We start from the raw sequence: 72,089 nt of genomic DNA, 5'->3' as shown, positions 1-72,089 counted from the left end.
CATGCATTTCACATTGTTTAACATGGTTGTTGTACGCCCTAGCGACATCGGGGCCTTAGCCTTCACAGGCGTATTATGGTTGACAGGATTGGACATAAAAAATCTTGTTCTACATGGGGTGTTATAGATATCCTTGTGTGAAAGTCCCTAAACCCTTATGGTACCAAGAGGTTGCTCCAATGTTTAGACCGAGTGGATGCATGAGCACCAAGTGCCGAATACCAGATGGCCGCGCTTTTCACTGTGTCGTGGTCGGTTGGAAGCAGGTGTGACCTTACCCGCCCGAGAGGAGGGGGCAAAGCTAGGCTAAGTTTGACCAGCTCGAGAAATGGGTTCGCTATTGACGAGTTAGGCCCAATATTGGCAGACGGATAGTGAAGTCTCTTCCACTCACCTTGTTGCGCACGATGGGGCGACAATCTAGTTTTGAGTGCATTAGACCCCGGTGATATTCTAGAGTTGAGTTGTATTGATATGTGGACTTAGATGAGGATTGGTGTGCTTGAATTGCATCTCACATTGCATGGCCTTGGTATGACCGACATCATTCATGCCTTGCATTACATGGCCTTGGTACGGCCAATAGTATTAATGGATTCATCATCATATTCCGCATTATTCTGATATTGCATAATTGTATTACTATATTGCGCACACACTTTCACCACCCTCTAAGCTTTCCATAGGCTTATGCACGATAGTTGTGTGCAGGTGATGTTGGATCGTAGCAGCGCTGAGGCTAGGGCACATGACAGATCATCTTGGAGCTTCATCATTGTATTTCCATTTATGCGCTTTGTACTTATAAAATTTTGATCATAGTGGAAATGTGATAGAGTTTTTGGTTGTTGCTTATAGGTTATGCCTTTGGTTATGCTTATTAGGAATCAAATCGATGTTGAAAATACTCCTCGTAGCATCCTACGATCGGAACCTAGCGGATGGGCGCTGGGAGCCGAGAATGGGGTTCTACGGAGGCTGTCGGTGTCGGATTCGGCGATCAAGAATTTTGTGAGTTCAGTTTCCAAGTTTGGGGCATGATAATAAGGATCACCATCCAGATCATGGTGGGCCACGTCCAAAAAAAATGGATGGATGGCTTGGAATAAAACACATATTATGGTTGGCCTCAACATCCAGCCCCTGGACGGACAGTCTAGATAAAGAATACATACAATCAAGGTGGCCCCACACAGCACCGTCCAGAGGTGGACGGTGTAGATATATAATACATACATTAAGGTGGGCCTCACCCGTCCAGCAAATTGGCGGTGGGTGGATATAAAACATATATCTCAAGGTGGGCCCCACCGTCCTGAAAACGGACGGATGGCGTGTATAAAACACATACATCACAGTTGACCCCGCTGTCCTCTAGACGATGAGGATGAAACACATCACGTGGGCCCCACAGGCATAGAATCAATAAGTCCATCATCAAGGGGCCCACCTTCTAGGGCTGGATGGTGCAGATTAGACCCATACATCACGGTGTGTGCCACACAGCACACTGTCCAAATGGACGGTGTGTATAAAACACATACGTCAAAGGGGGAGGGGAGGTCCCATCGTCCTGGACAGATGGATGGTGTGGATATAGAATAAACACATCAAGGTGGATCCCACCCCCACACGTGGGGTGGACCCATGTCCAAACAGATGGACGGCTGGGAGAAACACATACATCTTGGTGTGCCCCACATTGCCCGTCCAGATGGACAGTGTAGATAGGATATGTACATCAAGGTGGGTCTCATCCCACACATGTCAAATGGATGGACGGTATAACACATACCTCGTGTACAAACCCACAGAATTTGTTGGCGTCAAAGCAGCAGCATGCTGCATGGGACCCACCGTCCAGGGTATGGATGGTGTGGATCCAGCACATGCATCAAGTGGGCCATGTGGACGGTGGATGGGGTTCACGTGGGTGGCTCACCAATGCCTTGGATCAACTGATATTGGTGTTTCTCTTCAGTAGGGCCTACCCATAAACGGGCAGCAACCAACGCTGCTGGATGCCAACAAGGTGGGCCCTCAAATGGGACAGCATGCTGAAATCTTGGACAAAAAATAATAATAATAATAATAAATAAATAAAATAAAATGCAAGCATCAAAGTGGGGTCCATCTGGATGGGCCGTACACCTCCAAAACAAACAGATATTTATGGCCTTTCCCTGGGATTTGAATTTATGTAAAACAGAATAGCAAGATGGACTAGCTTGTGCCCAGAAAATGGACAGCAAGACTGTCCCACCTACTGGACAGTCTGGATGTGTTAGCACATTATATGGGCCACACATCATCATCATCATCATCATCATCCAAAAGGAGAAAGAGAGAGAGAGAGAAAGAAACGGCGGAGATGGGAGGAGCTCCGCCAGTATGAGCTCCTCCATGTGCATGCATACATCAAGATGGGCCATTGGCCACATCCAAAGGTTTAAGTAGGATCTCCACTATTGATTGGTGGGTCCTACATGATTTTAAGCAAGAAAATCAAGGAAACAATGGAAGATTTATCCTAAACATGGCACCCACCTTTAAATCTTCGACTTCTACTACCACCAATGACCTCCAATGCTTTAAGAGAGCAAGGTTCAATGGTTGAGATGAAGTCTTGATGGTTGGATTAGGAGGGTTAGGGAGAGGAAGTTGCTGGTTTTTTTGGAATCCATGGCTCTTGCTAGAGAGTAATGAAGAAGAAAGAGGGAGGAAGAGAGAGATAAGAGGGAGATAGAGATAATTGCTTTGTAAGGCAATCATAGCTAGTGTAAGGCATGCTCTCATGGGAAACGAAAAAAGTAATTATGGGCTAGGGACTAGGGTGGCTAGGGTAGGGTAGGTAGGTTAGGGGATGATTGCTTACTAGGGAATAATCATATCCGAGATAGGTGGGTCCCACAAGCACACGATCAATGGCCAAAATCATGCGCAACCCACATCTTATGATCTAGACGACGGATTGGCGCACGAGACGCGGCGTTGGAACCGCGGCGACGGCGCGGTCGTAATGGTATAAGTCTTGGGTCAAGCCGACTCAGGTTTACAGGATGGGACTTCGGGTTGTACGTAAATGCAATCTACGGGTCGCGGGTCGCCAGAATTCGTTCGGGAGGACCGCGAGATCCTATGGAACAGAATGGTTACTAGGATATGGGCCCGACAGCTCTCCCCTCCTAATAAAAAAATTTCATCCTCAAAATTTACTATCATGTAGGATAAAACAAGGGAAGAAGAGAAAGCATCATCACACACACACACACATATATAACAATCAATGCAATACAAAGCATAATACAAGCACAATAAATCTACAAACAAATAGGGATAACGCTCTCTAATCTAAGCCTTGCACTCCCAAGATGCCTTCTCAACAGAATGATGACCTCACTAAACCTTTATTAGAGGAATGACCTTGGTCTGGAGGATCTGCTCCTTTCAATCAAGGATGCAAATCAGCTGCTCAATATAGGAAGCATCCTCACAAACCTCAAGAGGCTGCCAATTAATCACAAGAATGGTGTCTAATCCACATTTTCACAACATCGAAATATGAAAAACGTTGTGGATGCTAGGCAACTCAGAAGGTAAGGTAAGCCTATAGGCCATGGCGCCAACGCGCCCAGTGATCTCGAAAGGTCCAATAAATCTCGGGTCAAGCTTGCCCTTCGCTCCAAATCGAACCACGCCTTTCATGGGCGAGACCTTGAGATACACTCTATCCCCAATAGCGAACTCAAAGGGATGATGTTAGTGATCAGTAAAACTCTTCTGTTGGCTCTGAGCTGTACGCATCCTCTGCCTGATGATGTCGATAACCTCTGACATCTGCTGCACAAGCTCGGGGCCTGGGAGACGATGCTCTCCAACCTCGGCCCAACAATTAGGGGATCTACACAACCTGCCATAAAAGCCTCGAAGGGAGCCATGCCATGATTTTCAGACCTAAAAACCCTTATGGTTGCAAAATCCGGTCTCAATAGCACATATATGAAAGTGATGAAATACGTCGTGGAATCTTTGAACTGTATGCCCAGATATAAGTTTGAATCTGATGTGAAATGGACAATCCAGATCTAACTATAATGTCCAGAAATAAACTGTCCAAATTTGATATTTGATAATCAGAAAGAGATGATCAGGTTTGACCTATGAATGGATGATCCAGATCTAGCCCTACAATATTAGAGAAGAGAGAATCTTGATATGACTATCAAAATCCAAAATCGGGTGGTTTAGATCTAATCCTAAAGTTCATCAAATGCACAGTTCAGATCTGACTACTACAATATATAAAGGGACTAATTAGATTTAAACAAAAACCCTTCCAATCTCGATTAAATGGATTTAATATGGTTCAACCCAAGAATGCAAGAAGAATCCTCCAAAGATTCATTGATTTGCCATGATTGATGCATAGTTAGCTCTGATTCCAATTGTTAGACTTATTTTGCAGATTAATGGACCAACTATGCATCAATTGGGAGCCATTAGTGTTTGTGCAAGGTTTGGCTCGATGCTTTGCCCCATACACGCCTCAAGAAACTGTTTCAATGGGACTCCAATTTCGTATGTGTTAGTGAGGAGACCAAGATTGTAAACATATAGATGAGGGTGGGAAGAAGTTGAGCTCATCACAACTTCTTCCTTTCTCGAGAGTCTCTACATGGTTAAGAGTTCCATGCCTATCCAAATTGTTGTGGATAAGAACATATCACCCGTGTAACCACCCCAAACATATCTTTAACAATCACACATATAGTGGGGCGCCCATCGGTATCCTCATCACTGTAATCCAATCATATAATCTAGCCCGATCATCATCTAAGGTCCACAAAATATATGATTCGATGATTGGTTGAGTCAACTCGACAACGAATTGATTCGCCCGAACTCGACTTATTCGACCTAAACAAACACAATCCTTCTATGTTTCTTCTTTATTTCTTTTCACTTTCTTCCTTCCTTCTCCTCTCTTCTTCTTCCTCTTCTTTTGAAATGTTTATCATAGATATGAGAATTAGACCTTCAATCACCACACGACTTAGAGAGTCGATGCCCTCCAATCCTACAAAACCAAATTGATGGAAAATATGGGGCAGACCAGGTCTTCTCACTTAGATTGATGCCCTACACCATATATGTCACACCCCAGACTCAGAAACTGGGCTCACAAAATTCCCGATCACTAAATTCGGCGCCGACAGCCTTCGTAGTACCCCATTCTCGGCTCCTGGCACCCATATACTAGGTTCTGATCCTAGGATCTTACAAGGAAGATTTCGAACGTACATTTATCTCGTAAGAAGCATAACCAAAGGCATAGCCCACAATAACAACAACAACAAACACCACCACATATCCACTATAATAAAAAATTTTTTAAGTACAATGCAAAAGGGAAATACAATATCGATAATCAAAAGCTCCAGAAGACAACTGCACGCTCCAAGCTCAGTGCTCCTACGGCGTCCTCGCGTCACTTACACGCAATGATCGTGCATAAGCTTATAGAAAGCTTAGAGGGTGGTTTAAGTATGTGCTAGGTATGTGCCAAGTATGAAATATCAGAGTAATTCGGAATGTGTTGGTAAGTCCATGAATGGAAAAATGCTGACAAGTCAATGAATGAGAGGGTGCTGACTAATCCATAAATGCTATCTGCTGTACTAAGGCTATGCGATATAAGGCATGAATGCTATCGGCCATACCAAGGCTATGCGATGCAAGGCCTACATGGCCAATATCATGTGCGAGATGGAACTCATGCATATCAATCCTCATTTGAATCCACATATCAGTATGGTTCATCTCTGGACAATCACCAGGGTCTAGTACACTCAACACCAGCTTGCCGCCCCATCTAAGCGCACAACTGGGTAAGTGAAAGAGATCTCACTATTCGTCTGCCAATATCGGGCTCGGCTCGTCGATAGTGGACCCATTCCTCAAGCTAAGTCAGACTCAGCCTAGTCATTGCCCCCTCACTCAGGTGGGTAAGGCCACACCCCCTTCCAACCTACCACGACACAGTGAGAGACGCATCCAACTAGTATTCGGCCCTCATGCGCTCATACATCCACTCGGTCTAGACATTAAAGTATCCTCTTGGTACCATAATGGTTTGGAGACTTTCACCCTAGGACATCTATGACGCCCCCATGCTATAACAAGTATTTTCGGTATCCAATCCTGTCATCCATGATATGCTTGTGGAGGCTACGACCCTGATGTCATTAGGGTGTACAGTGATCATATTACACAAATGCAAGGTGCATGAGTCATACTATCCAGTCATGCATCAATTTTACGCGTACCGTGTGCTCATGAGGGGCAACTCCATCTCTCGGGGAGTCCCATAAATAATCCGCCCGATGGCATATGCTATGATTAGTCACTCCTCATACTAAGCATACATATAATGCGTATGGGCATGTATCATGATGTTATACTAACACGTACTCAGTGAGTCCTGCCAGGTGAAGTATACTAGTATGGCTATAAACAAATGATCGGCCTATATACATGGCAGTGTCCATAGAAGGACGGTGAATCTAATCCAAAACATCAAGATCAGTCCTCAATACTGGATATACCAAATCTGATAGCACACAAGGTGGGCTTCAAGGTTTGGATAACACTACTAGTATCAATGGGGGCCCAATAGTTTGGGGCTAGCCCATTAAAGTGAGATGGGTCATGCTAATAACAGTGGGGGACCCATCAATTTGGGTTAGCCCACTAAGAGGAGATGAGAATGAGCCTAACAACGACCCTGGGGAGGATTATAATGTGGACATTTAACCATCATTGCTCTCACAATGTGGACATTTAACAATCATTGCTCTCACAATGTGGACGTTTAACCACCATTGCTCCCAAGGTGATGCCCATTTAGATCCTATCTTATAATGGGGTCCATGGTCTTTATACTAACTAGGAAAATGGATGGGCATCATAAACATCATCACATACATCATGGTGGAATCACACATCACAATTGGGCCTCATCACATAGACCTCATACACATCATAATGGGCCTCACTCAAGGGCCTCATATACATCACATTGGGTCTCAAACAAAGGCCTCATATACATCACATTGGGCCTCACACAAGGGTCCCACATACATCACGTTGGGCCTCATCACATGGGCCTCATCACATGGGCCTCATATACATCATTTTGGGCCTCATCACATGGGCCTAATGGGGTAGCCCATAATCCAGGAAAAATGGATGGGCGGCCTGTATATACAATAAGGTGGGCCCTGCACATATGGCTGGCAGGCCCTGCTCATACAGCAGGTGGGCCCCTATGTGTACAGTAGGTGGGCCCTGCTCGGACGTCCAGCAATGGACGGGGTGGATGAAACATTTACATCAAGGTGGATCCCATCGTCCATGTGGCTGGACGGTGTGGATAAAAAACTACATTAGGTGGGTCCACGTCTAGCCACTGGACAGTGGATAAAACACATGCATTTGATGGATCCCACCATCCTTTGCTAGACGGTGTGGACACCATGCCATCAAGGCAGGCCCCATGCCCAGATGGACGGTGAGGAGGATACAACACATACATCATGTGGTCGCCATGTTTAGCGGACGAACGTCGTGGATGAAACACTTACGTCACGTGGGGTCCCACGTCCCTGTACAGGGCAGCGTGGATAGAACACTGACATCATGGTGGAGTCCCATCGTCCAGCGTATTGGACGGTGAAGGATAAAACATATACATTAGGTGGAGCCACGTGGGTGGCCCACCGGTTGGGAGACCTAGCTACTATCGAGTTTCCTACCGTCTAGGCCTATTGGACACCCTAGACGGCCTGGATATAAAATACATAAATCATGGTGGGGTCCACATGGGTGGCCTACCAGAGTTTGGATCAAGCTGATATTTGTGATTTCCCTCTGTCAAGGTTTGTTTGAGAACGAACAGCGTGGATAGGTGGGGTCCACGTGGGTGGGCCATGTCACGTCCTAAGCTCGAAAATCGGGCTCACAAAATTCTCGATCGCCGAATCTGGTCCCGATATCCTCCTTAGTACCCCATTCTCGACTCCCGACACCCATATACCAGGTTCCAATCCTGGGATCATACAAGGAGGATTTTCAACGTACATTTGTCTCGTAATAAGCATAACCAAAGACAAAACTCACAAACAATAACCAGAACTCCATCATAAAATCCACTATGATAAAAAACTTTAAAGTACAATGCGCATAAAGGGAAATACAATTATAATAATAACAAATCTCCAGAAGCTCGACTGTACGCTCCTGCTCTTGCTAAGCTATGGCTGCGTCCTGGCGTCACCTGCACGCATCAATCGTGCATAAGCTTATAGAAAGCTTAGAGGGTGGTGAAGGTGTGTGTGTAATATAAGCGTGCTCGGAATGCAACATCAGAGTAATGCGGAATATACTGGTAAGTCCATAAATGCTATCAGTCGTATCAAGGCTATACGATGCAAGACATGAATGCTATTAGCCACATCAAGGCCATGCAATACAAGGCATGAATGCTATCGGCCACATCAAGGCCATGCGATGTAAGGCCTACATAGCCAATGTCATGTGCAAGATGCAGTTCAAGCATACCAATCCACATATCAATCTAACTCATCTCTGAAATATCATTTATCAGTCTAGTTCTCTTTAAATAATCACCGGGGTCTAATACACTATACACCATATTGCCGTCCTACACTTGACACACAACTGTGTAAGTGGAAGAGACCTCATTATCCGCCTGGCCAATAGTCAGCCAATATCTATTCAGCACGTCGATAGCGGACCCATTTACGAGCTGGTCATATTAGCCTAGCAATTGCCCTCTCCCCTCGGGCGAGTAAGGCCACACCCTCTTCCAACTGACCATGACATAGTGAGAGTTGTGGCCTCCTGGTATTTGGCCTTCTTGCACTCATGCATCCACTCGGTCTAGGCATTGAAGCATCTTTCGGTACTGTCAGGTTTAGAGACTTTCACACAGGGACATCCTTCGCGCCCATGTAAAGAGAAAATTTTCGGTGTCTAAACCTGCCATCCATGATATGCCTGTGGAGGCTATGACCCTGATGTCGCTAGGGCGTACAACAATCACAACACACAATGCAAGATGCATGAATCACACAGTCTAATCATGCATTAATCCTGCACATATCGTGCGCTCATGTGGGACGATTCTGCCTATCAGGGAGTCCCATAAACAACCTGCCCAATGACATATGTAATGGTCAAGCACATCTCACAACAAGCATGCAGATGATGCGTATGATGTTTTGCTGTCACATACTCATAATCGGTATCGATAATCGGCCTCGATAATCGGCCTATATGTAAGGCGGGATTCGTAGATGAATAGCCGATCTAAGCCATAATATGAGAATCGGCCCTCGGCCGTGGATATGCCAAATCTGGTAGCACGGAGCCATCCGTATATGGCGATGATGTACCATATAACATCAATGGGCCCTAATGATTTGGGTTAACCCACTAGAGAATGATGAGAACGGGCCTAACAAGGCCTAAAGAGAGGTCACAATGTGGACATTTAACCATCATTGCCCATTAATGTGGACATTTAACCAGCATTGCTCCTTAAGAATGGCCCATATAGAGCCAAACGTATAGCGGACCCATGGACTCACATAAGGGCCTCTTACACAACATAGTGGGCCTCTTACACAACATAGTGGGCCTCACACAGGGCTTAATATACATCACCATGGGCCTCATACAAGGGCCTCACCTACATCATATTGGGCCCCACCATATGGGCCTCATATTCAACATATTGGGCCTCATCAATGGGCCATAAATACATCATATTGGGCCACACACAAGGACCTCATACACATCCCATTGGGCCTCACTCATGGGCCTCATGTACATCATAATGGGCCTCACCAAAGGGCCACCAATACATCATATTGGGCCACTCACAAGGGCCCATGGGTTAAGCACAAGGGATGGGTAGTGAGTGCATCACATACATCATAGTGGGCTTGATGGAGCAGACCATATAGTTCAGAAAATTAGGTGGACAGACCACCTATAATGCATACTTCAAAGTGGGCTTATTGTACTACTAAAATGGGCCTAATGGGGCAACCCATAATCTAGGAAAAATGGATGGGTAGCTTGAATCATACATCACGGCGGACCGCACAAATGAACGCCATAGATATATAATACATGCATCACGGTGGGCCGCACAAATGGACAGACGATGTGTATAAAACACATACACTACGATTGGCCCACACATACGTGCATCGAGGTGGGTCCGCCCGTCCAGGACGGATGGATGGCTGGGATACAGAATACATATATCAAGATGGGTCCCACCCCACACGTACAACACGTGTGGGGTGGGCCCCACATGAGATGAAATATTGAATGGACGGTAGGATACAAAACATACAACATGGTGCGTCCCACACACACCGTCAAGGGACGGACAGTGTGGATACAAAACATATACATTATAGTGGGGTCCACACCATTTGGACAGATGGACGGAGTGGATATACAATACACACACCAAGGTGGGTCCCACCCCCACACGTGCCACATGTGTGAGGTGGGCCCCTACATCCCAAACAGATGGACGAAATGGAGAGACACGTAAATAACGGTGGCCCTACACCACCCGTCCAGATGGACGGTGTGGATTTAAAACTATACATCAAGGTGGGCTCCACCTGCCACCGTCCAGATGGACGGATGAATAAAATGCATACACCATCTAGTGGGCCCCGCCTCCACACGTGCAACACATGTGGGGTGGGTCCCACACTGGCTAAAATGGATGGACGGTGTGTGTAAAACACATACATTACACTGGGGTCCACACCACCGTCCTGACAGGTGGACGGAATGGATATACAATAAATACATCAGGGTGGGTCCCACCCCACACATGTGACACGTGTGGGTGGGTCCCACGCTGAAGCAGATGGACGGTTATGGATATAACCATACCTCATGGTGGGACCACCGAACTTGCTGCATCAATACAGTAGCTTGGTGCTGTTGGGACCCACCGTCCTGCCTGGACGGACGGTGTGGATCATCTCATCATTAAGGTGGGCCACATGTATGGCCCACTATTTTGTATTAAGCTGATATCTGTGTTGTCTCTTCACCTGGGCCTGTCCAGATAGACAGGTAGCAAGCCTATCCGCTGGACAATCCAGTAAGGGTGGGTCTAACATATGGACGGCAAGGACGTAATACATCATGGTGGGCCACACACACACACATATCAGGTGGGCCACATACCTCATCATCATCATTACCATACAAAAAGGAAAAGAGAGAGAGAGAAAGAAGAAGAAACGTGTGATGGAGGGACCTCGCCACTATGGGTCCCTCATTACATACATCATACACCATACATCAACATAAAGAAAATCTGGATAGCAATATAACATGAAAATTTGAGGTGGGGACACCATCCTCACCATGCAAATCAGGGGTCTAGATGACCCTTAAAGGCATGGATTAGAGAAAAACCTATCATGGTAGGGTCCATGAAAATGGACCCTCCATGACTCATACATGCAAGAAGATGGGCCAAAGGCCACATCAAGGGGTTCATGAAGGATCTCCACCATGGATTGGTGGGTCCTTCAAGTTCCCATGCAAATAAAAGAAAGAAATCAAAGGTAGGAAGTAAAATCTAGCTCCAGGGAGCACCCACCTTCAAATCTTCTTGTCCTTCCACCAATGTCTTCCAATGCTCCAAGGGGTGAGATTGAATGGTTAGGATTAATTTTTGAGGGTTGGATTGATGAGGAGGATGGGTGAAAGGGGTTGGAATTTTGGAGCTCTCATAGAGGGTTGGAGATTGCTAGCAATGGAGAAATGAGAAGGAAAGGAGAGGGAGAGAGATAATAGAGAGAGAGAGAGATAGGTTAGGCTCTCTCTCTCATAGGTAGGTATGATGACTTGTAAGAGCATGGAGAAGAAAAATAATCATGAATTGTAAGAGATAGGCTAGGGTGGCTAGGATAGCTAGAGTAGTTAGTGTAGGTAGGTGAAGTCATCCTCATAATGACCTAGGAAAATGTTTCATGGGTTAGGTGGGTCCCGCAATGTGTAGTCCATGGCCATGATCATGCACGATCCATATCTCATGATCTAGATTTTGGATTGGCGCACGAGATGCGGCATTGGAACCACAACGACGGCGCGGTCGCAATGGTATAAGTCTTAGGTTGAGACAGCTCGGGATTATAGGGTGTGACTCAGGGTCGCACGAAAATAAAATCAAAAGATCGCAGGTCATTAAAATTTGACCAGGAGGACCGTGGGATCGTACGGAATAGAATGGACACTAGGACATGGCTTGATAGGCCACTCAATGGACTACGCTGATATTTGCATTTTCCCTTCATCTAGGCCTGTTAAAAAATAGGCAGCAAGGCAGCTGTAACGTGGGCCTCGGTTTGGTCCACTTAGTTAGATGGCGTGGATAAAATCCATGCATCATAATGGTGGGCCATCGACAGGGAGGGAGGGAGGGAGAGAGAGAGAGAGAGAGAGAGAGAGAGAGAGGAAACGTGTGTGTGAGGGAGGAGCTCCGCCACTATGAGCTCCCCTCCAAGAATTACAACACATACGTCAAATGGGTCTCACCGAATGTGGGCCCTTAAATCATAAAAATCAACAGTGGAAATCCCTTTACACCTACCGATTCCACTTCTTCTTGGTTCTTTGGAATGCTAAGCTCATTGGCTTCTTCTTTGATAAAGGATGATGAAGGTTGAAGGGTTGGGATGAGAGATTAGGGGTAGGGAGTGGGCCACAAACTTGGCTATACTTGGAGCTTCTCTTACTTGGATGGTTGCTCTCTTTAGTTGCTTGGAAATGGTAGAGAGAATGAGAGGGAAAGGGGATGTGATGAGATGAAAAGGGATGGGTTGTATAAGAGAGGGATGGGTGTGTGTAAGAGAGAGTTGACTTTGGAGATGGCTTGTGTAAGAGAGGGATGGGTGTGATGGGTGGAGTGATGGGTTGTACTTGACTTGCACTTGATTGATTGATGTGATAGATTGGGTAGAGATTCTCTCGAGATTCGCAACGCGCTGCGTTTACTCAAAATATATGCAGGCCCACTACTCCTATTCTGGTTATCGCATCGGTGCGTAAGATGCGACGTTAGAACCGCGGCGATAGTGCAGTAACTAGGGTATAAGTTTTGAGTCGAGTTGACTCAGATCTACGGGATGCGACTTAGGGTCGCGCGCAAATGCCAACTATAGGTCGCGAGTTGGCGAAATTTGACGGGGAGGATCGCAGAAGTCTAAGGAATGGTACGGTCTAGGATACAGGCCTTACAATATCTCATAGGTGCATTGATACGTTTGGACCAGAGCTAGCATGACTCACTATTGAACTTAATGAAATGACTTGGTCCACTGAATTTATATAGCAATAGCTCGATGATCTTCTAGGCAACCCTCCTCCCTCACGATCTTCCTTTCTTCCCTTTTTCATGGCCAGGGATGCTAGAAAGAAATGAAAAACCTTCATATTGGTGAATGTCGAGTGCCAAACATTGCATATTTATCCCTCATTTTGTAGTGCTTTCCTATGCAAATTCATGTTAATATGGCCTGATTAGAATAATTTCCAATGTGTAAAAGGATTTTGAAGTCTAACATGAGATGAAGCTAAAAGAGGAGAATTTAAAACCTAAGAGAGATTAAGTGATAAAGAATTAGAGAATTCAAATTTATAAGACCTTAAAAAAGTAAGAAATTCAAGGAGAAAGAAGATTGAAGATCATGTGCACACCAATTTGAAGAAAATAGAAATTTTCGATGCATCGACCAGAGCTTTAATTCGATAGATAGGTCATCAATTAAAGTCGATCGATCGAGAGAAGAATTGAGAAAATCATGAATTTTTGGCCAAACTGTCGTGCCCCAGACCCAAAGACCGGGCTTACTAGGTTCCCGATCGCCGATTCCGGTGCCGATAGCCTCCATAGTACTCCATTCTCAGCTCCTTGCGCCCATTCATCAGGTTCCGATCCTGGGATCCCACAAGGAAGATTTCTATAACATAAGTCTGGTTCATAATAAGCATACCCAAGATCATAACATCGTAATCATAGATAATAACTATAAAAACACCATTACAAAATCCACTAAGAATTTAAACTTTTATAAGATACATGGCTCAAGGGGAAATATAAGAACTATATAAAGAAAGCTCCAAAAGGATTAATGGCACGCTCCAGCTCCTGCTCCTCTCTCTGGCCTAGAATCACCTGCACGCATCAATTGTGCATAAGCTTATAGAAAGCTTAGAGGGTGGTATAAGTGTGTGTAATACCAGTGCTGGGAAGGCAATGTCAGATAATGCGGAATGCGGCATGAACCATGAATATCATCAATGCCACCAGCCATACCAAGGCTATCCTATACCAGCATGAATGCTATAAGCCATACCAAGGCTATGCTATACCAGCATGAATGCTATAAGCCATACCAAGGCTATGCAATGCAACACATGAGTACCAAGCGCCATACCAAGGTGATGTACAAGAGGCCCACATAGCTAATGCCAATGCAAGGTGTAATGCAATCAATGCCAGTCCTCATATCAAGTCCACATATCAATATAATTCCACTGTAGGGAATCCACCAGGGTCAAATATACTACTTGTCGACGGTTGCTCTCCTAGCTGCACAGTCTAGCGAGCATAAGAGACCTCACTACCCGCCTGTGGATAGCCAATCACCAACAAAGCTTGATGGTAGCGGACCCATTCATGAGCTGGTCAAACTCAACCTAGCTATTGCCCCCTCACTTAGGTGGGTAAGGCCACACCCCATCTCAACTGACCACGCTACAGTGGGAGTCGCGACCTAAGGGTATAAGGCACTCGAGCGCTTATGTTTTTTACTCGGTCTTGGCGTTAAGGCGTCTCCTGGTATCATGAAGGTTTAAGGGCTTTCACCCAAGGACATCCTACGTGCCCTAAATGCTCAAGTAATATTTTTGGTGTTCAAATCCAGCCATCTATGATATACCTGTGGAGACTACGGCCCTGATGAAGCAAGGGCGAATATCCACGTGCTATGCAATGCTAGATGCATGAATCACACAATCAGCCATGCATAAATCCCGAGCATCTAATGCGCTCAAGAGGGGCAACTCCATCCCTCAGGGAATACCATAATATCCTGCCCAATGGCATAACCATGACCAATCATAATCTCAACCAAGCACACATATGATGCATGTGGAAATGGGTCATGAAGATAAGCAAGTATGCCATGCGGTAATGTTGTACTCTCCTCCTAACCAAGTAGGGTCTAGGTACTTAAATAAATTTTCATAAGGAACACAACCTCTAGTGGGGGCCCAATAGCCTAGGGTAGCCCACGAGACTAGATAGATAGTGGGATGGGCCTAAATGATAAGAATGGGCCTAGTAAAGGGTCTATGGTGGACATTTAACCACCCATAGAAGTAAGAATGGGCCTAACAAGGGCCTAAAGGGGTACACCAATGTGGACATTCAACCACCATTGTCCCTTAAAGGCGGCCCAATAACAATCTACTAAGGAGCAAGGCTTGTGGCCCAAGTACAACCATAAATATAAAATGGGCAGTTATACACACACACACACAAACACACACAACTACATCACATGTTGGGCCTCAATAAACGGCCCAAGGCCTACATACATTACATGGGTCCAAAGGGGCAATACATGGCCCAATCCACATACAATAACATGGGCCCATAAGGAAGGTTATGGCCCAAGAATAAGGTCACCAAATCCATACATTATGGTGGGCATAGTGGGCAGCCCATTATCCCAATCACATGGGCGAGAATCACATTCAAGTTAAGCAAATCGGGCCTTACAACCTTAGCCCAAGAATCTAGTTGATTTGGTGGGCAACTAAGGGCCTAATCCACACATACATTTCTAGCCAACCAGCCCAACATAATGGTGGACATAGCCCATAAATCCACTGGGCCTAGCTAGGACATTCCAGCCCATTTGGGCCTACAAGTGTCTTAAAATCTAGTTGCACATAGGTCCATATAACCCAACCAAAGTAGGCCTCCAAAATGCATTAATCAAGCCCAAAGGTTAAGGGAATAAAAGCATGAAAAATATCCCCACAAACCCTCACAATATGGTGGGCCCCACACCCTTAAACTCCATCCATAAACAATGCATTTTAATAAGGTACCCAGCTATATTTTTAGTCCACCAGCTACCTGGGCCTGCTGGAGCCTAGTAAAATGATTTTCTGATTGGAATACAAGTCCAGGGTGGTCCAACAATATGTATAAGGGGTCCCACCACATAGGGAGTGGCCAATCATCACACGAAACAAGTGGGCCATGCTTCTGGACTGAGAGTCCAGCAGTAGCCCAAACAGTGGGCATCCCACAAAGGGGTGGGTGGTCGAATGGGCCTGGACGGCCAGCCCACACCAAAGCTCAAGGTGGGCCACACCTTGGACATCCCACTTAGAGGTGGGCCATGTCCAAGTGGGCCACACCAAATAGATGAACGACGGATGAAACACTACATTGAGGTGGACCACAAAATGGTGGGATGACTAACCTTGCTGGACGTCAACCACCATAGGACACCCAGCAAGGTGGCTGGTCCAGCCACTCCTCCCCAAAATTCGATGGCCCTGATGGCGTATGATCAAGCTAGGTGGGTACCAACAAGGGTGGGCTATCATAGAATTAAATTTTAAGATTTTAAACACAAGCTAAGTATTTTTACAAAAATGGACAGCAATGCATATTTAGGAAATTCTGCTGCAGAAAATGTTGTTGTCCCCATGTTTGGCACCTTATGAGGTGGGCCTAGACTTGCCCAAAGCACTGGAAATTTGGTGGTTTTGATGGTCCCACATATGGACAGCAAGTGGGGTCCACTGGAGTGGCCCACTTACTTTAAAAATCAAGATGAAAATGATCATTTCCAACATGCAATGTTGCTGGACTGTCCAAAAATTTCTGGACAGTCAGCCTCCTTTGGCCCATCCCATAGGTCTCAATCAAGGGGTAATAGATGTGGACCCTATCCCACATCAAAGTGGGGTCCATATCTCAGAAAACCCCCAAGGAAATCAGGGAAAAAGAACTATACAAATAGTCCTAAACAATGCCCAAAAATCATACCACAGATGGGCCTGAAATTTGGACAACAACATATGCAGTCCAAATTTCAGACCATAGAAAAATGTCCAAAGGGTTTTATACCCAATGACATTAAGTGGGGTCCACCTAGATGGGTCATAAAAATTTCAGATCCATTACCATACCAAAATTTCCAAGAAAATCCATGTTTAGAGGCCATCCAATCCATGCATGTCTTGGTGGGCTTGAACGTCAAGCAGGTGGGCCTGGACGTCCCACTTTTCTGGTGGATCTGAGATTTTTCTGACCACATTAGTGGGCCACAAATCTCCAGCAACAAAAGAAAGAAAATAGGGAGAGAGGGAGAGAGGGAGAGAGATCACGACCATGGTGGAAGGTCCCATCACTATGAACCTTCCACCTTCACACACTACAAGAAAGAGGGTTTTTAGTGACGAAACACGTTTTTGTCGCTAAAAGCCACTTTTAGCGATGAAATAAATTTTCATCACTAAAATTTCACTTTTAGCGATGACATTTTCGTCGCTAAAGGCTCCAAACATTTTTTCAACAAATTCGAATGGATTACTTTTAGCTACGAAAATTTTCGTAGCTAAAAATCGTGTATGAGACTTTTAGCAATGAAAATTTTCGTCGCTAAAGGCTTTTTTTCAACATACTCGACTACATTACTTTTAGCTACGATATCTTGTATGAGACTTTTAGCAATGAAAATTTCATCGCTAAAGACTCTGAACATTTTTCAACAAATTCCAATGGATTAATTTTAGCTACGAAAATTTTCGTAGCTAAAAATCTTGTATGAGACTTTTAGCGACGAAAATTTTCATCGCCAAAGGCTGCAAACATTCTTTCAAAAAATTCGAATGGATTACTTTTAGCTACGAAAATTTTCGTAGCTAAAAATCGTGGTTGAGACTTTTAGCAACGAAAATTGTCATTGCTACAGGCTGCAAATAATTTTTCAAAAATTTCGAATGGATTACTTTTAGCTACGAAAATTTTTGTAGCTAAAAATAATGAATAAGACTTTTAGCGATAAAAATTTTTGTTGCCCAAAAGCTTAGCTAAAAATCCTAGATGAGACCTTTGGCGACGAAAATTGTCGTCGCTACAAGCTCTAAACAAATTTTTAAAAATTTTGAATGGATTACTTTTAGCTATGAAAATTTTCGTAGCTAAAATTTCCTGATATACACTTGTTAGAATATAATTCATCATATTCTTCCTGATATACACCTGTTATATAATATATTTCATCATATTCATATTCATATTCACATTCACATCCATCTAAACCCAAACTACGTAAATTCATCTAGACACAAACTACATTCATGCAAACATAAACTAGATCCATCCAAACACAAACAATCTTATGGAAAAAATAAATGAAAAGAGAGAGAACATATGGGAGGTGAGCCAAACAAATGAAAAGAAAAACAACCTTAACCTAAACCTAAACCTATAACCTACACTTATAGGTTTAGGTTTTGGTTTTAGGTTTAGATTAAGGTTAGGTTATAGGTTATAAGTTTAGGTTATAGGTTATGGGTTATAGGTTATAGGTTAAGGTTTAGGTTATAGGTTTTGGTTTAAGTTAAGGTTTACAGTTTAGGGTTTAGCTTAAGGTTATAGGTTTAGGTTTAGATTTAGGTTTATGTTTAGGTTTAGGTTATAGGTTATAGGCTATAGCATTAGGGAATTGAGAATAGGTTAAGGTTTAGGTTTAAGAAATCAGGTTCTAGTTCGGGTTCGGTATCGAGTTTAGCTTTTGGTTTTCAAGTTTAGGTTTAGGTTTAGGTTAGGGAGTTGAGATTAGGATTAGGTGTAGGTTTAGGTTTAGGGATTTGAGATTACATTTAGATTTTAGGTTAAGGTTTAGGTTATAAATGTAGGTTATAGGTTTAGGTTTAAGTTAAGTTATAGGTTAAGGTTTAGGGAATTGAGAATAGGTTAAGGTTTAAGTTTAGGAAATTGGGTTCGGGTTAGGGTTCGGGTTTAGGTTTGGGGTTTCAAGTTTAGGTTTAGGTTAAGGAGTTGAGATTAGAATTAGGTGTAGGTGTAGGTTTAGGGATTTGAGAATACATTTAGGTTTTAGGTTTAGGTTATAAGTGTCGGTTATAGCTTTAGGGAATTAAGAATATGTTAAGGTCTAGGTTTAGGAAATCGGGTTCGGGTTCGGGATCGGGTTTAGGTTTGGGTTTTCAAGGTCTAGGTTTAGGAAATTAGGTTCGGGATTTAAGAATACATTTAGGTTTTAGGTTTAGGTTAAAGTTTTAGGTTTAGGTTAAGGTTTTAGGTTATAGGTTATAAGTTATTCCTTTAGAAAATTGAGAATAAGTTAAGGTTTACGTTTAGGTTTAGGAAATAGGGTTCGGGTTCGAGACCGGGTTTAGGTTTGGGTTTTCAAGTTTAGGTTTAGGTTTAGGTTAGGGAGTTGAGATTAGGATTAGGTGTAGGTTTAGGTTTAGGGATTTGAGAATACATTTAGGTTTTAGGTTTAGGTTTAGGTTTAGGTTTTAGTTTATAGGTTTAGGTTATAGGTTTAGGTTTTGGTTTTAGGTTTAGGTTAAGGTTATAAGTTTAGGTTATTGGGTTATAGGTTATAGGTTAAGGTTTAGGTTATAGGTTAAGGTTTAGGTTAAGGTTATAGGTTTTGGTTTAGGTTTAGGTTTAGGTTTTAGGTTTAGGTTAAGGTTATAGGTTTAGGTTAGGTTTAGGTTTAGGTTATAGGTTATAGTTTTAGGGAATTGAGAATAGGTTAAGGAAATCGGGTTCGGGTTTGGGTTTTCAAGTTTAGGTTTGGGTTTTCAAGTTTATGGTTAGGTTTAGGTTAGGGAGTTGAGATTAGGATTAGGTGTAGGTTTAGGTTTAGGGATTTGAGAATACATTTAGGTTTTAGGTTTAGGTTTAGGTTTTAGTTTATAGGTTTAGGTTATAGGTTTAGGTTTAGTTTTTAGGTTTAGGTTAAGGTTAAGGTTAGGTTATAGGTTTAGGTTTAGGTTTAGGTTATAGGTTTTGGTTAAGGTTTAGGTGTAGGTTATAGGTTATAGGTTATAGGTTTAGGGAATTGAGAATAGGTTAAGGTTTAGGTTTAAGAAATCGGGTTTGGGTTCGGGATCGGGTTTAGGTTTGGGTTTTCAAGTTTAGGTTTAGGTTTAGGTTAGGGAGTTGAGATTAGGATTAGGTGTAGGTTTAGGTTTAGGGATTTGAGAATACATTTAGGTTTTAGGTTTAGGTTTAGGTTATAGGTTATAGGTTATAGGTTAAGGTTTAGGTTTTAGGTTTAGGTTAAGGTTAGGTTATAGGTTATAAGTTTAGGTTATAGGTTAAGGTTTTAGGTCATAGGTTTTGGTTTAGGTTAAGGTTATAGGTTTAGGTTAAGGTTTAGGTTTAGGTTTAGGTTAAGGTTTATGTTATAAGCTATAGGTTTAGGGAATTTAGAATAGGTTCAGGTTTAGGTTTAAGAAATCGGGTTCGGGTTTAGGTTTTGGTTTTCAACTTTAGGTTTAGGTTTAGGTTAGGGAGTTGAGATTAGGATTAGGTGTAGGTTTAGGTTTAAGGATTTGCGAATACATTTAGGTTTTAGGTTATAGGTTAAGGTTTTAGGTTTTAGGGTTTAGGTTTAGGTTTAGGTTATATGTTAAGGTTTAGGTTTAGGAAATCGGGTTCGGGTTTGGGATCGGGTTTAGGTTTGGGTTATAGGTATAGGTTTTGACATTTGAGAATAGGTTTAGGTTAAGGTTATAATTATAGGTTATAGGTTAAGGTTTAGGTTTATGAAATCGGGTTTGGGATCGGGTTTAGGTTTGGGTTTTCAAGTTTAGGTTTAGGTTTAGGTTAGGGAGTTGAGATTAGGATTAGGTGTAGGTTTAGGTTTAGGGATTTGAGAATACATTTAGGTTTTAGGTCTAGGTTTTAGGTTTTAGGTTTAGGTTTCAGCTATAAGTATAGGTTTTGAGATTTGAGAATAGGTTTAGGTTAAGGTTATAAATTATAGGTTATAGGTTTAGGTTTAGGTTTAGGTTATAGGTTATACATGTAGGTTTACATTTAGTTTAAGGTCTAGGTTTAGGTTATAGGTATAGGTTTTGGGATTTAAGAATAGGTTTAGGTTAAGATTATAAGTTTAGGTTATAGGTTTAGGTTAAGGTTTAGGTTTAGGTTATAAGTATAGGTTTATGTTTAGGTTAAGGTTATATGTATAGGTGAATGTTATAGGTTATAGGTTATAGGTTTAGGTTAAGGTTTGGTTATAGTTTATATGTTTGGGTTATGTTTTAGGTTATAGGTTATATGTATAGGTCATAGTTTACGTTAAGGTTATAAGTATAGGTTATAGGTTAAGGTTATAGTTTAGGTTATAGGTTAATGTGTAGGTTATAGGTTTTGGTTAAGATTTCGGTTTAGGTTATAAGCAATAGGTTTAGGGAATTGAGAATATGTTAAGGTTTAGGTTTAGAAAATTGGGTTCGGGTTTAGGTATTGGTTTTCAAGTTTAGGTTTGGGTTTAGGTTAGGGAGTTGAGATTAGGATTAGGTGTACGTTTAGGTTAGGGATTTGAGAATACATTTAAGTTTTAGGTTTAGATTTAGGTTTTAGGTTTTAGGTTATCCTACATGCATGTCATGATCCATGATGGGGCCATTCTCCATGGACCCCATCATGATGTATTTAATGATCCACTCCATCTTAAGGTCATCTAGACCCTAAGGATCATGTTGGGATGGCATCCTAACCATCCATAACAATTATATATCATGCATGTAGTGATTTTATGTTGCATGTACAATCAATGTAGTTGTATGGGTATGATTCACTCTTGGGAGGGCCCACTAGTGGCGGGGCCCTACCCCCATGGCCGGATTACTCTCTTTCCTTCTTCTATTTTCTCTGATGTCTGGATGATAATGTGTGTGTGGCTCATTTATAGTGGGCCTTGGATGTCCCAAAATAAATAAAAATGAAAATCCAGCAAGGTGGGATGCTCTTATCACCTAACTCCATGATCATCAGACACCTTAATCAATGCATGCAAGTGTCCTAGTTCTAGTATGTGATCTGGACTTATGTGGGGCCCACTGAGGAAGGCCACACACCCTTTTTATGGCTGAGATTATTAAGATATAGGCTGATGTGTCCAGCCATGTATTGCGGTCCAAAAACCTGGACTGTTGCATGGACTGTCATGTTCAATCTTTGGCATGGATTTTTGGATCATGATTGCCATTATTTTCTTTATAATTATGGGGTGTAATGAGAAGGTGTGGACCCCACCGTGAGGTGTGATGGTTCATACCTCAGATGGCCCATGAAATGGTACTAAAAAAGGAGGCCCGTAGGAGTGGGCAGTCCACTTTGTTGGGCTGTCCAGCCCACATGTATGGAGGGAAAATATACACTCCAGCTTAGTTTCTTTGAGGGATGGGCCACTTTTATGGACCCCACCTTACTCTATTTTATGAAGAAAATACTAAACCTCCATTTTCCCCCTCCTGGATGAAGGTTGGGCCCACCTTATTGGGTAAACAATGCATGGACAGCAACATCTCTTCCTGGACAGATTGAAATTCCTAATTTAATTAAAATATTTATGAGTATCCAAAAATCATAAAATTTTTCAGAGAGGTGGTTCACTTATGGTAGGACCCACCTACAAAATTTTGGGGCCAATGGACACCTGTACACACCATGGTAATGGCTGGACTGGCCTATTACAATACGGTGTCCAGATCAGTCCGATTTTAGGATAGTTTGATTTCTTTAAATAAATTAAAATATTTATATATGTCTAAAAATTCTAAAATTTTGTGGAGATATTTTTCACCCATTTTAAGACCCACTTACCAAATTTCATGGCCAATGGACCTCTGTGCACACCGTGGTAAGGGCTGTACTGGCCCACCACGTTGGGACATCCAGGTCAGTCCGATTTTCTGGACAGTCTATTTTATTTAAATAAATTAAAATATTTCTAAGTATCCAAAAATCTTAAAATTTTGTGAGGGTGTAGGTCACATATGGAAGTATCACTCTGTAAAATTTCAGACTCAAAATACATTTGAGTTGCCCGTGGTATGGCTGGAAGTGTTCTGCTAGGCAGGGACGCCCAGGCTGGGGCATCCAGCCTGCTTCGTGGGCCCACCTTGATGTGTTGAATGTCCCACCACCCATCCATGTAGGGTCCTTAGGGGATCGATCATACTTGACCCCTTTTTATTCAATTAGAACCCATTAGGTAGATTTTTGGGCCAGATACCCCAGGCCCATAGGGCTGCCTACATATGGGACATCCCTGCCTTAGGCTACTGCTGGGCTTGCATTCTAATGGTCTGGCCCATTTTATATATGTATTGCATATCCTCTCTCATCTGGTGGGGCCCATAGTGATGTGTGTGAGCTATCAAGAATTAATTATACTAAGAAATACTTCTAATGTTGAACTCCAACCAACCCAGAAATTTGGGTGGGCTGGAATTTGGCATTGAGCCCAATAACTGTTGCCTATAGATGTTCTTTGGGGCAATATGGCCCACTAGATTTGAGGAGGATTTATGTCAGTATCTTACCATCTTAATTATATATTTTTTTGGGCTTAATTAGTGTATGATTAAAGGCCCATCCCAAATAGGATTCTTCTTGGGCTAGTCTCTTAGTTAAGTATGGGCCTTATAGCCTTGGTTGGGCTGGAACTTTTGATAGGCCCATTGAACCCTTGGGTCCTATATTTACCATGTCATTGTGATGGGCCTTATGGGCCAAATACTCAAGTAGTTGGGCCCTTGTTTGCCCACTATAATAAATCCATACTTGGGCCGAGATGTGAGGCCCAACTTACATGTGTTAAAAATTTAAGGATTTCCCATATGTTGGGATAATGGGCTGCCCATTAGGCCCACCACAATGAATGAACCTATGACCCTTATGGTTAGGCCCTAACCTTGCTTAAGGGCCCACCAGGTTGCCTTTGTTTTTGGGCTTAGTGTATGGCCCACTAGGCCATGGGTTGATTGTGCCTTGGACCTTTCTTTGCATATGTAGCAGGCTACCTTTTGGGACCCAGTTGAGGTTGGATGTCCTCCTTGGTGGCCCTAAGGTAGGCCCATAGAGGCCCTTATAGGTGGTTAAAGGCCCACCTTGGGCCTGGCTAGGACCGTTCCTCTTTAGGATTTTGACTCTCTTAGTTTGTGGGCCATCCCAAAGTACTGGGCTCCTACTAGAGGACTTCTCTTCTTCTTAGAATACCTGTCGATGTGCCTAGATCTTGACCCTCCTTGGGACAGACGATTTCATATTCCTTAGGTAGCACACTTACATCGTTGCGACCCATATGCATCATCTGTATGAATTGATTGCATTGTATAGTGGTCATTTAGGGATGAAGTTTCTCCCCTTGTGCACATTGAGTGCCTGAAACTTGTGCATGATCTGTGTGTGCGACTCATGCATTGGCATCGCATTTCATGAGGATACCGCCCCTTGCTTCATCAGGGCCTTGCCTCCACAGGGACATTTGTGGATGGCCGCATGTGTGGACACTGAAAATATTACTTGAGCATACCGGGTGCATAGGATGCCCATGGGTAAGATTCCCAAAACTTCCATGGTATTAAGGATCTGCTCCAACGTCGTGACCGGGTGGAATACATGAGCGCATGACGGCCTTATACAGTTAGGCCGTGACTCCCACTGTTGTGTAGTCGGTTGGATAGGGGTGTGGCCTTACCTGCCTGGTGTGAGGAGGCATAGGCTGAGTCTGACCAGCTCGTAAATGGGTCCGCTACCTTCAGGCCTTGTTGGTGATTGGTCGTCCACAGGCGGGTAGTGAGGTCTCTTACGCTCGTTTAACTGTGCGGGGTCTGCAGAGCGGCAGTCATTCAGCAGTGTAATGGACCCCGGTGATTTCCTTATGATTGAAAATGTACTTGACTTATGGTTTGGATATGAGCACTGATATTACTTGCATCGCATTAGCATTAGCTGTACAAGCCCCCCTTCATACATTGCCTTGGTATGACACCTATTACTTATTGTATCGCATTCATGTGAAGCCTTGGTAAGACTAGTGATATGTTTATTGATCATGCTTCTCTCCTTATACCTCCCACTATTCTTCTGTGCACCATTGTCACACACTTACACCACCCTCTAAGCTTCTATAAGCTTATGCACGATTGATGCGTGCAAGAGATTCTAGATAGGCGTCGTAGCAGCAGAGCGTGGAGCAGAGCTGAGCATTTGAGGACCCTAGTGTTGCCGACCTTTCTTTCTTTTCCTTTTTATCTCATGTATGTCCTTTTGGACCTTATGGATGATTGTAAAAGTTCAAATTCTTAGTGGATTTTGTGATGTGTGCCCTCTGTTATTCTCAGGAATACTTGCCGTGATCTTGGGTATACTTGTATTGGAATGAACATACTGTTATGGAAATCCTCCTTGTAGGATCCCAGGATTGGAACTTGCCTCAGGAGCCAAGAATGGGGTACTACGGAGGCTGTTGCGGCCAGAATCGGCCATCGGGTTCCTTGTGAGTCCGGTTACCGAGTCTGGGGCGTGACAGTTTAGGTTATAGGTTATAGGTTTAGGGAATTGAGAATAGCTTAAGGTTTAGGTTTAGGAAATCGGGTTCGGGTTCGGGTTTAGGTTTGGGTTTTGAAGTTTATGTTTGGGCTAAGATTAGGATTAGGTGTAGGTTTAGGTTTAGGGATTTGAGAATACATTTAGGTTTTAGGTTTAGGTTTAGGTTTTAGTTTATAGGTTTAGGTTATAGGTTTAGGTTTAGTTTTTAGGTTTAGGTTAAGGTTAAGGTTAGGTTATAGGTTATAAGTTTAGGTTATAGGTTTAGGTTTAGGTTATAGGTTTTGGTTAAGGTTTAGGTTTAGGTTTTAGGTTATAAGCTATAGGTTTAGGGAATTGAGAATAGGTTAAGGTTTATGTTTAAGAAATCGGGTTTGGGTTCGGGATCGGGTTTAGGTTTGGGTTTTCAAGTTTAGGTTTAGGTTTAGGTTAGGGAGTTGAGATTAGGATTAGGTGTAGGTTTAGGTTTAGGGATTTGAGAATACTTTTAGGTTTTAGGTTTGGGTTTAGGTTTTAGGTTATAGGTTAAGGTTTAGGTTTTAGGTTTAGGTTAAGGTTAGGTTATAGGTTATAAGTTTAGGTTATAGGTTATAGGTTAAGGTTTTAGGTCATAGGTTTTGGTTTAGGTTAAGGTTATAGGTTTAGGTTTAGGTTTAGGTTTCGGTGTTATAAGCTATAGGTTTAGGGAATTGGAGATTAGGATTAGGTGTAGGTATAAGTTTAGGAATTTGAGAATACATTTAGGTTTTAGGTTTAGGTTTAGGTTTTAGTTTTTAGGTTTAGGTTTAGGTTTAGGTTTAGGTTATAAGTTTAGGTTATAGGTTATAGGTTAAGGTTTAGGTTAAGGTTAAGGTTATAGGTTATAGCTCTAGGGAATTGAGAATAAGTTAAGGTTTAGGTTTAGGAAATCGGGTTCGGGTTCAGAATCGGGTTTAGGTTTGGGTTTTCAAGCTTAGTTTTAGGTTTAGGTTAGGGACTTGACATTAGGATTAGGTGTAGGTTTAGGTTTTGGGATTTAAGAATACATTTAGGTTTTAGGTTTAGGTTTAGGTTTAGGTTTTAGGTTATAGCTTTAGAGAATTGAGAATATGTTAAGGTTTAGGTTTAGGAAATCGGGTTCGGGATCGGGATCGGGTTTAGGTTTGGGTTATAGGTATAGGTTTTGGCATTTGAGAATAGGTTTAGGTTAAGGTTATAATTATAAGTTATAGGTTAAGGTTTAGATTTATGAAATCGGGTTCGGGATTGGGTTTAGGTTTGGGTTTTCAAGTTTAAGTTTAGGTTTAGGTTAGGGAGTTGAGATTAGGATTAGGTGTAGGTTTACGTTTAGGGATTTGAGAATACATTTAGGTTTTAGGTTTAAGTTTTAGGTTTTAAGTTTAGGTTTAGGTTTCAACTATAAGTATAGGTTTTGGGATTTGAGAATAAGTTTAGGTTAAGGGTATAAGTTTAGGTTATGGTTATAGGTTATAGGTTATAGGTTTAGGTTTAGGTTTAGGTTATAGGTTATACATATAGGTTTATGTTTAGGTTAAGGTCTAGGTTTAGGTTATAGGTATAGGTTTTGGGATTTGAGAATAGGTTTAGGTTAAGGTTATAAGTTTAGGTTATAGGTTTAGGTTAAGGTTTAGGTTCAGGTTATAAGTATCCGTTTATGTTTAGGTTAAGGTCTAGGTTTTGGTTATAGATATAGGTTTTGGGATTTGAGAATAGGTTTAGGTTAAGGTTATAAGTATAGGTTATAGGTTAAGGTTTAGGTTTATGAAATTGGGTTCGGGTTCGGGATCAGCTTTAGGGTTGGATTTTCAGGTTTAGGTTTAGGTTTTAGTTTACATGTTTAGGTTATAGGTTTAGGTTTAAGTTTTAGGTTTAGGTTAAGGTTAGGTTATAGGTTATAGGTTTAGGTTATAAGTTATAGGTTATAGGTTAATGTTTAGGTTATAGGTTTTGGTTAAGGTTTAGGTTTAGGTTATATGTTATTAGTTATAGCTTTAGGGAATTGAGAATAGGTTAAGGTTTAGGTTTAGGAAATCAGGTTTGGGTTCGGGATCGGGTTTAGATTTGGGTTTTCAAGTTTAGGTTTAGGTTTAGGTTTAGGTTTAGGTTAGGGAGTTGAGATTAGGATTAGGTGTAGGTTTAAGTTTAGGGATTTGAGAATACATTTAGGTTTTAGGTTTTAGTTTATAGGTTTAGGTTTAGGTTTAGGTTATAAGTTTAGGTTATAGGTTATAGATTATAGGTTAAGGTTTAGGTTTTAGGTTTAGGTTAAGGTTAATGTTATAGGTTTAGGTTATAGGTTATAGCTCTAAGGAATTGAGAATAGGTTAAGGTTTAGGTTTAGGAAATTGGGTTCGGGTTCAAAGTCGGGTTTAGGTTTGGGTTTTCAAGTTTAGGTTTAGGTTTAGGTTAGGGAGTTGAGATTAGGATTAGGTGTAGGTTTAGGTTTAGGGATTTGAGAATACATTTAGATTTTAGGTTTAGGTTTAGGTTTAGGTTTAGGTTTTAAGTTATAGATTTAGGGAATTAAGAATATGTTAAGGTTTAGTTTTAGGAAATCGGGTTCGTGTTCGGGATCGTGTTTAGGTTTGGGTTATAGGTATAGGTTTTGGCATTTGAGAAAAGGTTTAGGTTAAGGTTATAATTATAGGTTATAGGTTAAGGTTTAGGTTTACGAAATCAGGTTCGGGATCGGGTTTAGGTTTGGGTTTTCAAGTTTAGGTTTAGGTTTAGGTTAGGGAGTTGAAATTAGGATTAGGTGTAGGTTTAGGTTTAGGGATTTGAGAGTACATTTAGGTTTAAGGTTTAAGTTTTAGGTTTTAAGTTTAGGTTTAGGTTTCAGCTATAAGTATAAGTTTTGGGATTTGAGAATAGGTTTAGGTTAAGGTTATAAGTTTAGGTTAAGGTTATAGGTTATAGGTTATAGGTTTAGGTTTAGGTTTAGGTTATAGGTTATACATATAGGTTTACGTTTAGGTTAAGGTCTAAGTTTAGGTTATAGGTATAGGTTTTGGGATTTGAGTTCCCACATTGTAGGGACCCCCTCTCATCCAGATAGCTCTGACGCACATCCAGGTCTGCTCCATTAATTTTAAGCAAATATATAAACACGACCCATCCAAATAGCCAGGACCCTCCAATGTTGTCCATAGGAAATAGACTGCTTCATCATGGTCATAACAGCGGTTCCCACCTTCTAGGGACCCCCGCTCATCCGAATAGCTCCGACGCACATCTGGGTCTGCTCCATTAATTTCAAGTAAATACATAAACACGACTTGTCCAAATAGCCAACTCCTCCAATGTTGTCTATAGGAAATGGACAGCTTCATTATGGTCATAACAACAGTTCCTACCTTCCAGGGACCCCCGCTTATCCGGATAGCTCTGATGTACATTCGGGTCTACTCTATTAATTTTGTGCAAATACATAAATACAGCCTGTCCATATGGCCAGGCCCCTCCAATGCTATCCATAGGAATTGGATAGCTTCATCATGGTCATAACAGTGGTTCCCACCTTCCAGAGACCCTCGCTCAACATCCGAATAGCTCTGACGCACATCCGGGTCTGCTCCATCAATTTTTACAGAATTATGCATATCCTGCTCATAAGCATGCCTAATATTACCAATGCATGGGATTCAACACAAATACCTTTTCATGATTCAAATAAGGGAACTCGAGGGTTTTTCTTACCTTCCATTGTATGCTTTCAAGGTGCAGATGGCCCCTGAAACACACATACATCATGGGAATCGCTTCTCAAAACCACAGACTGTTTTGTTTTGAAACTCATTCATCTCACCTGAAAACCTGTGACATAATGAATAATTGTAACCATAATGATAACTATTGTGAATGCACTATAATGAATAAATTATTATTATTATAGATAACTATAATTACAACATAGATATCATGTACACGATATCACGAACATATTGTTGCAACAAATAAATGTAATTATAATCACATAATGTATTGTTTGATGAACTACACATATGCATTCTTGATAAGAGATGTACCAGATGCTTGAATCTGAAATATGCAACACCAATCCTCCCACATGCAACATCCACTTGAAAGAATGCGTATAACCATCATGCTTGAGTAATCAATACAAGAATGTACAAGTAAAACCATAAAACAAGAGATACTCATTGCATTTTTAGGATCTCCTCCATAGTTAACGATCTCATTCTAAAGCCCTTCTCCCTCCTCCTTTACCCAGACTTGGGACTGGCAATGTAAGGAGTTGCATTGCCGGAGTGAAAAAAGGGCTTATGCTCCATTTGGTTTTCAAAAAAAATATTTTCATAAATACTAATGTGTTGACCAAATGGAGCTTAAGACTACAAATACGTTCAAATATAGATTACAAAATTCATTCAATATTAAAAAAAAAACAAGCGCCAAATTAGTTCAAAATTAGTTCAAAATATGGGTGTGAAATGTCAGTGTTTGTGTGCGTGCGTGCTCATTTGCGACGCATGTTTATTCATGTTTATGGCTTCAAAAGAGGGAACATGGTCTCCTACCTATAGGGATATGAATCCCACTACATCCCATGCACAGACGTATCATTTACATGTATCATTCCATAGATGTGCTTTCTAGCTTGGAGTTTCTTCACAATCTCATACCTGTGCTCTGTGGAAGAAAACATAGTATAAGAAATGGCATAAGAAAAGTTGATAGGACCAACAGAATATGCGAAAATTTTACCAGGAAAGACCCTAACAAAACCATCAGCTTTCTCAATTAGTTCATCCACAGGTAGTGCCGAAATTGATTCATCCTTACTGTCGCCTAGAAGAGATGAAGATGGGTACATGTTTGTACCCATTCCCAACTGACACCCAGTTTCCTTAACAATTGCCAATTGATCACCTGCAATGGTTTCCATGGGGGACATGCAACACTGACTGGCAGTGCAATAATATAAAGAAAACCAGCTCAAAATGAAAAGAATGATTTTGACAATGAGAAAACTCAGAAATTGTTTTCACTACTCTCAAACTTCAGTTGGAAAATCTGTAAATATAAAGGGAAAAAGGAATTGATCAACCATTGTATTTATTGTTTGGCTGTGGATATCTCTGTTTAACCTTTTGCTCATACTATGAAATTTGCTTAGTTCAGTTTAGTGTTGATTCAATTCACATAAACAGAAAGAAAAGAAGTGTTAATATTACAACTGATGGACAGTACTCAATGCTAAATTCTCATGAATGAGCTACGGACTGTGACACTGTAATCATCATTATCCCAGCAATTCAGGGATGAGAATTTCTAAAATACAATAGAGGAAAACTATGTAGTTAAGTATGAGTTTATTTAAGGGTTTTCTCAATGTCATCAACGTTTCGAGAGAATTGAGTATTGGTTCTATAAACTATTCAGAGTCAGCAACATTTACTGATTTACAATTCCTTGTAGTCTTGGTTGGCAACAACAATGAATTTGCAATAAGATTCCAATCATTTTTTTTTCAATAGTGTGCTCATTCATATGTATTTGTCCTGTACAGAAAACAATTCACAATACCAATAAAACTCAATTGTATCAGGTTCTGCCTCAGGTACGTCAGGTGCATGTGTATCTCTATGTAAGAACATGTAAAAGATGTGCAAGGTTCCATGTTCCAAGAGACCTCCGAAAACAAATTAGAATTCCATCTCCATTGGAATGAGAATGTAAATGCAATTTGTAACTCTGAGAAAAACTTTTATGCTCTGGCAAAACAGACCAAAAATGGAGCAATACAAAGAAAAAAATGACATGAAAAGGAAAATAAAGCCACCAAAATCTATGCCACCTCGACAATTTTCTCCATTAAAACTATGGGCTAGAAATAGACAGCTGAAAATGAATTAATGCCATTTCCAAGATTACATCATGATCTGCTTAGTTGCAGAATTGAAATGGACTGCAAATTGAATTTGAATGGCAAACTTTTACAAATCATTCCACATCAAGAAACCCTATAAGCTACTCAGAAATTTCCAAACCATAGTGACAGATGATTGATTTGCAGGATGAAGGAAATCCGTATTAAATCAATCAGTACAGGGAAAAAAAAAATAGATTATGGTTGCTACAAATATAAACAACAAAAATGGCAATATCTTTGCATTGTTGTATATCAAGAAGCTTCACAGTATGCTAGAAATTCATCACTCACAGTAACAGATAATCAAAATAGCTATAAAAAAACTGTAACTTGTTTATATAAAATATTAAAGTTACAAGCCATAAATGGTTTACCTCTGATTCTTGAAATTCAAAATGTTTAGTAGTTCCAATCATGAAAGATTCAAATTGCCACTTGAGTTCTTTGGAATCCGTACAACAAAGAAACCCAACTTCAATTCAATGAAATTATCAATGAAAATAGAGAATTATGCATGAAAAAATGTTAAAAAATTGAACATTTTTCTATGGCACTCTTGCTTTGTGCCAAAGCCTCAGCTCTTCCGGTAAGCTTCACGTCAAATTAATATGATAACCATCAGTCATTTTTCAGCAATGATTCAGAATAAGAAAGAAAGAACAACCATCATACAAAGGTATAAGACATGCAAAGTTGTAGGGTACAGAAAACAAGAATCATGAGATAAGTGAGAGTGAATCGGCATACCTTATGCGAGAAGTTTATACAACTTTCTTTGGTATAATGCTAGCTTATAAAGAATACAAGACAAGCATTTCCCTGCGGGTGTTCACTTTAATAAAAGGAAAAAGGATGCAGAAAAATCTGTATCGTTCACTCATCATATGGGCCCACAAGCTACAAAACAAATCCAAAAAAGAAAATCTTGGTTGTGCCATCCATCTTGTTACATACACTGTGAACCAGCAGATTTCTAGGGCACACAATATATAAGGTAGGCTATACGTCATCACAGACATGTGCCAGCTGGGTCATACATGCATTTGTAGAGGTAAGTCAGTCCTAAACATACTCTTAAATCAGGTATTAGATCATCATACCTTAGGCTCAATCTTTTCCGGTGTGATATTTTTGTGGCACTCACTTCCACTAGACGTTGAAGGCTACAAGTATCCGAGATTAGCAGGTAATCAAGAGATTTTAGCAAGGACGAAGAATAGTGCAGACCATATTATGGAGCACCATGAAAAACACAATAGCCAATGCATACGGCTAGAATATTGCAATATTAATCCTTTTTTTTTTTTTTTCTTTTTTTTTCCCCTGTTTTTCTTTATTTCTTCTTTCTTTCTTTCTTTCTTTTTTTAAATAATAATAATAATAATAATAATAAAGCCAGGACTGATTATATTAAAGTAGAAAATAGGAACAAAAAGTAGCTACCATGATTATTCATTGCATGTTCGATGTTTCAGTTCAAAATTTCCATTTCAATTTTTACAGCGTTGAGAGAATTGTTCAGGGCCAAACTAGGAAACTGCCCATGCTCCGATTTCTTATCGAGTGAATTGATGAAAGAGATTGGGTTGCCACAAATTTAGCCAACTCCATCTTGTTGTTGTTATTAACAAAGTTTTGAAAAAAGAAAGTCTAGTATATAAAGAGAAAAAAGAATCTAAGTGATAATTAATATTTTAATTCATAGCAGAGTACAAAAACATCAATAGATTTCATTACACAATGTGTTATATATAACAACAACAATGCAGATCATGCAGTTGAATCAGTAAGAACTAGCAAAGCTATTTCTTACCTAGCAGATCATTCCTAATAGGCAAATGATCCTTAAATAAAAACTGACAAAAGCCATTAGGTATAGAAGTAATTCCTAATAGGCAAATGATCCTTGGAGCCTATAGAGATTTATTTAACCTAGAATGTTAAATACAAAATCCCAAATAATGCCTAAACAAAGGTTTGACTCGATATTTATGGGAGTTTTATGCCAATTTAAACATAAGGCACAATACCAAATTGAAGAATAAATCAAGTATTGTATTGCTGTAAAACTTAAGTAACAAGAATGGATGAAAAACAATGTAAATTATCATTTTATTCCATCTGTAATTGAAATTTTGCATGATAGAAGGAAGAAACATTCATACAAAAGACCAAGAAATTATACTTGGACACTCGTACTCAGAGGAACCTTGCAAAGTTAAATGATGAACTTTATGAAGTCCACCAAATCATGACTCGCAATATACAAGAAGTTCTTGGTGTCAGTGAAAAATTGGATCATAAGTTCATCCTGATGTTTTTCTTTCACATGGGCTCAGTCATTATGTATTAATGATTTGTCTTAGGCATTGTTTATTTGTTTTGCACATTTTGTGGAGTGAAACAGCTTTGTTTTTGTAGATGATAACTAACACCAAAACAAACAGCTAGACAAAGCTTCAAAAAGCTTAGATCCCTACAATGCTGAAAGTATGGAGAACAAATCCCAAATCAAAGAAAGTGCATTACTAATCCCAATGCAACTCTATATGTTCTTTCAAAAGATAAAGTCCAAACAAATCTGAATTAGATAGACTAACCAGTCTGAGAAAGTAGTCAAAGAAGGTAAAACATGGAAGCAAAGCACCTCAACTAATTCAATATTATGTACAATTTCACTTCCATGAGGAGGAAATACATCTTATAGGCTTATAGTAATACAGAATTATTATGCATATGAAAACATTTTTCTTGTTCAGTTTTTTCCTACTGTTGATTCTTCACCTGAACAGGGCCCCTGTTCTGGTGGGCAATTATCCACATTATTTCCTCTTGAAAAAAAATTAGTGAATTTGTCATTGAAAAAAAAAGTTTTGGATCAATCCGATCTTTCTATTTTCCCATCATCCAGATCTTTTTTACAATACAAACAGATTGGATTGCAAATAGACATCACGAAAACATTACGATGGGCCCTTTGCAATTTTTAATAGTGAGGCATTCAATCACCATGGTTTCCTGTGGTATGGTCCACCTGAGATTCTGATTCCGAGACAGCAACCAGCAACATCACCACCACCAGCGCACTACTCCATGCATTCCTCATTCTTCTTGGGATGAGAAGGTATCTGATGGAGTTGCTGCTCTACTACTCTCAAATACCTTACCAACCTCTCTTACTAATACAATTTCAAAAGTCCTCAAATCCCCAAAATCCTAAAATCCCTAAATCCCCAATTTTGGGGTCCACATTCAAATCGAGAATCTACAAACTACTAACTCCCAATTTCTTAAATCGGCATTAATATTGAGAGAGATTGAGAGAGAGAGATATACCTCACTGTCGTGAATGAACTTCAACCGAGCTGACGGAGAGAGAGAGAGAGAAAGAAGGCGTGCGTGGGTAGGGCGCTCGGCAACGGTCCGCAAGAGAGATCAGAGAGAGAGGAAGAGAGAGACAGAGAGAGAGGAGGCGAGAGAGACAGAGAGAGGAGAGGGCGGAGAGATCAGAGAGAGAGGAAGAGAGAGATGGAGAGCGAGAGGACGAAAAGGGAGCAAGAGAGAGAGAGATAGAGAGGAGACTGCCGCAGATTAGGGCAGTCTCTCTCATGCACGCTTTCAAAAGCTACAAGTTGAGTAGCGAGTTGGCTAATGAAGTGACGTCACCAAGTTCTGTGGGCCCCCCTATGATGTATGTGTTGTATCCACACCGTCCATCCATTTTGAGATATTATTTTAGGACATGAGCCAAAGAACGAGGTAGATAAAAAGATGTAGTGGACCTCACCACAGAAAACAGTGGAGAGAGTGATTCCCACCATTGAAACTATCCTAAGGCCCACCATAATTTTTATTTGAAATCCAACCTGTTCAAAAGCTAAAAAAGACATGAAATAAGGTAAAACATGAATATCAACTTGATCTAAAACTTTGGTGGCCTTTAGAAGTTTTTAATGGTGGGTGTCACTGTTTCCACTGTTTTCTGTGTTGGGGTCCACTGGAGCTTTGGATTTATCTTTGGATATTGCCCTAAAATGATCTCTCCAAATGGATGAAAGGTGTGGATATAAAACAGACATCACGGTGGGGCCCAAAAAAGGGCATGCTTGAGTTGAGTATAGCATTTGTGCACGTGTTCTACTGTGGTCATCGGGAGAATGGTGACCTCCAATCAGCTCTCAGGTGTCCCTTGGACTATCATGATCTTGAATCACATTTTAGGTTCTCATCACATGAGCTTGTGGTTAACATCCTACAATTTACAATTCAGGTTCTATAATCTGATTCATTTATCATGGAAATCAAATTAGTCCTCAGGCTTAAAAGGTTATATAACGATCATATTTTTTCTTCTAAAGTTTGTAGTTGAAAGATCCATTCTCAGTTGCATTTTGTCAATTGTTTTGAAGTGCAGGTTTGATCATTACATCATATCATGTCGTCATGAGTTTCTAAACACTTGGATTTGTTCTTCTCTTTAGATGGTCTTCCATGAATACATGACAAATGAGAGTTCTTATGTATATCATATAGTTACCAGCATCAACCTGTACCCTCAGACCTTTTTTTGATATCTTATCTGAAATGATTTTAGGAAACAAGATGGGTGCCTCAGTGTCTTATTGCTCAGGATAAATATATATGAAAATATTGTAGGTGTTGTTCTGCTTTATCTTAAAAGGTTTAGCATCTGCAATTCTGTCCATGTTTTGTTCTTGTTACTTTTTCTTGTTTAAATGGTTATCTTTAACTTTTACAATTAGCTTTTAATTGCTTCTGTTTGATAGTAGCTGAACTATATATTTTAGTTACTTTGAATTGCAGTCACTTGTATGGAGAATTTATCTTTGACTATTCTTGGGCTGATGCCTACTACAGGTTTATGGTGCTCAATATTATCCAAAGTTACAATGTTGTGTTCTTTTCTCTTTGGTAGATGCAATTGATTAGGATGGGAAGCCCGCCATGTTTTGTGTTTGCCATACAATCTATTTATAAGACGCACTCCACAAGGATGGATTGACACCAAAAAGATCAGACCATTCCAAAACTCAAATGAGCCACACTACGTAATTTTAACATATGTGGGCATGATGATTTTATATAGTGTGACCCACCCGAGTTTTGGGACCTGCCTGATTTTTGTCCTCCAAAAGGAAAATGAGGGGGGCACACATGATGGACAGTGGAACCTTGCACAGATCATGATGGGCTCCACACATATTGTAGAATAAGCTTATTCTACAAATGTCACTGGGACCACACCACAGGAAACAGGGGTCATAACTGTAGTCATTTAGGTGGGGCCTATATAGTTCTATAATAATGTCCACCACAAAAATTCATCTATATAGATCATTTCAGGGCATGGATCAAAGAATGAGGTAGATCAAAATCTCAAGTTGATCCACCACAAAAAAATAAAAAAAATGTGGGGATTGAATGCTTACTAATAAAATTTTTTAGAGGGCTACAGAAGTCTTGGATCAAGCTGATATTTGATTTTTCTCTTCATCCATGTCTTTTTTTTTTTAAACTTATTAACAGGTTAGATCTCAAATAAATATCATAGTGGCCCTAAGAAAGTCTCAACGATGGGTGTCACTGTCCCCACTGTTTTCGGTGGTGGGGCCACTTGAGATTTCGATCTGACTCGTTCTTTTGATCATCCCATAAAATGATCTCTCCAAATGAATGGACGGTGTTGATATAATTCATACATCATGGTGGGGCACACAGATCTGACTCCTTTTTTGGATCAACTGTTAAAACAATCCGTTTAAATGAATGGACGGAGTGGATAAATAACATACATCATAGTAGGCCCCACAAGACTTAAAAACTAGGAGACGGATTGGCTACTCCCCCTGACACCAGCCTCGTGGCTGGTGGTCAGTGCTCCGTGGGGCCCACCATGATGTATGTGTTCCATCCATTCCATTCATCCATTTTTACAGATCATTTTAGTAATTTACAAAAAAATAAAATTATAGGGATATAAATCTTAGGTGGACCACACCATAGGAAAAACAAAGATTGGATATCCACTATTAAAATCCTCTTAAGGCCTAATGTACTGTTTATTTGACATCCAATCTGTTGATTAGGTCATAAATACCTAGATGAAGGGAAAAGATAAATATCAGCTTGATCCAAAACTTTTATGGCCCCTGAAACATTTTTAATGGTCAACATTCATTAAACACTATTTCCTGTAATGTGGTCCACTTGAGATTGAGATATAACTCATTTTTTTCCATAGGAAGCGTGGGAATAATGTTTCCACCATTGAAACCTTTCTATGGCCCATGGTGAAGCTTATTTGTCATCCAACCAGTTTGTAATATCATAAAGACATGGATGAAATGAAAACACTAATATCAGATTGATCTAAAACTTTTGTGGCCCCCATGAAATTTTCAATGGTAGATGTTCAATTCACACTCTTTCTGGTAGTGTGGTCCATTTGAGCTTTGGATATGCTTCATTTTTAGCCCACAGTGATGTAAGTGTTTTATCCACACTGTCAATCCATTTTTCCAGATCATTTTAGTGGTTGAGCCTAAAATTAAAGCATATCCAAAGCTGAAGTGGACCATACCACACGAAACAGTGGGAATAATGATTTCCACCATTGAAATCTTCCTATGGCCTATAGTGATTTTTTTTTTTGGTCATCCAACTTGTTCAATAGATCACAAATACATGGATGAAGGGAAAGCTAAAATATCCACTTGATCCAAAACTTCAGTGGCCTCCCAAAATTTTTCAATGGTAGACGTTCAGTTTATACTATTTCCTATGATGTGGTCCACTTCAGATTTTTATAGGCTTCAAATTTGAGCTTATGTAATAAAATTATATGTTAAAATGGATAGATGGAGTGGATAAAATGAATAAATCATGGTGGGCCCCACAGGATTTACTTACCACGCTTGGGAACATATTGGTTACTCCCTCGACACTGGCCAATGGCTGATTGGCCGGTGGTTGGTGCTTTGTGGCCCCACCATGATGTATGTGTTTTATCCATGTCATCCATATATTTTTACAGATAATTTTACAGTATGAGACCAAAAATGAGTTTTTTCCAAATCTCAAGTGGACCACATTACAGGAAACAGTGTTGAATGAGCGTCGACCATTAAAAACATTTTAGTAGCCATAAAAGTTTTGGATCAAGCTGATTTTTGTTTTTTCCCTTCATCTGGTCCTGTATGACCAAATCAACAGATTGGATGTCAAATAAAAAGTACAGTGGGCCTTAGGAGGATTTTAACGGTGGATATCCAATCACTATTGTTCTTATGTGGTGTGGACCACCTGAGATTTATGTCCCTCTAATTTTTGGCATAAAGCTCTAAAATGATCTTTAAAAATGGATGAACGGAATGAATGAAACACATACATCATGGTAGGGCCCATAGAGCACCGTCCATGGTCCTGCCCAAAATTGGGTGCGCGCTTAAAACAGAGCCGCGCCCAATCTCCCCCGATGCTCTCACTCGCCGCCCTCTCTCTCTCTCTCTCTCACCCCTGCCCTCTGCCATGCATCGCCCTAAAAAACCGCTCCATGTATTACATCTCATTCCTATCATCTCTCTCGATCGAGGTAAGTATCTACATCTCATTCCTATCATGAATCTCCTAAAACCCTAGCGACCTCTCAATTCTTTACTTTTTCCCGGCTCGATTCCTCAATTCCCTTTTTAAAAATGAGTAGTATGAAGGAAGAGGAGAGGAACGAGAAGATCATCATAGGTCTTATGAAACTGCCTCAAATCGGAGATGCATCAACTAGAGTAGGGGTGTTTTTGCCCTAACCTTGGCTCGGATCTTGGGATGTTTATGGCTTAATCATGCCTTTTTTTAACCTTTGTAGCTCTGATCTAGTCGAAATGTTACGGTTTTAATTGTTGACTCTAGATCTGGTTTATGTGGGTTTTTTTTTGTATAAATTTTTTATAGCTAGAAGATTTGATTATAAGAAGCCTAGACACAGAGAATACCTTCATGAGCAGCCAGAAGATTTGATTGTAAGAAGATATGAAATATGCACGTTAACCATTTGAAGAAATGCTTCAACCAAGACCCCTTTCGGTTGTTTTGAATATTTTAGCTAAGTTGTATATCAATCTTTTGAATACATACACCAGTATGCTAATAATTCTTTCTATTCATCCATTTATTTTGTGAAATGTGGCCCAGCCGATGAGTATAACAACCCATTTTCTGGACCATAAGATCTAATGGTATGACCACCTGATAGAAGTTTAGACCTTGTGTGCTAGCGCAGTATCGGCACATGTGCTTGTGTGTAGACGGGCAGGGCTCTACACGTGTGGCCTATGATGGTTGGTGTGGTTTGATTCTGGAACACAGATACTAGGGTTGGACATTTGTAGGGACACCATCGTGGGCGATGAGATGCACAGAGGAGTATCAGGCGGCCAAAGGAAGCGGGTCACTACAGGTTTGTTGTTCATTTGTTGATGAGGACAAATCACCTGTTTCAAGGGCATTTTAGTCAATACACTTTTGTTATTATTGAGCATGTGCACTGACTGTAGGTGCAGCACATGTGAGAATAAGGACTTAGCCGCTTATTAGGTGGGGCCTGATGTGGATATAACTGTATCCAAAAATCAGGGGCTTGATGTGGATATAACCTTATCCAAAAATCAGGCCAGTCAAGAAACCTTATGCTGAATTTCAGCATTGAACTGGATTTTTTTTATTAGATAACACCATTGAAGGGACCCACCTTATGAGTGGCTCAGATATAACCTTAATTGTTGAGGGTCAAATATTGCATATCAGACCTAGTTATTGCATGGATTTACAATCATTGATACCGTTTAATAGCCTGATTTAATCGTGTTTGTGATGCAGAGTGTATTTACAAGCATGAACTAAAAAAGGGTGCTTAAACCATGGATTTAACGCTCTGATGACACCCAAGGCAAGGGACGGACTCCAGGGGACCAAGAACGATGGAATTACACACCAGGGATCCGAGGAAATCAAGTCATTCACGTTAAAGAGGCCCGATAATGGTGAAAAATGCAAGATCACATAGTTCCCGCCATCTGATTGGATCAAAACTTTATACATAGCCTGAGGGCTATAAATTAACCGTACATATCAAATTTCAGCCCTCGGATCACTATGAAAGTGCCCCAACTGACAGATCAGCCCATAAACCATTGATTCTGGGCCCGCCTGATATCTGGATATACTCCAATTTTGGTCTCAACCCATTAAATTAGATGGGAAACCAGATGGACGATGTGGATTTATCAAAAGAAGCAAGGTGGGTCCCACTTTACGCGTGTGTGTGCACAGCACACGTAGACCCGAGCCGCACCAAGCCAACAAACACGAGTCAGCAGCGCTGACCCGTCTCCTTCCCAAACACGGCAATTGCCATTTCACGCGGTAAAACGGATGGACGCTGTCCGTTTTTACGGACGCTAGTGGGCCCCACACATTGTCCCAGTGGACAATCCAAACCGTCCATCGTGTAGAGGGCCTCGACTACTACAAAACCTTGCTGAACTTTTGGACCCATGCAAGCACACGTGCGCGATACAGAGGCCACAAACAGGCGGTCCTGCGACGTTCAAAATGATTTTTGAGGTGATTTCTTCTCTGGGCCGTGTCAATGGACGTTCAAAACCACCCATTCTTGACTAAAATTTCATCCTGAATCTAATGGACGGGGTGGATTTCCCTGAAAATACCTCTGTGGGGCCCACCGATCACGTCAGCGCTTGACGTGCGAAAGGCTACGCACGTCCGCGAAATCGGATTTTCCAGGCAGTTGTGGCCCACCATCTTTGATCATATGGCAGATCTGAACCGTCCATTGTGTAAGCCAGCCAAAATACTTCCAAGAGACGTTGATTTTACAGAAATAATGTAAGGAACGCGAGAGTTATGAAGCCCCGAACTTGGCTGCGAAAAGGCTTTCGCTGCGCATGCGATAGCTTCCCAAATCCGATTTCCACCACTCCAAAAGCTATAAAAAGAGTTCCAAACGTGGAGAAGAGGGTATGCTTGAATAGGGGACGGCAGATAGAGAGAAAGAGGCGGAGAGAGAAGTGTTTGGAATTTTTATGTATTTTTTCTTTATTTTTCTTCTTTTTCCTATGATTATGTTAGGCTAAATCCCTTAGCTAGGGCTAAGAGGTGAAGCCTGTAGTGAGATAGGAGATTCTACTTTGTGCTTTTAATTCATAAACTGAATTTGATTTAGTTGATTATTAAAGGAATATTTTTTTAGTCTTTTATGGTCTGTTGTGACTGAAATTACAATGGGTTTACAATGGCTTTGAGTATCTCCTTCCCTTTTTTTTATGTTTATGAAGTCAGGAAGCCCTGTTGTTCATCATTGTCCCATGGGCATGGTAGGATGACAGTACCCTTCCTGATCTTCATACATTGTTGATTAGTTGGTAATTAGTTTAATCCTGTTGTTTGCTTTGTCTCCTGGGCATGGTTAGATGATGGAATCCATTCTAATTCATATACTTTTCATCTCTTAAAAACCAGATCAAGTAGGTTCAGTTTGATTTCCATAAATCTTAATGCAGGCATAAGATCTCCCTGATCCCTACAAGTGGATCCTCTGAATCCCTAGTTTCCGTCCTCTGAATTCCTTAAAGTTTTAGATAATTGTTCCACAATTATTTCTTAAATTCTATTTGGTTTAGATCACATCTTAGTCTAGTTCTAGTTCAACTTGGTTTCAGATAACGTACAGGTATCAGTCCTTGTGGATTCGACCTCGGTCTTACCGAGTTTATTACTACATCACAACCCTGCACTTGGGGTGTGAACATTAATTCAGCAGTTAAAAATTTTTGATCAGCTTCGTAATTGGGTTAAATAACACGATTGAAGGGACCCACCTTATTAGTGGCTTGGATCTCATGTCCTTGTGCCCCATTCACACAGTACACATCCTTATTAGGGAATGGGCTGGACCTGGGCTATCATTTTCATGGGACAGGGTAGACTAGGACTCAGTTCTTAGCTCATGGGCAGGACCTGGACATGCTTTAGCCATGCTCACCCCATTTGCTCCCTACCTAACACACGCCAACCTTGTCTATTTTTACGCCTGATTGACACTTTTCTTGTTGCAGGGGAAATGATTGTGGGTCCAACCAAGACCCTGTTCATGGATGAGATATCAACCGGCCTGGATAGCTTGACTACCTTCCAGATAGTGAAATGCCTGCAGCAGATTGTCCATCTGACTGAGGGCACCATCTTCATTTCTCTCCTTCAACTTGCAGAGAATTATTGGCATACGGGAATTACCGTGGGGTCAACCTTGATGTATGTATTGATTGTCCATGCATACTGGTGTTCTTTGGTTTTTTATACCTATAGCCCCCAACCCAACTACTCCATGGGCTTATTTAGATTATGGTAAAGTTGTGTCACAACTAATAGTCCATTTGCTATTGGAAAACAAATACTCTTTGCATCCTCTTGCATTTGTCAGGGTTTGATGCAATTACAAATTATTTGTGTGATATGGCATGGTTCTAAAATACAGTGTTTCGATTTGAAAAAAAAATCAATGGACTTATTTTAGTGGTTTTATTAAAATGTTTTAGCATTCTTTCGAACTACAATTTCTTCTAATCATCAAAGTCTAGTTGCCAAGGGAGGATTTAGTTGTAGTCTCTGCCCTCTTTTGTTTCATCTCTGGCACATCTTGTGGATTTGAGCTGATTTAAGGTTGGGAATTTACTTTTCTGGTTCCAAGTAGTTGAATAGGTCCAGGATTTGGTGTTTTCAACTAATTTGAGTTGATTTGTGGGGGTAATTGTGTTATATAATATTTTTGTTGCTCAGCCTAAATTAACAGGGTTTCAGTTCAGAATTGCATTCCACACAGGGACTTTGATTGATCTAGATGATTCAATCCCCATCTGACAACCTGTCCTTTTGTAATGGCTTGCAAGTGGATGGCTAAAAAACAAATATTGCCAATTGTCCACATACAACTAGAAAAGCCTATCCAGTTTATGATTGAGATTTTATTTTTATTTTTTTGCATGCGTGAGTCCATTATCTATGCACAATCAGCTTGTCAGATGAACAATCTGGATTTTTTTAATGGTTTATGAGGTATTAATTATAATTCAAGATTGGGTTTCTCTATATGAATAATTTAGTATTGATTGGCTTGTTAGATTTGCCATGCTGAATTGGTAGATTTAATTAGTACAGTTTCTGGTTGATCGGCTGTGTTTGGGAAGAAGTGGTTTGGATGTTTTTGACGAATTTATAAAGGACAAGCTATTTATTTTGTTCTTCTTTTGTTTGAATCACAAGTTGTAAATTGTTTAAGCTGAAATCTGTTTATAGCAAAATTTCAAAATTCTAGCTGTTAGGCTGAAGTTCAGTTGCAGGTAAATGGAATCGATTTTTTTTTCTTTTTCGTGCCTATTTTGATTAGTGGGGGATCAGAAGGGGGCTTATGGAAGTGCACAACATGAACTGCCATTTGGTGCAAAATGATTAAGGCATCAAAAACCCCTTTTGAGGGTGTGTCCAAATGGACCCTTAGCATTCATAAAGGGGAAGTAACCCTCTAGTTGCAGTTACATTTCTTTCAAATCTATCTTGAAAGCATTCATAATGGGTCCAAGCAAATACTGGTAAACTCGTATCCTATATTATTCTTTAACAAATTTGCTATTGTTGACTAGTTTCATTTTCTTTAAAAAAAACCATTGCCTTGTATTGTTTATGAATGTGGATTGCATTTTTTGCTTATGAAGTAAATAGAAGGTTATCTCATTGGCATTTCAAAACTACTTCTTGATGCTAGGAGCTAGCGTAATCATTCCATCAATGCTTTTTTTTTTCCCCATTAATGCTTGTTCCAACAATGAGAGGAACCAATGTAAGTTTAGTATTTGTTTTCCAATAGCAAATTCTAGAAGATCTTGAGTTCCCTCTTGCATGAAATGATGGCCAATAGCTATGCGCATCATTGTCTAACCATTGACAATAGTTCATGTTATTGCTCAGGTTTTCGTTGTTACTGGATTAAATTGGCAGTGTAGTGTGAGTGACGAGTGGCTTGCTATTGGAGATTCTCTAATTATAACAGTCCTTGGTCAAGTGATTGATCTCCTTGACTAGAATATTAGATAATTTTCTATACCATGAATGAACACAACTTTTAAGAATAGAGTGAGATTGTTGCATATATTAAGCTTTGATTACTTCATTGTGACTAGACAACAAATATATTCCATGCATCCATGATCTGGGTACTCAGGCTTTGATTTTGTGGTGCTGAATAGTGTCAGTGCCAAGCTTCTCAGCCTCTTGTGTGTGTTTCCAACAAGCATGGATTTGAATGAGAAGTGGCACCCAAAGTTTAAATTGATGTGCTGAATTAGTTTCTACTGTTAGTTACGAATTAGAAATGTTGAATGTGTGAGTTAGGAACAATTAGTTCCATTTTATTGATTTAGTTTGAGTTGATGTATTGAATTAGTTTCTATTGTTTCAATGTTTTGATATGAATGCCTTTTGATAGTATTAGGTGCCAGAAATTCAAAATTTTGAATGTTCTTCTCAAATACTCTCTCTCTCTCTCTCTCTCTCTCTCTCTCTCTCTCTCTCTCTTTTATGAATTAATGTTTTCATCCAAGAAAATAGTAACATATATTCTAGAACGATGTTTCACATTCATCCACTAATGTCCACAATGCCATCACCATGCTCCGAATAATCCAGACATGTCACATGTTCAAGTATGTGTCTGGAAGCCAGCCATGTGTCCATGTGTGCCATTGTGCTGAATATGTATGGGAGACATAACTACCTAGGCATGTATCTAAATATCAATCACTAGGGATTTTTATTCATATTTATCTTTGTTGTTGTTGATTTTGTCTCTTTTCTTAGCGTGATCCGGGTGAAATTCTGATATTGTGGTTTGCTAACATTAGTGCTAGGATGGAGTAATAAAAGTGACATACAAAAGATTAGGTGAAATTCTGATATTGTGGTTTTCTAAGTTTTCGTTTGATGCACTAGGTGACATCTGTTGATGAATTTAAATTGTCCCTTAGAACTCTGTTTTGATTACATGCCCTGCCCTTTTCCCTGTGAAATTCTGATTGTTGATATTATGGACCTCAACTTTGAGGGTGAAAGACATTTGACACTAAGCCTTAAGAAGGATTCCAAACATGTGGGGCCTATAGTTTGTTAACTCAGATTATTCATATGATGATTTTGTCATCGAGGAGAAATTCCCCAAATGGGAAGATTCCAAACCTTCCATCTTTGGCCTATTTCCCATTGAATTTGCATGCCAAGTTTGATGGCATGTGTGACTGCAAGTATATTCTTTTTGAAGACTTTCTTTTAAACTTCATTAACCATATAACATGAGAGAATCTCCAAACAATCAAGAACACATCAGCTGATTCACTATGTCTCTTTTGCAGAGTTGTGAATTTTGTATCAATGTTTTATATAAACACATCAGCAGTTCTTATGTTGTTGTGTTTTTTTTTTTTTTTTTTTTTTAAATTTTTTAAAAAATTTTTCAGCCAGAAAATTTGTTTTCATTCTTTTGAAAGTTCTTATGTTAAGTTCCGTCTGTGGTTTTTGTATTTGATATCATTAGCATGTTGTGTCCGATTGTGGACAGGAAATTCTTAATATTTGAAATATGAGACTCATTCATGGATGGTTAAAATGAGACTTACAAGAACCACTAACTTCAAGTGGGAGAGTTTTGGACACAGGGCTGCCTACGTGGTAACCCTTTATCAACCTCCTTTTGGATTTCATTATTTTCTTTTTTTCCTTTTTTAGGAGCCATAGATCTCAGGGAATCTCATGGACTGGTCAAAAGAATAGTACTTCAGCTACGTAGGCACACACATCAACATGATACATGTTTACATAAGACACACATCTTTGGTATTCATGTTTAAATAGTTTTAAGATTGTCAATTCTAATTCCATGCTTTGTTGTTCTTAGTCTCACTAGTTGAAATTTGAGTAGCATACTCTTGCTTCAAATGCTCATCCTCTGCTCATATTTTGTTATCGCCACTTGAAGTTACTGAGCTTGATCAGATAATAAACCTTGTTCTTGAATTTGATGAACATGTTATGTAATGTGCGCATGATCAAAATGGAAACCATGTAGTGAAAAGTAAGGCATGCACATTGAGTTTGGAGAAATGGGCTTCTTTTTCTCATAGAAGAGTGATCTTTTTTATATTGGTTCAAGTCATGTTCATATATAGTGCGGGCTACCTAATGAATGGTCTGGATGTCTGCCATGCATGCCATCCAACGATGGGGATGAGCCTTTCCATGATAGCTCTTATATATATGGCCTGCATTCTATCAAAACATATGGTATGTAATGAGATCATGTAGAAAAGAAACTCTTCATTGAAGGCAGTCATATCAGTCTCAAACTTTATTTGGTTCAGGAGCCTGATCAAATGCTGCATGAACGAACACATGAATCCATAACATTTTCAAAAGACTTCCACTCTAGTTTCACATTAGCCAAAACACTAAAACTAGAAAACAAAAAGAAAGAACCAAAATTAAAGAGAAAAATGAAAAGAAAGTGTATGGATTAAAGCTAATTTTCATGAACTGTACTTGAAGTTCTTGGAGAAAGTTAATTCAAGATTGCTGAATAAGGAGATTGTCAAAGCTACTTATGAGTACTAGGTAGTCTATGAATGAAAACAATGTCTCTGTCCATAATACGTCTGTTTATGATTTGACCAACTTTCAAATATGTATGTCCTTTTAAACCTTCTCTAATTGCATAAGTGGCCGAACCATCTCTGTATGTTACACATAATTTGTCATCCACTAGTTTCTGTAAATGAAAATAAGAGGATTGATCTTAACAGTATGGTCGTCATGCACATAGACAGAAAATGCTTGCAATGAATGTTTATGAGTACTTGGTGATTTTGGAGTCCTTGGTTAGGGTTTGGGCTGAAAGTACGAGTGCTAGAGCCAACGCTTTCAGAGTCCGAACTCATTCTTTTGAAAAATAGAAAAATGGAAATATTAGTAAATATGGATTTTCTTGTTAAGAAGAAAATGGAAGGTAAAGAAGAGATATAACTGAAACTTTGCACTGTGAAAAGTAATATTAACCATCTTACTTTCCCCGTTGAATTTGACGTCTAGGAAATGGACCTTTTCCAGAAAACCATGGATTTAAAACCATTAAATCCTTCTCATAAATCTAAGTTTATTGAATTGAATTGAATTATTACAATTTAATTTTGTTGAATATCCAAACGCAAGGTTTCCATGAATTAGGCAAATGAATTCATTCTAACTCATTTTGTTGAATATCCAAACACAAGGATTTATTATTTATTATTATTATTATTATTATTTTGTGATATGCAATAGCTTTTCAGAATTCTTATGTAGGTGCATACTTGTGCTCATTCACATGGACTTTGACCATCTTTCTTAAATTTCTTTGGTTTTTCTAATTTTTGTATCTAATTTTGAATTTCTAGGCCCTAAAACAAGATTCGAGGTGCCGTTAACAATGCTAACAGAATCCTCCTGGTCAGATTGTTGATTGGACCTGATTTTACTTAAATGATCTTGATAATCTATTTTATTTAAATGAGCAGACCCGTATGTGCGTCGGAGCTATCTGGATGTTGAGCGGGGGTCCCTGGAATGTGGGAACCGCTGTTATAACCATGATGAAGCTGTCCATTTCCTATGGACAACATTGGAGTGGCCTGGCTATTTGGATAGGCCGTGTTTATATCTGTATTTGTTCGAAATTGATGGAGCAGACTTGGATGTGCGTCAGAGCTATCTAGATGTTGAGCGGGGGTCCCTGGAAGGTGGGAACTGCTGTTATGACCATGATGAAGCTGTCCATTTTCTATGGACAATATTAGAGTGGCCTGGCCATTTAGACAGGCCGTGTTTATATCTGTATTTGCTCGAAATTGATGGAACAGACCCGGATGTGCGTCGGAGCTATCCGGATGTTGAGTGAGGGTCCTTAGAAGGTGGGAACCGCTGTTATGACCATGATGAAGCTGTCCATTTTCTATGGACAACATTGGAGTGGCCTGACCATTTGGACAGGCCGTGTTTATATCTGTACTTGCAAGGACCACACCCTTAACCTATAACCTAAACCTATTCTCAAATCTCAAAACCTATAACTACAACCTAAACCTTAACCTAAACCTATAACCTATAACCTAAACTCAATTCCCTAAATCCCAAAACCTATAACCTAAACCTAAACCTAAATCTTAACCTATAACCTAAACCTATAACTTAAACTCAATTCCCTAAAACTTAACCTATAACCTAACCTAAACCTAAACCCATAACCTACACTTATAACCTAAACCTAAACCTATAACCTTAACCTAAACATAAAAACCTAAACCTAAACCTATACTTATAACCTAGACCTATTCTTATAACCTAAACCTATTCTCAAATCCCAAAACCTATAAGCTAAACCTAAACCTTAACCTAAACCTATAACCTATAACCTAAACCTAAAACCTAAACCTAAACTTACACTTATAGCCTATAGCCTAAACTTAAACCTAAAACCCAAACGTAAACCCGATCTTGAACCCGAACTCGATTTCCTAAACCTAAACCTTAACGTATTCTCAAATCCCTAAACCTAAACCTACACCTAATCCTAATCTCAACTCCCTAACCTAAACCTAAACTTAAACTTGAAAACCCAAACCTAAACCCGATCCTGAACCCGAACCCGATTTCCTAAACCTAAACTTATATGTAATAGGTTAGGTTTAGGTTATAGGTTTAGGTTATAGGTTATAGGTTATAGGTTTAGGTTAAGGTTTAGGTTTAGGGTATTTTTGTTTATGATGTTAAGCTTATATGTATTTATGTGTGAATGAATGTGTTGTGGATAAGATTGTTTGTTTTTGGATGAATGTAGTTTATGTTTGGATGGATTTACTAGTTTGGGTTTAGATGGATGTGAATGTGAATATGATGAAATATATTATATAACAGTTGTATATCAGGATGAATATGATGAAATATATTGTAACAGGTGTATATCAAGAATTTTGTGCAGAGTTTTGTGCTGGAATAGTTTTTTTAAAAAAGAGACTTTTAGCGACGAAAATTTTCGTAGCTAAAAGTTATGCAAATAATTTTTAGCTATGAAACTTTTCATAGCTAAAATTTTTACAAAATATTTTTAGCGACGAAAATTTTTGTAGCTAAGAGTTATCAAATATTTTTAGCAACGAAAATTTTCGTAGCTAAAAGTTTTGCAAAATATTTTTAGCGACAAAAATTGTCGTAGCTAAAAGTTTAATATTCGTTTTTTAGCGACGAAGATATTCGCCGCTAAAAGTTTTGCAAAAGTTTTTTTGAAAAGTTTTTTTAGCAACGAAAATTTTCGTTGCTAAAAAGCTTCCCTTTGGCGACGATTAAAATTTTTCATCGCTAAAAACCATTTGCTTCGGTCTTTTAGCGACGAATTTAGCGATGAAAATTTTCGTCGCTAAAACTTTTTAGCTACGAAAATTTAGCTTTTAGCGACGAAAATTTTCGTCGCTAAAGGTGGGATTTCTAGTAGTGACATCCACACCATCCACTATACTTAGAACTTACATGCATGCTATTTACAAATCAAGAAAATTACTGGGGGTAGGGACACCATCCCTACCATGCATGTAAGGTCTAGATGACCTATGAAGTGCTAGATTAAGGAAAAAAATGCATCATGGTGGGTCCATGGAGAATGACCCATCATGGAAGAGATCATGCATGAAGTAGGCCCATGGCCTCTAATCTTGGAGCCATGTAGGACCTCCACCATTGATTGGTGGGTCCTACATGCATCCAAACTTGCTAGAAAAGGGAAGGCAAGAAGAAGGAAGGAAGAAGTGGCTTCAAGAAGCACCCACCTTCAAGATCAAGTTCCAAACTTCAAAGGCTAGCTTCAATGCTTCGAGGGAGATGATCTAGTAGTGGAGATGAAGATTTGAGGGGAGGATTGAGGGGGAGAAAGGAAGAAAGCATGCTGGAATTTGGGAGGGAGGTAGACGTTCCACCATACAAGAGAGGGAGAAGGAGAGAAAATGAGAGAGAAGAGAGAGAGATGGGAGGTAGTAGCAATGAAATGATGAATTTGGGAGAAAGAGTTAGTTAGGGAAGCGGAATTCATCATGGAACATGGGAGAAGCAACCAAGATCTCATGATTACTCTCTAGAAAAGAGAGGTAATCATAGCTAGGCTATAGGTAGCTAGCAATGAGTAGATAACATGGAAAAGAGAGCATTATGTGGGCCCACATAGGAAAATGTGCCCATGGATCTAGGTGGGTCCCACATGCATGATCAAGGGCCAAGAATGGTGGGATCCATATCTCAAGATGTACATATCGGAATTATGCATGAGACGCGGCATTGGAACCGCGACGCTGATGCAGTCGCAAAGGTATAGGTTTCGAGTCGATCTGGGTCGGGTCTACATGATGGGACTTCAGGATGACCGCAAATGAAATTTACAGGTCGCGAGTCGCCGAGATTTGACCGGTAGGACTGCAGGACCTAAATGAATGAAATGAATACTCAGGTAGGGTCTTACACAAACTCTTTGGACATATTTTGACACTTTCAATCGATTGAAAGTGTGTCCAATCGATCAAGAACTACTGAATTTTTGAATTTCCTTGCTAGACAGTTTTAGATGATTTCCATTTAATCAAGTATTGGAGTTTCAATTAATCAATGAGACTTCGATGAGAATTGATTGATTGAAAGGTATCGATCAATGATGTGTGTAAGTGCGAAAGTTTGAGAATTTCTTAAGTCGGTGCAATTTTTCCTATTTAAGGAGGCATTTAGGATGTGTTTAGAACATAAATTAGGGTTTGGGAGAGATAAGTAAAGGTGAAGCTTCTTCGGCATTGTTCTTGTTCCTCAATCTTTTAATTTTAATAAATTTTTTTATTTTTGTTTTAAGAAGTTAGCTTTGTTTGGCTAATCACTTAGCTAAGGCTAGGGGATGAACCTCTTAATGAATTCTTATAGTGAATTCATTTTTAATTCAATTCTATTGGGTTTTGAATGTTGAATTGTGATTGATATGATTAGATTCATAATATTAAAGAAGGATTTGTTCTGTAAAATTCTTTGATTTATTGTTAACTCCGGGTATAATAGATGCTTTGGATTCCCAGCGATCAATTACCTAGATATTCATGGGAGATCAATATATTTTAATTCATATATCTTAATTGAGAATTGTTTATTAATTTAATAGAATTATCTTCTGACTTGAAGGAATCCTTATTCGATTCTATTTGAGTTATCGAGTTAAATTAGACGAATTACATTAAGGGTTTGTTAATTGGGGATTCCTATATCCTTAGTTGCTTTTAATTTTTGTTTCTACATCACTTTAATTCGCTAAATTAAAAACCCATATCCCTCTTTAGATCTAGAAGTGTTTTAAACCAATTTTAGTCCTTGTGGATCGAATTCAGTCTCATGAGTTTATATTACTTCGAATCCTTATACTCTGGATATTCAAGCAAGTTTTTGGTGTTGCCAGGGACTCATGGTTTAGAACACTTTAGGATAGGATTTAAATTTAGTTTTATCTATTTTAGCTTGATTTCTAGTCTAGTGTTTATGTCAAAATTTTTAAAGTTGGTTTTTCATATTTAGATTCTAGTTACTAACGCTTATGCTTGTTTTATAGGGTTTTGTTCGAGTCATGTCTTCTCTACCGGTAACGTCATTCCCTTATTCTCTTCGATTGCTTTTTATTAATTATTTATTGCAGGGTTTTTTCTTTCTAGTGTTAGGTTTAAACTTTGGAATTTCTTGTGTTCACAACCAAGTGGACACGTGATCACACACTTCGACTTTTAGGTGAAGGAGGTTTGGTTGAAGGACTTTCTATCAATCGCCGACTTAAAAAACACTTGAGTTCCTGTGAATCAACTGAAACCATGGCTGCGAATGCACCCAATCCGGCCAAATACTCTTTTAATTATCAATGTTATCATGAAATTAGAGAGTTAAACCTTTGGTTGTGTTGAGTCTATATTTTAATATACACCCTTGGAATTTAATGTTTAGAATTTGTCTAATTATAGGATTAACGCTTTGAAATTGATTAGGATATTTACCAAGTGCTAGAGTTTAAGTGGAAGTTGTGCTCTCCATTAATGTATCTTAGATTTCTATAATCTAGATTTTTTTAGAATTGCTTAAGTTTATATGACCGTAACGCCCCGAATCTTCAGGACCTGAGTATATGACCCTTGTCCCAAAAACCTGAGTGTTAACCTTAAAGGATGGTCAAATATAATTTTTTTCTTTTATTAGAGTAAGCAGATGAGCGTAGAGTGGACAAATCAGCATAGAGGAAAATTTTATTTACATTTGCGGTATACAAGAGCTTGCCCATAATGACTTATACAAACAAACGTCTCAAAATTTAAACAAGTACAAGATTGGCATGATTCAATACATGAAGAATAACAGAAAACATATAAATATAAGCCGCAAGATCACACAGCTCCTCCAAGCAAATACAGTCATGCATCCCTGACGATCGTTCTCTGCTCCTCATCAAGTCTGAACATGCATATCACTTAAGCCACCTGTACTACTGTATGATTGTATATTTAATGGATGAGTGACCAACTCAGTGTGAATTTTCCTCAAGATTACACGCCGTTGCATTAAGTAAGAAATAGTATAAAACATCCAGACAACCAAAACAGAGTAAGTGCAGTCATATTAGGTGCATGATGCATGAATGCAATCATCAACCCTGGTAAACCATCTGGACGGTCGGTGCCCCGGGTAAACCATCTGGACGGGCATTGGGGTCATCACCCAAAGATGTGACTGGTCATTAGCGTAACACTCAGCGAATCGCATGGGCATAAAGATCCAAGTCATCATCATAAATCGAATGACTGGTCATTAACGCAACACTTAGCGTAATCGCATGGGCATAATGATCCAAGCCATCATTAATATGCTATGTATGCATGATTAGCCAAGTCATTATTAGTCCATTTACCACCAGCAGATTTAATAAGCTCAAAGGTCACTACGGGGAGCTCAAAGCCCAGCGTAGGCCGACAGCTCGGGCATAGTGTCCTATGACCACCATCCCCGGCTCATGAGACTACGACCTTAGGATGTTTAATAGTACTCCGTCGACTAGTGGCCAATCATATTACAATATATGGGGCTTACCATCGCATGGTTGCACTATATAAAACATTGAACCCATCTAGGGCAAATACCAAAACAAAACCAGGTAGGGCGAGTATCAAAATGTGTCACATAGGGTCGATATCAAAACCATACGATAAAGACCATCCTTAAAAACCATTGGACACAACAACCCTGGATGGTAGGGCCACGTCAATGATACATTTAGACCACCACTCAATAACCACCAATTCGAAGGTCCATTATGATTACAATTAGTCAAGTTACATCCCAAGTATGGGTGTACATTCATATGTGAGAATTTCCCACTAATGTACCAGTTTAAGTTCCATAAGCAATCCACAAAAGAAAATCCACAAGCATGACCAATTATACAGGATAATCATAAAGCATATAACACAACAATTCAATTTTCACCAGTTAACACATGTGATTAAAACTATAACTTAAGCTAATGAGAAGATGGAAAGCTCAAGGGGAAGAATTATCATCTTATACTTTGAATCACCTTTTAGTGTTGCTAAGTGCTTGCGCCCTTATAATTGTATTCAACCACAAATCATGAACTTGTACAATTAGGTCCAAGTTCTAATCACTACCTAGGGTTTGGATTTCTTTTAGGGTTTTAATATGGAATTATGGCTATATCCTGAGGTTTTAGTTCTAGGAGTCGAACTAGGGTGTAGGTGTAGCTTAAACACAATGTAATGATATGGTTAGTTACAGTTTTAACATTAATGATATGACTAATATTTGTGACAATGGTAATACTAAGTATTACAATGTAACAGTGTAATTTATTTTTAATGATAATATTCTTAGGGGATAGATACTACACTAACATCGTTAATGGTAACTTGCTTATAATGACTAGCATTAGTGCAAACAGTGTGTTGATGTGGAGCTAGGTTTCCATCCTAGAGTTTAGCCTTAGACTTAGGTTCTAGGATCTACATTGTAGTTGGTGAACAATAAATTATAATGTTAATTTAATGATTAGAAAAATGATTATTAACCTTAATGTTATAATTAATGTTAGCTAACATGGTGATAATAATTATTATGATAATAAAAAATACTATGATCTATTATTAAGGCAACACCTATTATAGTACTAAATCAATCGATTTACTTTAGGAGAAAAGGCTGGCTTATATCTTAGTTGAGATTAGGAAATTTATTAACCAACTAAACTACAAACTGGAATTTCAATGAGAGGTAGAAGAACGCACCTAGTCGACTCGGTTGAGTCGACTCGACTCACCATTGCTCGCCTCTCTCTTCTTCTTTCTACTCCCTTTCCTTCTATGAATGACAAGTCTATCAGCCGAGCACCCGCCCTGGTCTTGGGTCATCAGCTGGGTCAACTCAGTTAAATATTACAGCACCTCGGTGAGTCGAGCACACTCAACTCAGCAGCGAGTGCAACTTGCACTTGCCCACTCACCCTCTCTCTCACAAATCACCTTCTCCTTCTTTCCTTCCTTCTTCCCTCCTTTCTTACTCTACTCCCTTCTCTCCTTCTCACTCACGTCCATTATCTGGACTCAGCAGGACTCAACTCAGTCCACGACTCGCTCGAGTCATGCTACTGCAGCAAACAGAAGCCAGACGCACAGCCTTCCTTCTCTTTCTTCTCATCTTCCTTTCTTTTCTTCTCTTTTCTTTCTTTCTTCCTTCATTAGATCTGTCCAACAAGTTTGCTAGACCAAACAATGTTTGGACTCGACTAACTGCACCCAACTCGGTCTAGACTCGGTCCAGATTCATCGGCCGTCAGGCCCAGCTTGGTGCAGCAGCACGGTCGCACCTCCCCTCTCTTTTCTCTCTCGTCTTTCTCTCTTTTCTTTCCTTCCATTTCCCAGCGTCTAGCAAAGCTAGAGCAGACTCAGCTCGGCAGTGAGTCAGATTAGCACTGACAGCGGGTGTGGTGCAGTACAGCCGGAGTTGAGCTCACCCCCCGCTCTCCGCTTCTCTCTCTCTATCCTTCCATTTCTTTCTTTCTTCTTTCTTCTTCTTCTTCCTTTCTGACATGTCTAACAAGGTTTGTTTGGTGGTTTTGAAGGAATGAAGAAAACAACCATTTTCAAGTTGAGGTAAGGGAGTGGGAGAGATACCCGTTGCAACTCCCATCTCTTGGACTTAAATTGGGCCTTGAACTCCCTCAAGGCTGTCGGATGAGACTGGAAGGCCGGGATTTTCTCCCGCTATCCATTTTTCTGGAAAACAGTTGGTGGAAGGGAGGTTTTGGGCGCTGGTTTCCCACAGAGAACCCTAACTCACGTGAACGGTAAATGGGTGGTTGAGATTGCCCCATTTGGGACGGTTGAGATGAGCCCTTTCTAGCTCACGTGGATCGCCAAGCTGGCGCACGGAAAACAGTTTCCATTTTTGGAAATAAGTGTTAGTAGGCCTGTTTGTGTCAAGAACCGTGCACACGCACATGTGTTTCCATGTGCGAGAGAGGTTGGGTTTTGGTCAGGACCTTGATATGCACAAGATGGATGGTTCAGATCATGGAATCGGGTCCACCCTCATGGGCCATGATCATAGACACGGACGGTTGTCTGTCTGCGGTTGAAAACCGGAGGGAGAGAGAGAGACTTTCTATTTTAAGAGAAAGCTCGGTCAAAGGAGCTTTGAATACTCCTGCTAGTACGGTGCACAGCGAGTGCATCCCCTATGGTGCACATGCGATGCAGGTGTGGGGTCCACCGTGATGTTTGTGGAAAATCTACTCCGTCCATTCCATTTGGAAGTCCCCAAGCAGGGCCCGAGATCAAAGACCAGGCCGATGAATGTCCAGGTGGGGCCCACAACTTGATTTGGGTCTCGTTTATGGATTTCCCATTGATCGGTTGGTCAGATTAGTTCGAAATTGAACGTCAACGGTTAAAGGGGTTCAAGGGTCTATTTAAGGCTTTCATCATGTATTATTAACCAATGCTAATATTAATATGAATTTACTTGTAATTAAAATAATTAAAAACTCATACATATATATAAATATAATTTCTAATATTAACATGCTACTATATACGTGTTATTAGTCATATATTTATTTATATAAAATTCCTAATATACAATATCATATCACACATATGTATGGATTAAAAATTGTACAATATCTCTTTTAAAATCACATTGTTAAATGATATACTATCTTATTAAGATATCTAATAATTTTTGCATACATGTTCAATACTACACTAACATTTATAATTCAATTATATATTGTAAAATTATTATCCACTATGTTTAGTTAATGTAATATTGTTTTCATAATATCTTATATACATGCGTATCACTCTATTACAATGCATTTTCATACTTTATTTATTTGATAAATAAATTATCAAAATACATCCATAATCTTTTGATTCATGTTTGTGTAAAATTTATAATATAGTAAATAGATAAGATAATATACTTAGTATATTTAATTTGACCATTGGATGTTTTGATATGTGGATAGGGATCACCTTCAACGGTCAGATTTAAACTAGGTTGCACGTGAATGTTCACTAAGCTAGGTTTGCAATTATCCTAAATCTTGGTTATATGATAACACCCGAGTACTGAAAAGTACGGGGTGTTACAATCTACCCCCTTAACAGAAATCTCGTCCCGAGATTTGTTAGGTGTACCCCCAATGTTAACATTACAAGTAGCCATTCATTTCAATAGGGGACTTTATTTCTCATTTGTGCAATCACATCCTGTACTGTTAACAAGCTATATTTAAACATACCACATCCCTTAAGAATCTAGTCTAGCATTGTGGGCTTACCGATAGTAAATTCAGAATGTAAGGATTGGCCTCTCCGATTAACCTATATGTTGTGGGCTTACCGTACCACATTTAAGACCTCTATTGAAATGTCTCCTAACAGACTTATCTATGGAAAAGCTTGCCACTTGCCCATGGAGTTAAAACTAGAGCTTATTAGGCGATAAAGAAATTCAATTTCACTTTAGACAAAGCTAGCTCGCTGTGTAAACTCCAGCTTGTGGAATTAGAATGAATTCTGAATGAAGCTTACAATAATGGGGGAATTTATGAGGAAAATATGAAAGTGCTTCTTGACAAGAATATTTTTGTAAAATCATTCGAGCCAAATCAGAAAGTTCTCTTGTACAATTCTCGATTACATATTTTTTCGAGTAAGTTGAGATCCAGATGGAGCAGCCATTTCATTGTAAAATCTGTTTATCCATATGGGGTTGTTGAAATTAAAAACCCCTCGAATGGTAATGTGTTTAAAGTGAATGACAAAGGTTGAAGCCATTTGTGGAGAGATTTTCTTCAAAGGAGATGTCCATGCCTCTAGAAGATCCTGTTTACCAGGATCGATCTTCTAGTATGATGGAGATCATTTTTCCCATGCCTTCATAAATTAGATTTTACTAGTAGGTTAGGTTAGATAGTTTGTTTTCAGTAGATTTGTTTATTTTTATTGTTTCTGCCAACTTAATGAAGTACTAAAAACATTGTTATTCATCATTTCAGGTACTCTCTACCCTTTACCCTTTACTTGTTACATTTTAATTGCTCTCATGATGATTTCATTGCATGATATTTTTACATTGAGGGCAATGTATCATTTAGGTTGGGGAGTAGAGTTTCTTATGGAAGCTTCTTTGATTTCCATGTATAATGTTGTTTGATTTGCATGATATTTTTGTTGTTTTGTGCTGAAATTTTAATTTTGAAAAAGAATTTTTTTTGAGAAGATTTAATTATGTATTCATATGAATAAAGTAATCTGAATGATTAGAATGATAAGGCACTTACATAGTGATATGGATTCTAAAATCTAGAAACTAGTATATTTGGAAAATTAAAATTGAGTTCTTTTTATTAATTTTCTTATGAAAGTTGTAAACATTGATGAATCATGAATTTCATGATTCACATTTGACTTGCATTATTAGGGGTAAGTTTGATACTGTATGTGATAACCCATGATTATTTAGAGTGTAAAGAAACCAAGCCTGATGAACCTTGACTATTTTGAAAAAAATACATTGAAAAGGGCTACTTATTGTTTTGAAAAAGAAAAAAAAGAACGGAATATAAAAAATAGTCAATGAAAAAAAGCAAAAAAGAATTGATATATGGATATTCAAAGAGAATTCGAAAAGAACTAAAAAAAAGTATTTAAAAAGAAGAAAATCGTGTAAAAGCTGTCGATGTAAAAAGAAATTAGAATGGACAGCTGGGAGGGTTTTCTATTTAGAGCTTTTGGTTGATCAACTCACTTTTGGGTAGTTGATTAGTGTTATCAATATAGTAGAGAATTAATCCCTAATTGGTGTTAAGTTGGAATTCACTAAGTACCATGGTTTACAATGTTTAGAATCCTCCATTGGTCAATTATTGGTTGAACTTATCAATTTGATTAACTATTGAGTATATTGGAATCTAGATTGATGTCGTTTATACCTTAGAAATTTTGATATTAGGTTGTTTTAGGGATACATAAATATACAGAGTCTATTCTCCTAAAGAGATTTCGATCTCATACTTTTGAAAAAAAATTCGCATGTTTTATTCGGGACTAGCAAAATGCTGGTTGGGGGGGTATGTTGAGTGCCAAATATTACATATTTATTGCTTATTTTATAGTGCTTTCCCATGTAAATTCATGATAATATGGCCTAATTAAACTAATTTTTAATGTGCAGAAGCTAAAAGAGGAGAATTAAAGCCTAAGAGAGATCAAGTGATGATGTCATGCCCCGAAATTCGGTGCCCGAGTTGGCTAGACCCGATTCCGAATCCCAGGTTGTTATTAATTTTTTAAAAAATATTCTCAACCACAAATTTAACAAAAACTACATTACAATAAATCAAATATTCATCCAATATAATGTTTAGACTCACTTTTGAGTTTTTTATTATACATTTTTTACAAACACAAATAGAAAAGATCACTAAAACTAGTCGGACGGTTAAATTATCAATCTGCTTCGTGTTCACACCCCAAGTATAAGGTTGTAATGTAGTAATACTCTCAGTAAGACCGAGGTCGAATCTATAGGGACTGAAACCTGTACTTAATATGAAAATAACCAAAACTAGAATTAGAATAAGATGAAATCTAAATTGAATGAATATGAGGGAATAATGGTGAAAATATTAATATAAAATTTGTAGAAACCAAAGGTGGGAAACTAGGGATTCAAAGGGTCAACTTGTAGAGATCAGGGAGGTCTACGCTTGATTCATGAACTCAACTGGACTTCGAGTCCCATCTTCATCCAGTTGGAAGATATATCACTAAAGCACAATCTGAACTTCTTTTGATCTAGTTTTCAAAAGATAAGACGGGTGTAAATTAGAATGGATTCCATCACCAAACCATGCCCATGAGACAAAGTAAACAATAGAATTAAACCAATCCAAAACCAATCTGAGAGATGTATGAATGTTAGGAAGGATTCCATCACCAACCATGTCCAAGGGGTGATGGTGAACAACAAGGCTTCCTAACTGCATAATCACAATAAGGGAAAGGACATACTCAAAGCCATCGCAGATCTATTATAATTTAAGTCACAACACATCATTAAAAAATTGAAAGTATTCCTTAAAATCAAACTAGAATCAATATTAATTCAAAAGTATGAATCCAAGCCATAGACTTAGTCCCATCACGCCACAAGCTTCACCTCTTAGCCCTAGCTAAGAGGTTTAACCAACCATGATTAGGCTATCCTCAAAAATCATAAAAAAAGAAAACAGTAAATAAGAAAACAACACTTGAACTTCTCTTTCTCTTTCTCTCTCTCCCTCCAAACGTCTCAGCCGTGGGATCATAGCTTCTCTCTTCTCTCCTCTCTTTTATACATGCCAGGGGCGGTGGAGAATGCGGAACAGCTTACGCAGCAAGAGGCGGTGAATTTTCGCACACATGAATCCAGTTCATTTTGCTGCGCCATGCGCAGTGGTGACCGAATGAAGAAAGGATCGTGAGTGGTGCGCTGGAGATCTTCAGACGAGATTTCTTCTCAAGTTAGTCCGGTTGTAACCATAGTATCCGATGAATGGTTTAGATTAATCTATTCTCTCGGTAGTGGGCCCCACTAAACGCCTGAATGGAGTCAATTTGGTGCGTAAATTGTCCACAAAATAGAGCCCTGTGCAACAAAATCTCAGACATGCACTGATGTGGCGGAGCCCACTTTAGCTGACGTTTCAGAAATCCACGCCATCCATCGGATTTCTCTCAAAATTTCGGTCAGAAATGGATGATTTTGGATTGCTTTTGATGTGGCCCACCTGATTAATCTTATGGCCGTCAGTCCTGCGTGTGAATGGTTGGGGATCCATCCTAGCTGTCTCTTGGAATTTGGTTACCTACGTCTTGCTCAGATAGACCTTGGGATTTTAATGGACAGTCCGGATTAGTTGTCCGGGCCACGATGGTGGCCAACAAGATCCAACCGAAAGCTCTGTTTAACGTAACAGAGAATGACAATTGCCGTTTTTGAATTGTAGTTGGTCAAGACCCTGTTGACCGACTTCACTTGCTCGGTGCACAGCGGTTTTGCACCGACTGTGCACTCACACCCATGAATGTGGGGTCCACCTTGATGTAAATGAGAAATCCAAGCCATCCATCAGTTCTTTCAGCTAATTTAAGTGGTCAAGCCCAATTTTGAAGAATATCCAGAGATCAAGTGGGCCCAAAATCGATGGTTTATGGGCTGATCTGTCTGTTGGGCTACTTCTACAGGGATCTGAGGGATGAAATTTGACGTGTATGGTTAATTTATAGTTCTTAGGCCATGTATGAAGTTACAAACTGAAAGGATGGTGGGAACCCTGTGATCTTACATTCTGGATGACTTTCAGGCCTCTTTAGTGTGACACACGTGATTTTTTTGAATCTCGGCCGTGTAAAATCATCGATCTCGGTCCCTTGGAGTCCGTCCCTTGCCTTGGTGATTCCTGAGCGTTAAATCCATGCTTTTAGCATCCTTTTCAGTTCATGCTCGTGAATTCACCTTGCACCACAAACACGATAAAATAGGGTGTTAAATGGTATCTCGTTTGCAAAATCAAGTAACAATTGGGGTCTAATATGCAATATTTGACCCTTAACACTTTGCCCCCGACTAATCTTTGAGCCTTGAAATACTGTTAATGTGGGTGTGAGCATAACAGCTTGTGGGATCATATCTAACCCAAAAATGAAATTTCTATAATTATATAAAATGTATAAATAATGAAAATACTTTGTTTAAAGTTCAAAATACGAATTAAAGAACTGAATATTTAAAGATGAGATGAATACAATATTAAAATTGTAAAGATGCTCTGAATGCCAAACTTTTCATGAATTTCATAAATAATAAAATTAAATAACCATCATCTCTTACAACACCATACCCAAGTGGATGGTCACGTTGTATTAACGCCCACACACCAGTACCTCATGGCAAGGGTTACATTTATGCAGTAGCTGGTCAAACTACTACTCTAGTTGTACCTTTGACATATTCTTCATTATTCTCAAATTATGTGTAAAAGTCGTTGTGAGGTTCGATAGCTATTAACTTAGTAATTATTTTAATTAGATAATTAAAATGCTTGGTTATAAATTCAGGATTACTTTTTAATATAACATAATAATTAATTTATCAAAATTAAAATTTTATTTAAATTCGAATTAAAATCTCTTTATAAAATTGTAAATCAGTAAAGCGTAAGAACTCCTGAAAGTAACCCATGTTAAATCCCAAATTCAAATAAATTAATTTATGATTTAGATTTAACAATTTTAATTTAATTAATTTAGTAATATATAAATAAAATCTAATTATTTTATAATAATTCTTTACTTCCTTCTTATAAATTACGGGAAAATATCTACTAAACATATTAATCAGATTTTCTCTCTACTTATTTCAAACCCTAATAGTTGAATCAAGAGAGATATTAATAAATCTTAATTCAATATCCTCTATTATTACAGTTCCATCTATTAGGTTTAGGTAAGTACATGATGGGGTTTTTCCCCCTCAGTTCAGAGGAGAGATGGAGCAGCGGGTGAAAAATCAGAGTAATTCACCGCGCTGCTCGACCGGTCGAGTGGTCTACTCGACTGGTCGTGGGTAGCGCTCGACTTAAAGTCCAGTGACCAATTGATAATTTTTCTTCGAGGTGCTCGACCAGTTGAGGGAAGTGCTCGACCGGTCGAGGACTTGGCTCGACTAGTTGAACTTATGCAGATTTGAGTCCAGATCTTGTGCAGACTGCGGAAATCTGAGGCCTTTTGCATCAGGGTGCAGAAAGGAGTTTCTTAAACTATAAATAGGAGTGCTTAGGGCTTTTTTAGGTAATGTAAGAGGGTTTCCTAAAGATTTGGAAGGGTTTGCCAAAGGGTTTAGGGCTATCAAAGGTGAGAGAGAGAGAGAGAGAAAGAGAGAGAGAGGAAGCTTGTAGAAGGGAGGTTATGCTCGTGGAGGTGATCTACTATGTAATTAACATCTCAGCGCTTCTACGTCCTCGTGATCGGTGATATCTCTCCATTTTTCTTTTATTGTCTTATTGTTTATCCACTCCTGCGTGAATGAAGAATGTTGTAACGTTCTACTTCATAGTGGATTGTTGATCTGGACGAGGTCCCATGATTTTTACCTCTTTGAGGGTTTTCCATGTAAAAATCTCTTGTGCGGTGTGGTTTGTGATTTGATTTATTTCATTGCTTTATTATCCCATAATTCTGGTTTATTTCGGGAGGCTAGATCCTAAGTTTTGTGTAAGGCCCCCAACAAAGTGGTATTAGAGCTAAGTTCATTAGACGGGTAGGATCGGTTTTGAATTATGGAAGGTGGCTCATCAAGGATGATTAGCCTCAATGGTTCTAACTGGATCATATGAAAGGCTAAGATGGAGGACTTGCTTTATTGCAAAGACTTATATTCTCTAATTTTAGGTATATCAGCAAAATCCAAGGATATGTCTGATGATGATTGGAAGAAGATGGATCGAAAGGCGGTGGGGTTTATTAGACAATGGTTGAACGATTTTGTATTCCACCATGTGTTTACAGAGACTTCAGCCACTAGCCTATGGCTGAAATTGGAAGGGCTGTATAAGAGGAAGACAACCGGTAATAAAATCTTCCTGATAAGATAACTTATGAATCTCGAGTTCAAAGATGGTGGTTTTGTGACCGAGCACATGAATGAGGTCTGAAATATAGTGAACCAGCTCTTCGCTATGAAGATGGTCGTGGATGATGAATTACAGGCTTTGCTATTACTTAGCTCATTGCCTAATAGTTGGGAGACATTGGTGGTGTCTCTAAGTAACTTCGCGCCAGATGGAAAGGTATTCATGGAGTAGATAACTAGCTGTCTCTTCAATGAGGAGACAAGGAGGAAGTCTCAGGGGTCTACTCAGCAAGAGGCCCTTATGACACAGGAACGGGAGAGAGGAAAGAAAAGAAAGGGCGGGAAGGCTTGAGATAAATCAAGAGGCACATCGAGCACCAGGAAGGATGTTGAATGCTGAAATTGTGGCAAGAAGGGTCACTAGAAGCATGAATGTCGTAAGAATAAGAACGACAAGAAAGGAAAAGGAAAGGAGAAGGAAGATGAATCAGATTCCACTGCAGTCGCTTCAGATGGCGACGTTGTAGTTATTCTTTCAGCAGATCATGATGTTTATCTCACAGCTACGAGTCAGGACACCGACTGGGTGATTGACTCGGGAGCCTCTTTTCATGCGACTTCACGTAGGGACTTCTTCACAAGCTACAAGTCAGGTGACTTTGGGACCGTGAAGATGGAAAATTCTGGTGTATCGAAGATCGTAGGGGTCGGTGATATTTATGTGAAGACCAATATAGGCTGCACATTGGTTCTCAGGGATGTGAGGCATATCCTAGATCTTCGCCTCAACTTGATATCGACCGGAAGGTTGGATGATGATGGATATGAAAGCCGGTTTGCTGGTGGGCACTGGAAGCTCATCAAGGGTTCATTGATCGCAGCCAGAGGAAAGAAGTGTTGCACCCTTTACAAGGCAAGTGTCAGTGTGTGCAAGGGTGGGTTGAACGCAGCGGAAGATTCAGCCATTAACATGTGGCACAGGCATCTAAGCCACATGAGTAAAAAAGGACCTCAAGTACTAGCAAAGAAGCTGCTCCTTTCAGATGTGATAGGTATTCCTCTCAAAACCTGTATTGATTATTTATCAGGGAAACAACATAGAGTTTTATTTGTTAAAACTATTTCTCATGTTGATAAAGTGCATGCATTAGATTTGGTTTATTTTGATGTTTGTGATCCTATGAGGACAAAAACCTTAGGTGGGGCATTGTATTTTGTCACTTTTATAGATGATGCATCCAGGAGGGTTTGGGTTTATGCTTTGAAATCCAACGACGAGGTTTTTGGTGTGTTTAAATTGTTTCATGCTATAATCAAGAGAGAGATAGGTAGATCATTGAAGTGCATCCGCACTGATAATGATGGTGAATACATTGGCAACTTTCATGAGTATTATAAGTCCTTGGGTATATGGCATGAACAGATGGTTCCTAAGACCCCCCAACATAATGGTGTGGCTGAGCGAATGAATTGCACCATTATAGAAAAAATCAGATGCATGTTATCCCATGCAAAATTGCCCAAGTCGTTCTGGGGAGAAGCAATGCACACGGCAATGTATTTGATAAATAGGTCTCCATCAGCCCCGTTGAACGGAGAAGTACCCGAGAAAGTGTGGACTGGACAGGATCCATCGTACAGTCATCTCAGGGTGTTTGGATGTAGGGCATCCATTCACATACTAAAGGACGAGAGGTCTAAGATTGATATGAAGATCAGGCAGTATGTGTTCTTGGGGTACGATGATGAAAAGTTCGGTTACAGATTGTGGGATCCGACCGAGAAGAAGCTCGTCAGGAGCAGAGATGTACTATTCTTTGAAGATTAATGTATCGAAGACATTGGTAAGCTAGAGAAGAACCAACCTAGTTTAGGTGAGCTAGAGGACATGAATCCGATTATTCCTCTCGTGGTGCCTGATGATGGGGGAGTATATCAAGGTGCAGAGGATGAGGGAGTTCCTACAGAAGATGGACCGGGGGAGTAACCCACGGTTGATCCACCTGTTGAGCCACAGGTGAGGAGGTCATCTAGGGACAGACAACCGTCTAAGAGGTACTTGCTACATGAGTACATTATACTCACTGATGGGGGAGAGCCAGAAGATTATTTCGAGGCCCTAGCCGATGAGCATAAGGGGGAGTGGTGGAAAACTATGCAAGAGGAGATGAAATCCTTGCATAAGAACCACACCTATGATATGGTGAAATTGCTTAAGGGCAAGAAAGCTCTGAGCAATAAGTGGGTGTTCAGAAAGAAGGTTGAGCAGAAGAATTCACAGACGAGATTCAAGGCCATATTTGTGGTGAAAGGGTTTGGTCAGAGGAAAGGCATAGACTTCGAAGAGATATTCTCACCAGTGGTGAAGATGACATCCATATGGGTGTTTCTTGGGTTGGCGGCTAGCATGGATCTAGAGATAGAGTAGTTAGATGTTAAGACTGCCTTCCTCCTTGGTGACCTGGAAGAAGAGATTTACATGCACCAACCAGAGGGGTTCGAAGTCAAGGGCAAAGAGCATATGGTGTGTAGGCTGAGGAAGAGTTTATATAGGCTAAAACAAGCTTCACGATAATGGTATAAGAAGTTCGACTCATTTATGTTAAAGCATGGGTATGACAGAACAGAGTTGGACCACTGTGTGTTCACGCACAAGTTCTCAGATGGTGATTTCTTAGTTCTGCTATTATACGTTGATGACATGCTCATCATGGAAAAAGACATCAAGAAGATTGATAGGCAGAAACAGGAGTTGGGCAAGTCATTTGCGATGAAAGACTTGGGCCCGGCTAAACAGATCCTAAGAATGAAGATAACCCATGATAGAAGCAGTAGGAAGCTTTGGCTGTCACAAGAGCGGTATATTGAGAAAGTCCTAGAGCGGTTCAATATGAATGCAGTAAATCCGGTCAGTACTCTACTGGATGGTCACTTCAGATTAAGCTACAGGCAGAGGTGGAAGAGATGCAAAAGATACCCTACGCGTTAGCTGTAGGAAGTTTGATGTATGTTATGGTGTGTACACGCCCAGACATAGCATATGCGATTGGTGTTATCAACCAGTATCTTACCAATCCTGGTAAAGAGCATTGGGCTGCGGTGAAATAGATACTGCGGTATCTAAAAGACTCATCCAGGTTGAGCATATGCTATGGTGACGGAAAACTTATATTAGAGGGCTACACAGATGCAGATATGGCAGGTGACATATACTATAGGAAATCTACGTCGGGGTTCATGTGCATGTTTGTAGGGGGAGCGGTTTCTTGGCAGAGCAAGCTACGGAAGGTCGTAGCATTGTCGACGACAGAGGTTGAGTACATTGCAGTCATAAAAGCATGTAAAGAGATGCTTTGGATGAAGAGATTCCTACAGGAACTTAGCCTAAAGCAGGAGCAACACGTGGTCTATTGTGGTCGACAAAGTGCTATACACTTGAGCATGGATCCAAGTCAGCATTATAAGTCAAAGCACATAAAGATTCAGTATCACTGGATCAGGGATACTTTGGAACAGAAGCTGTTACAGCTTGAGAAGGTCCACACGGATGATAATGGGTCAGACATGATGACCAAGGCTTTGCTCAAGGACAAGTTTGAGGTTTGTAGAAACTTGGCTGACTTGAAGAAGGTAAATTCTTTCTGAGTCGGAAAGGGGGAAGATTTGATGGGGTTTTTCCTCCTCAATTCAGAGGAGAGATGGAGCAGCGGGTGAAAAATCAGAGTAATTCACCACGTTGCTCGACTGGTCGAGTGGTATGCTCGACCGGTCATGGGTGGCGCTTGACCAGTCGAGTGGAGCTCAACTTAAAGTCTGACGACCAATTGATGATTTTTCTCCGAGGTGCTCGACCAGTCGAGGGAGGTGCTCGAACGGCCAAGTGGGCTGCTAAACTGGTCGAGGACTCGGCTCGACTAGTCGAACTTACACATATTTGAGTCCGGATCTTGTGCGGACTGGGGAAATTCAAGGCCTTTCGCGTCAGGGTGCGAAAGGGAGTTTCTTAAACTATAAATAGGAGTGCCTAGGGCTTTTTTAGGTAATGTAAGAGGGTTTTCTAAAGCTTTGCAAGGGTCTGCCAAAGGGTTTAGGGCTATCAAAGGTGTATGAGAGAGAGAGAGACAAAGAGAGAGAGGAAGCTTGTAGAAGGGAGGTTATGCTCGTGGAGGTGATCTACTGTGCAATCAACATCTCAGTGCTTCTACGTCCTCATGATCGGTGAGATCTCTCCGTTTTTCTTTTATTCTCTTATTATTTATCCACTACTGTGTAAGTGAAGAAGGTTGTAACGTTCTATTTCATAGTGGATTGTTGATTTGGACGAGGTCCTGTAGTTTTTATCTCTTTGAGGGTTTTCCACGTAAAAATCTCTTGTGTGGTGTGGTTTATGCTTTGATTTATTTCATTGCTTTATTATCCCATAATTTTGGTTTGTTTCGGGAAGATAGATCCTAAGGTTTTGTGCAAGGCCCCCAACAGTACATATATTTAAAATATATACTAATCATTAATTTTCAAGATTTAAAATTTGATTGATTAAATCTCAATTTATTAAAATTAGAATAAGTAATTATCTATTTCATTTATTTAGAATTAATTTTAGAATTTAAATTTTTTAAATCAAAATTAATTTTAAAATCCCTAAAATTTATAATCAAACTCTAAAGTTCATAATCTAATTAAGTTATTATTAATCAAATTAAGTTGAACAATTTTATAGTAAATCTAAGTTGAAATTAGTTAATCATACATCAATATTCCTATACTGAAAATTTACCCATTTATGTTTACCTAAATAAGCTATTTAAAACTATTAAGTTTAAACTTTAATTATTATTAAAGTTTACCTAATATTATAAATATCATTATTTTTAATTAGTATGAATTATTTTGATATATTATTTGTAATTAGTCTTTTAAAAAATCTAAAATTTATAACTTTAGTCACTTTAGAGATTTATGTCAGTAGAATTAATTTTAAATATAGCTTAAGTAAGATTCAGAATAAATTTGAATTTAATTTCTACATAATTCAAATAATTTAAAACTATTTTGCATTAAATTCAATGACTTAGAAATCCAACTAAAATTTTATTTTGATCTTATTGAGCAATTTTATTTATTTATTTTAATATTTTACAAATAAAATATCAACGATAAATAATAATTTCCTACAATTTCAAATTTAAAATCAATTGACTATATCAATAAAAAAATAATTTTAAATAACAACAATTATAAAACTTTTAAATTAGGGATGGACTACCTACATTGACAAAATCTTCATAACGCTTCTTTTCTTTCTCATTTTTATTTTTATTTTTTTCCTTTATTATATTTTTCTCACACTTTCTATTCTCGTATCTAACTCATGACCCTATTTATAATAAAGGAGTCCCACCATATGTAATACAACATGTGGAAAAAGAACAAAATGTTCTCTTTAAGTGGCGCATCGTGTAAGTGAAACAACCACCATTCTTTATTACACAAAATGCATCACGTGTGTATATGAAATGATGCATGTGGTGCATGGTTGCTCATGTGTAAGAAGTGTATACATGAACGTACATGTAAAAGTATTAATGTACAATGGATGGTTGATCAGATGGGTGGGTTGATGGATCAAATTGATGGATGAATTTGAATGATGGATGGTGAATTAAGGAGTTCTATGGACGGTGCTGATATTGTGTATGAATTTAACAGTTTCATTATGTTGGTTCGAGTTAACAAATGGGTAGTTGGCTGATCTTGTAATAAAACTTAGATGATTTGAAATGGTGGGGCTTGTCATTGTGTTAGGTGGACTAGATTAGTGACCTCTAATCATACTCACATGCCTTTTTGTAACGACCTTGGAATTTTCTGTGCTAATCTTTCCTTAAGTAGTTGTTTTTGGGGTAATTAGCGCTTTACTTGATTACTTGTGAAATTCGCATCAATCACTTTAAATTGTATCTGCTAGGCTCTAAACTTGTAGATTAGTGAGCGCTACGTTACTCTTAAACCTGGAATCCATCGCTAAATCCAGTTGTTCTGGGAAATTTTTGGAAGATCTGGATCGGACCTGGACCGCGCGTCGAAAGTCCGATGGCGATGATCTTAGGCTGTTGCGGTCACCGAGTTGGGCTTGACTATCACCTCGAAAATCAAGTTCATGTGATGTTCTGGGTCGATTTGCTTGAGCTCGGAGTGAAGAGTGTGAGAACGGTTGGAATTTAATAAGCTTTTTATGAAATCTGAGTCGTGTCGCTTGCGCGACGATTTTAAGCTATCTGACCGTTGGATTCTGACCTAATTTCACCCTCTAATCAGGATAGTTGGCCTAGGCATATCCTAGTGCTTGTGGACCTGATCGAGATTCTGTGACCGTTGAATTGAGTGTGGTCCGCCACGGCTGATCTGAAGAGCCGGTCGGTATGAAAACTCAGCTTGACCGAGATCCATGGTCAGTGAGCTTAAGTCTGACCTTTCGTGGTTATAGGCCCACCAGAAGTGCTTCGTTGGATCGAGAAAGGCGTGCTTTGGTTATAACCTAAGTATACCTTGACCCTGGGGTTATTTTCATCAAATATAGGCCCATTTATAGTCCTTAAACCCTAGCTCTCTTTTCCATACGAATTTTCTCTAACCCTAGCTTGGAAAGAGAGTGGAAAAGAGAGAGAAAGTGAGAGAGATAAGTTGGTGAATCATCTTGGATTCTTCCTTGTTCTTCTTTATCTTTGAACCTTCACTATGAATCGTTCTTCTGACGGTTCTGAGTTCTTTTGGGGTAAGTTAACCTAACCCTAACCTGTGTTAGAGCTTGGATTAGTTTTGGAGTTGTTGTATCTCATTTCTATCCTTGTTTTAGGGTATTCTATCGCCGTTGACGAAGACAACTCGTCTAAATCAGTCGGTGTTTCTTTTCTGGCTTAAGGTGCGGACTTTAAGTGTATAGGTTATGGTTCTCAAGGCTTTCAATGCCAGTTAATGATTTATTCTTGTTATGGATGAGATTCTGCATGCCAAATGTTGCGTTTACGTTGCTTTCCTGATATGCATGTGCTATATTGAGATTTGTGTATTCTATGTGTATTTATAAAGTACCGTATACGTATAAAATATGCACTTATGTTTGCCATGATTATTTGTCATGTATGTATGCTAGATGCATGTACGACAACTCCTTGGTAAAAGGAATTGTCTAAATGCATGTATTTCAACATACGTCATGTATGTTGTCCCATGTATGCTAAGTGTTTGTAGAAATGCATGAATGATCTAAGTGTAACTTATTACACTTATTGTGGGCGTTGAGAAGTGATTCTCAATACTCCTATTGATGCGCATGATTTCCTTTATGCAAGTTACATTCCAAGTTATTTAAATTCAAGCATCTCCTATGCTTACATTTATGTTAAGTTGATTTTCCTCTAGTGCTTATGTACCATGATTCAAGTTGTTGTTCCATTACTGTTTTACATTCTATATGAATATCTGTTGTATTATAATGTGTTTGGGACTATGCCTTAGTCCAGGAAATCGGTAATCGACTCTATATTTGTGGTTGAGGTTGCTTTCGCCACGTAGGACGTATTAGACGAACCCGAGCCGTATTAGAGTTGTCGGAAGTGGTTTGGCCACGCGGAGTGTTTGCGCACTCTATGTCGTTCAATTCGACGTGCGCTCGTGCTAGTCGAGTTCGTCAAGTAACCCGATTGTCCGATGTATGTTCACCATGTATCGACGCTACTGCTTGAATCTAGGGTACCGAACTTACCAGTGGAATCCTAATAACCTTGGTACCTTGATCCGCTAAGACTCATGAGCCGGACATGGTGGTATGGGACACCGTGGTCGAGCTGTCGGCCTACGCTGGGGTGACGAGCCTCTCCGTAGTGACCAGTGAGCAACTAAACTCGTGAGCCGATTATGGTGGTATGGGACACTATATTCGTGCTGTCGGCCTACATTGATTGGTGACGAGCCCTTTGTAGTGACCTCGAGCATACCTGGATACCGCAAGGAGGTGACGAG

This window comes from Magnolia sinica, chromosome 10, assembly GCF_029962835.1.
Source record: "Magnolia sinica isolate HGM2019 chromosome 10, MsV1, whole genome shotgun sequence".
In the NCBI taxonomy this organism is placed as follows: domain Eukaryota; kingdom Viridiplantae; phylum Streptophyta; class Magnoliopsida; order Magnoliales; family Magnoliaceae; genus Magnolia; species Magnolia sinica.
The sequence above is the reverse complement of the archived record's forward strand: the minus strand, read 5'-3'. Positions refer to the sequence as shown.